At 36.0% G+C, this 72,089-nt stretch overlaps 2 protein-coding genes and 1 pseudogene across 3 annotated transcripts in view; 2 read left to right on the top strand and 1 right to left on the bottom strand.

Annotated features, from left to right (window-relative positions):
- Positions 1-25,016: 25,016 nt before the first annotated feature.
- On the bottom strand, positions 25,017-28,970 carry LOC114311011 (fimbrin-5-like; annotated as a pseudogene). The gene is made up of 8 exons (XR_014339195.1): positions 28,914-28,970; positions 28,530-28,586; positions 28,066-28,286; positions 27,819-27,974; positions 27,545-27,743; positions 26,699-26,805; positions 26,379-26,438; positions 25,017-25,260 (listed from the first exon to the last, which is right to left on the bottom strand). The product of XR_014339195.1 is annotated as a fimbrin-5-like (transcript).
- Positions 28,971-32,840: 3,870 nt separating this feature from the next.
- LOC145798025 (uncharacterized) lies at positions 32,841-41,858 on the top strand. Its single transcript, XM_082885472.1, has 6 exons — positions 32,841-32,992; positions 33,111-33,204; positions 33,316-33,367; positions 33,431-33,597; positions 33,706-33,806; positions 41,450-41,858. Exons 1-6 carry the CDS (start codon positions 32,841-32,843, stop codon positions 41,856-41,858), a joined length of 975 nt encoding a protein of 324 aa, XP_082741598.1.
- A 25,001-nt stretch (positions 41,859-66,859) lies between these two features.
- LOC114307179 (GRF-interacting factor 1) overlaps positions 66,860-72,089 on the top strand; it is a 6,610-nt gene continuing 1,380 nt past the window's right edge. The window contains exons 1-3 of the mRNA XM_082883340.1: positions 66,860-67,340; positions 69,898-69,974; positions 71,507-71,591. Coding sequence (XP_082739466.1) covers positions 67,275-67,340; positions 69,898-69,974; positions 71,507-71,591 — 228 coding nt within the window. The 5' untranslated portion in view covers positions 66,860-67,274. The remainder of the gene's footprint in view (positions 67,341-69,897; positions 69,975-71,506; positions 71,592-72,089) is intronic.

The raw sequence follows: 72,089 nt of genomic DNA on the forward strand, positions 1-72,089 counted from the left end.
GCAGATATAGACATAACTCTATCATTTCTAACTGACCTTCCACATGCAAGCTTTAGCTGGAATGATTTGATCTGAAAAGTCCTTTCACCTTGTATGGGAGAAGCATGTAATCTCCATCCACATCCATGCTTGTACACCATAGTAATCCTGAAATTGTCATTCTTTATGTACTTTTTGTCATAACAATGTTGGATATTCCACTCTTTCATTACCTGTCTAAAAATTTGAGGGGTGGCAAACTTCATTCCAAGTTTGAGTTATGACTTTTTCACATCTACTTCCTCAATGAACTCAGGATATTTATCTTCACATTCTTCATCTGATGAGTTATGTATAGTGTGTAAATCTTCATTCTCAGAATTAGAATACCACCCTTCATCATCAGTCCTTTTATCACATGAAGGAGGTTGCCTCTTTCTTTTCTTTGCAATCTCCCTTGGTGCAAAAATATCATCATCTTCTGGCCCCTCTAAACCCTTATTCAACCAACCAGGTTCATCACTTTCATAGTCTTCATCTTCTGAACCATTGTCATCATTCCCATCAACAATGTAATCAGGATCATCACTATTTTCTTCATCTTAATCTCTATTATCCCTTTCCTCATCTCTGACATCTTCACCCTCATCTGCATAATCCATTTCTTCATCTCCTACTCCTTCACCCATATCTCCATGATTCATTTCCTCACCACCTACTTCTTGCACTCCATCTCAATAAGCTTCTAAACCTTATCCTCCTTCTCCACAATCCATCTCTTGTTTACTAATATTTTCCATTCCATCATGCACCCTTTCATCTACTGCAACAATATCTATTTCATACCAAGTCAATGCCTACTTAAAAACTAATTAGTACTCTTGGGGTACCAAATGTTTTCCTTTTTGACTTATCACTTGTAATGGTTCCTGACCCTTCTCCACAAACAATTGAATCACATCTAAACCTTCATAATCATATATCACAGTGAGTACATCAACATCTTCTTCAATTATTCCCATCATCCAAAAATTTTCTAGGTTTCCTATACCACAATACACAAGTACTATAGACATCTATTTTGATCTCCCTCAACATGGTATGAATCTCAAAAAAAGACAACCTGTCAACATCATAAATATATTTTAGTTTCTCTTGTTTATAAGCAATATTATGAGGCTTATTGAAGCACCCATTGTAATTGATCTAAAAAATCATTTTTTTTTTTAACTTCACTAAACAAAACAACAAAAGTGAACAATACTACATTACAAAAATCAAAGTCATTGGGACCACATTACAAAAATCAAAATCATTGGGACCACACTATGTAATTAATATTTGATTATTAATTAAATTCTCCAATATTTAATTAAAAGGAAAATTTGGCTATAAACCCCCTTTACTTTCCTTTCATTGTTAGAAGGACTAAGAAAAAAATTATACTTTCTAAACCCCCTCATAATTATAAAATCTTGCATAAAGGACAAAATTTATTATTTAAATATTTTATCAGACTATCATACCCTCACATATACACAATCCAGATACAAAATTTATCTTCTCTCTCGTCTCTCACTTCTAACCCTAGCTTCCTCCATGGCCGGAGCTGTGTCATTCCTAAGCTCCGACGATCTCTCTCTGCATCTTCTCAACTCTCCTCCTTCAACTCTCCTTCAACTGTTCATCTTCTATCTCGTCTCTCTCTTCTAATCCTAGCTTTCTCCATGGCCGGAGCTGTGGAGAACTTGCAAATCGCGCTGATACATATATATATCTATATATATATATATCTATATATATATCTACATATTCCGATCTATAATATATATATATATATCGATATATATGTGTGTGTTTGTGTGTTTTGAGATTTAAATTCGAATATATAGATTTTTGAAAGCTCAAAGTTTTAAAAATCTGAAAAATCTGTAAAATCCGAAAAATCTGAAGAACCGGGGTATGAAAAATTGAGATTTCTCTAAAATCTTCAAATTATAGGCCTGATTCAAGGATTATAGGCATGATTCAATGTTTTTCAAAGTAAACATCGATTGATTCAAGGATTATAGGCCTAATTCAAAGCTCAAAGCTCAAAGTTCCATCGATTTTTCAGAGTAAACATCAAATTTCATTTGATAGAACCAGAGTAAAATTTTACTCTGGTTCTATTGCTCTGTTTTTTTCATTTGACAGAACCAGAGTAAAATTTTACTTTTATACAGAGTAAAATTTTACTTTTAACTTCAGAGTCTTACAGTTTACTTATTTTTCATAGTAAAATTTTACTTTTATACAGAGTAAAATTTTACTTTTAGTTTCAGAGTGTAAAATTTTACTCTCATTCATAGTAAAATTTTACTTTTATACAGAGTAAAATTTTATTTTCATACAGAGTAAAATTTTACTTTCATACAGAGTAAAATTTTACTTTTAGTTTCAGAGTGTAAAATTTTACTCTCATTCAGAGTAAAATTTTACTTTCATACAGAGTAAAATTTTTCTCTGAAATACATAGTGAAAATGTCTTAATAGGAGAGCTGATAGATATGAGGGTAATATAGTAAAAGAAACAAGTTTTAAAATATCAGGGAGTTTTGAAAGTACTTATATAATTCTTGTCCTTTTGAAAGAGAAATTAGATAGTGAGGGGGCTATGACCAAATCCCCCTAATTAAAATCCCCTTGGGACCACAACAAAATATCTATTGTTTATAAAGCTATATACCCTGCCTTAACCAAAATTCCCAAAAATTAAACCAATACAGGCATGGCATGCTTAAAAAATTACAAAATCTCTAAACACAAACAAAAGATATGAATAAAAATATCCAAAATCAACATCATGATACCAATACACAGTTTCATTATTTGTAAAAAAATTACCAAATCTCTAAATTGAAATAAAAATATGAATAAAAAATCAACATTAAAAGATATGAATAAAGCTCTAAACCCCACTCCACTTTAACTAAAATTCCAAAAAAATAAAGCAATAAAAGGCATGAATATAGAAACTGAAGTATACAAAAACAAATATATGAATAAAAAATACCCAAAGTTAACATCATGAAAAAAAAATACCCATTATTTATGAAGCTCTATGTCCCACCCCACGCCACCCCACTTCAATCAAAATCTCCAAAAATTAAAGCAATACAGGCATTCCATGTGTAAAAAAATACAAATTGTGTAAATCGAAGTAAACACAAACAAAGATATGAATAAAAATTACACAACATCAACATCTAACGATCAAAATAAATTAGGGTAAACAAAACATACATAAATTGACGATGGCATTCGCAATACGATGGATCGATGATAAAACCCAGTTCAATCCAATCAACCACAGTGAGAGAGAATATAGAGAGAGAAAGAAGATAGAGATACAAATATTGTATTAGTCAAATGGAACGACTGGGGGTGTAAAATATCTAGGAGTATTTATGACTTTTTACAACTTCTATTACGTCCATCTGAAATTACATTCTAGTATGAAGTCCAAAGGGTTAAAGTGTTATAAATAAAATTATAAGAGGATTCCGTATTTTTTAGGCAAACTATAATAAGTTAAAATGTAATTTACCCTAACAAAATATTGCATATAAAAGTGAATTTTACTATCTAGAAGTAATCATTTCATTCAATTCATCTCATCTATGGATAGTAAGATTAAAAATGTACTTATAATAGGCTATAATTGGTTGATATGATATGATAGTTTCACTTCTTCTTTTTTTCCTTTTTATGGAGAGGATGTTTTTATTTTTCTTTTTCTTTTTTTTATCTTTTGAAATAATATTTCACACCATTTAGTTTATGACTATAATTCAATTGTTGCTGAAAAAAGACATTAAGGCATGTTTATTGATCCATAAAACTTGCATTCCATTGGTTGGTTGCATTATCCATATTAGATTATGATGGACACTATATCCAAAAAAATTGATAATTTTTTTTAACCCTATAAGTAATAATACAAAATAAATATCAAATTAAATTATTTATTTCTATATTCATTGCAAAACAAATGTGGAGAAGAGGGAATTATTTATCCCACGAATCTAGTTAGATAATCAATACTACACTAATTTATAAATTATTCACTATGTTCGTTTCCAGTTTTTTGAAAACACTTTTCAAAAAATTATACTTTCTTATTATCCTTATTTTTTTACTGATTTTTTTAATATTTTGAGCAATTTTTATTTTTATTTTTAGACACACCTAACATAAATACACTTAAAAAGTATAATTTCATGAAAAAAAATCTTTAAAAAATTCACTACATATCAAAAATACAAAAAAAAAAAAATGAAAATTCAGTATATTTTTCATATTTTTGTGTATTTATTAATTTTTTAAAATATTTTTTCACAAATATTTTACTTTTTAGATACATCTAGGTAAGGTGTATATAAAAAAGTAAAAAAAATGCTTAAACTTTTAAAAATATTCACTAAAAAAAATAATGCAAAAAACAAAAAACCCTGTTTTCAGAAAATTGAAACTAAATACATTGATTAATTTTCTTACTAATAATTATGCTATTTAATCAAATTGTGTAACGCTCTCAAAATATGATATAATCAATCATTCACAAGATCTATAGACATAATAGAAATGTTATATTTTCATTCATCAGAGTCTGCTTTACAAAGATATTACATGCTTTACACTTTCATAAATGTTCATCTTGAAACTATAGCATGTAACTTTAATTGATAACAACAAAATGAATGCCCTATGGGCTTATATATTTCCAAGTTATCACTTGGTTACAAAAAAAGAAGAGGCTTAGCTCTATACATATAAAGCCCTCGGCTTGAATTTACACTTAACACAAAGCAAAAATAGCAAAAAGGATCCTTCAGCCCCTAAACCTCCCAAGCTATATCCTTGGTGGCGGCATGTCACCTGTACTTGAAAATGGTTTCCCAAGTAGGGTGAGCCAAAGTCCAGTAAAGATATGCTAAACAATATATGAGAATTAACTAAAGTATGAGTATCAGATAAATGTGAAATATTCTTAACCAACACATATTCTTTTCAAGGTCATTCAATATAGATAACCAATATCTCAATTCATTTCCGTTCTTTCATTTTTGATAAATCAATTAACGAAATTCATTATTATCAAAGCAACCAATATGAGACTACAACTCAATGGTTCACAATTCAATACATTCATCAATCCAACACTTCTATTTCTTGCCATTTTACGGAACCACGTCTGAGGGAACCGGCACCCATAAATATATAAGATTTCAGGACTTTCACCCTAGACACTCCAGCCAACTTAATTCTCAATGGAGTCCATCCCTTATCTCCTCCCAAACAATGATACATATACAATGTATTTAAACACGTTGTCATATACAATGACTAATCAAATCACATATTCAATGGTTTAATCGAACCGTCATATTCTATGACATAATTCATATGACTAGTTTCAATTTACCTAGTCCTCATGTAGTTTCTACAATAATCACAGCTATCCTCCACTAATTGCCAAAAACAGATATTTCTAAATAGATAAATAAATCTATCAACAGATAATTTATCAACTTTTTCATAGGTATGTGATTTATCAATCCAAACTACACCATTCAATCACATATTTTCCCAATTTCATAATTTCCAAACCAATTTCGTTATTTACACAAATAGTTGATTCAACTCAACTTAGGGCAATTTTCCCCTTATTCTAAAACATCAACCCATAGGTCTAAATCTCACCATTTAAACAATAAATTAACTCATACACAAACCCCCCAAAGTTATTTTGTAAATCAACATGAAAACCCCTCTTTAGTTTAGAGCCCAAACCTTAACTTTTACCAGAATCACTCCCAAATCCCTCCATTTATACAAATGACAAATATCTAGGTTAAAACACATATCAAAGAGCAGAATAACCTTACTTCAAAGTTAGGAGAGAAAAGGAGAAGATGGAGACGCTTCAAACAAGCCGAAACCAAGATTTATTCGGATCAACACGGAGCCCTCAAGGTGCTCTACCTCTTTAACCAAGGCTCAAGGGTGCAGAAATCAATGGATAGAGGTGAAAATGTAGAAAGAGTGACCTTTAGAGAGAGACAGCCGATCTGGGTTTTTAGGAGAAAAGAAATCAAAAAGTGAAGTAAAATCACTCTGCTGCGAACTGATATACGCGACCTTCGCTCAAACGAAGGAGTTGTCGCTCGAGCGACCAGACATAACCAGTAACCTCGCTCAAACACAAGAAGCGTCGCTCGAGCATAGAATGCAAAGCTTCAGGTCTGCCATAGACGCAGACGCACGCTCGAACACAAGAAGTCTCGCTCGAGCGAAGAAACAATTCCACAAAGCTCGCTCGAGCGCAAGAAGCCTCGCTCGAGCGAAGAACTTACATCTTCCTAGAAAAGTACATCTGTGAAAGAAACCTAAAGACCCTCAGTTCTCGCTCGAGCGCAAGAAACCTCGCTTGAGCGAATAAACAAATTACACAAGGCTCGCTCGAACACAAGAAGCCTTGCTCGAGCGAAGAGGCCAAAATCTAGGCAACAACCATTTGAACCAACCAACAACCAACCTGTTCAAACTCACCCAACAAGTCCTAAAACTCAAATTCAAAGAATTAAAGGAAAGAAACAACACGTAGACAACAACATACAATCACGAAACCCGAGTCCGGAGCACAATAAAGGTTGGGGTAAAACCGGGATCGCTGTAACCCCCCCTTAAAGAATTTCATCCCTAAAATTTTAGTACAAGTTTCAAAATCATGATTATCCCATTTTCAAAATGATTACCATTCTACTTTCATCACCACAACCTACCCACCGGTCATACAATCTCTTCACAAGAGAACAAATCCACAATATATAGCTCAACATATATTACCAATATACATCTTCCGAAATTTACCTATTTTCAACACATACTCTGATGTTTTCCAAACAAATTCAATGTTTATGACAAGTTTACAAATTTTCCAAAACTTAAATAACATATACAATGTTCTCATTAATTTAAAACATACACAATGTTCACATTAAACTTACATTTCCGAAATAAATTCAACACTTACAATGTTTTCATAATCCAAAACATATACAATGTTTTTATAGTTCATAAACAAAGCTAAAATTCCAACATACAATCAAACATCAATAAGTAAGTTCAGATATTTCTCTCGGACTTCCAATTCACGCTCCCACGTTGCTTCCTCAACCCCATGATGTTTTCACAATACTTTGACCAAGAGAATTGTCTTGCCTCGCAAGACTTGGTCCCGCCTATCCAAGACTCTCACCGGTCTCTCTTCATATGAGGCATCCTCATCTACCTCTAAGTCGGTCCAATCCAACACATGTGATGGATCCAACTCATATTTCTGAAGCATAATAATATAAAACACATCATGCACTCCGAAAAGTTGTGGCGGCAACGCCAAACGATATGCAACCTCCCCAATCCGCTCAAGGATCTCAAAAGGGCCAATAAATTGAAAGGATAACTTCCCACTCTTCCCAAACCTCATCAAACCACGCCTAGATGATATTTTCAAAAAGACATGATCACCCACCTCAAATGACAAAGGTCTCCTCCTACGGTTGGCATAACTCTTTTGACGGCTTTGGGCTGTAACCAACCTCTTACGGATAACTGCCACTTTCTCCGTCGTTTTCCGAACCAACTCTAGACCTAACAAATGTGCATTACCCACCTCGGCCCAACACACTAGAGATCTACACGGTCGGCCATACAAGGCCTCAAACGGTGCCATGCTAATACTCAATTGGAAACTATTATTGTAGGCAAACTCCACTAAGGGTAAGTGTCTCTCCCACGACCCTTTAAAATCAAGGACACAGCCTGTAAGCATATCCTCAAGGATTTGAATGGTACGCTCAGACTGCCCGTCAGTCTGAGGACGGTAAGCAGTACTAAAGATCAATCTAGTGCCCAAGGTACTCTGTAAACTCTGCCACAGCTAAGCAGTAAAACGCGGATCTCTATCCGAAATAATCATCACGGGAACGCCGTGCAACCTCACTATGTCCCGAACATACAAGTCAGTAAGGTAACCTACTGAATCTCTCACGCGCATAGGAATAAAATGAGCTGACTTGGTCAACCGGTCAACTATTACCCAAATGGCATCACTACCCCGTTGAGTCCTCAGAAGACCCACAACAAAGTCCATCATGACATGCTCCCATTTCCACTCGGCTATAGGCAAGGGTTGCAACAAACCCGCTGGCCTCTGATGTTCGGCCTTCACTTGCTGACAAGGAAGGCACTTCGATACAAACACCGCCACATCCTTCTGCATATCCCTTCACCAAAACTGGCGACTCAGGTCATGATACATCTTTGTGCCTCCTGGATGCACCGCAAGGTGTGAATGGTGAAACTCTCATAGTACTTCCTCTCGGTAAGATTCCGGCACAAACAAACGGTCACAGTTCCTCACACTCAAGTCGTGATACATAGTTAAACCTTTCTCTACCTTTCCACCGGAGATCTTCTCCCAGAGTGATTCTACCTTGAAGTCACCCTTCTGTGCTTCTAACACTCGGTTCACAAGTGTAGGTTGTGCAACCACAGAGAATAAGGCTGTGGAATCGATAGACTCGCCCAGATGCAAGTCAAATTCACCAAGGGCACCCAACATCTCCCATTCCCGGATAGCTATACAAGCTACACTACTGATGGATTTCCTACTTAGGGCATCGGCTACAACATTGGCCTTTCCCAGATGATAATGTAACTCAAAGTCATAATCCTCTATGAACTCCATCCATCTTCTCTGCCTCAAATTCAAGTCGTTCTGTGTAAACAGATATTTCAAACTCTTATGATCAGAAAATACCTCACATCTCTCACCATACAAATAGTGCCTCCAAATCTTCAAGGCAAAGATTACAGTTGCTAACTCTAAATCATGAGTAGGGTAGTTTCTCTCGTATATTTTCAACTACCGTGAGCCATAGGCTACTACTTTTCCCTTTTGCATCAATACACAACCCAAACCCTCTCGTGAGGCATCACAATACACTGAATAGCCCAAACCCGTCTCCAGAATAATCAAGACTGGAGCAGTGGTAAATCTAACTTTAAGCTCTTTGAACGACTTTTCACAAGTCTCACTCCACACAAATTTGACCCCTTTCCGCGTCAATCTAGTCAAAGGCGAAGCTAGTCTGGAGAAATCTTTCACAAACCGACGGTAATACCTGGTCAATCCCAGAAAACTACGGATCTCAAAGGCATTCTTAGGCTGTATCCAATCTTACACTGCCTCAATTTTGGATGAATCTACAGTCACCCCTTCCCCAGATACCACATGGCCTAAGAACTTAACCTCTTTTAGCCAAAACTCATACTTCCCGAACTTAGCATACAACTTATGGGCTATAAGCAACTTAAGTACCACTCGCAGGTGTTCCTCGTGCTTCTCTTCAGAGGGTGAGTAAATCAGAATGTCATCCACAAAGATGACCACAAAGCAATCTAAGAACTCCCGGAAAATCCAGCTCATCAAGTCCATAAACACAACTGGGGCATTGGTTAGCCCAAAAGGCATCACTAGAAACTCATAATAGCCATATCGCGTACAGAATGTCGTCTTCGGAATATCATCATCCCTTACCCTCAACTGATGGTAACCCAATCTCAGGTCTATCTTAGAGAAATAACAAGACCCCTTCAACTGATCAAACAGGTCATCTATATGTGGCATTGGATACTTGTTCTTAACCGTAACCCGGTTCAACTTTCGATAGTCAATACAAAGTCTTAAGGCCCCATCTTTCTTTTTAGCAAAGAGGGCCGGTGCTCCCCAAGGCGACGTACTAGGGCGGATGAAACCCTTATCTAGTAATTCCTAGAGTTGAATCTTCAACTTGCTCAACTCAACTGGTGCAAAACGATACAGTGCCATAGATATCGATGTCGTGCCAGACACTAAATCAAAAGAGAACTCGACCTCTTGGTAAGGTGGTAAACTAACAAGATCCTCGAAAAAAATATCTGAGTACTCACGAACCACTATTGGCAACTCAACCCGGGCCTCATCACGCTCACTACTCATAAAGCTAGCGAGAAGACAATTAAGCTCACTCTGCCTTCGTGGATCATACACCGGTGGTAAAACTTTACCAACCCGATCCCCCAAGAAATGAAAACAGTCACCGCTCAAGGTACATGTAGTAACCCTCTGACGGTAGCAATCTATAACAGTCCGGTATGACGATAACCTGCCCATACCCAAAATAACATCAAAACCAGTCATATCCATCAACATAAAAGAAAAGGGAAGCCGACGATCGACGACCTCTATATCACAACCCCGACATCCCTGTTTCAGAACCATCTCACCCCCAACAAGTGACACAACACAAATAGGAGATGCTGACTGTGCCAACTCCAACCCCAAAACTGATGCAAATACAGAAGATATAAAGGAATGAGATGCACCCGCATCAATCAATACATTAGCAACCGAGTTGCAAAACAAAAAAGTACCTCTCACTACTGATGGAGCCGGTACAAGATCTGGCACGGTAACAGCATACACACGCCCCGTAGGTCTCTAATCTACCTGCTCACCTCTTGAAGCATAAGACTGCTGCACAAACTGAGCCGAAGAGGCTCCCTGATTGGCCCTTGAGGCTTGTACCGACTACGCTGGCTGGTGACTTTGTGTCTACCTCAAACCAGACGCACCAGGTGTGCCACCCAACTGTGGGCAAAACCTTTTCAAGTGCCCCGCCTGGCCACACTGATAACAGGTGAGCGACTGGCCTCTGCCCTGACTCTGGCCCTAAGAACGAGCCAAAAATGAAGCTGGTCGCTGCCCTCCTCCTCTCTGCGGGCAAGCTGGAGACTTGTGGCCCAACTGACCACATTTGCAATAGGTGATGTCTCCCTGGCCATCTCTCCTGGAACTCGAACTCGGCACTGGAAAGGTAGATCTCGAATGCGCTCTCTAGGACTGCTGAGGGTTAGAACCCATCTGCCTCTTACTGTTCCCTTGACCATCTTGACTCCTCCTGGAGCCCCTCATCCTCTCCTCCTCTGCATGCATGATAGTCTCAAGATAGGCGGCAGCCTCCACAAGGCACCCATAGTCTCTAATCATGGACCTGGCAACTCTAAACATGAGTCTGGTCCTCAATCTCTTCTCAAACTCCAAACAACGGCGTTCCTCAGTCGCCATTAACTCTGGTGCAAACCTCAATAAGCTAGTAAAAGTGGCTTCAAACTCAACCACTGGTGTATTCAACTGTACCAACATGGAGAATTGATCCCTCAACTTCTCCCTCACTGTAGCAGGCAAGTACTTATCCTGGAAAGCTTCAACAAAGGCCTCTCAAGTCCCACCAATGCGCCCCCGCGCATATTTCCACCACTAACTTGCGTCTCCCTTCAGCTGGAAGGACGCCAAGGTCACCCTCAAACCTCCATCTTCGATGCTGAGCATCTCAAACGTCTTCGTCATTTGTTCAAGCCACTCATCAGCCTTCAATGGCTCCTTAGGGTCACCCAAAAACTCGTCTAGATTCAACCAGAAGAACTCCCTCTTCAGAAAAAGACAGGCCTGCCTCAACTACTTGGGCCTGGACTTAATTCTCATCCCTAAGAATGTCCATAGATTCCCTCAATGCCCCTGCCATCTCACGGGCTAAGGCGCCCATGGCCTGCTGACCAACCGGTTTGGCCACATTGGCCTGACCAACTCCTTCCTCCTACGTCAGAATTTCATTCGGTATAGGCATCTCATGCCTCCTAGGCCTACCACGCCTACCACCACGACCTCATCCTGAAATCCTAATAAAGGTAACAAAGAGATTAGCACATTTACAAATGTGCCGAAGCTATCTTACTCATGTCCTAATACGATGGACAACAGTAATTCACTCCACATAAGCATATAATCACATAAGCACATACGAACTTCATTTCCGAATAATGACTTTCCCGTGGCGTTGCTAGAGTTCTAGTTAAAAAAAAACAGTGATCAAGTGTCTTTCCAACAGGACTCCCAGAAACCCATGGACCCGATCAACATCCTAGAAATCAAATCTCATACCCATATAGTCACATAAACATGTTATCATATAAGCATATAACATCATACTTAAGTCTCTAACAAGCGAGACAAACCCACTGTGGTACAAACCACTTCCCACGTACCCAAAGTATTCAAACCCGGTACGCTCTGATACCAAGTTGTAATGCCCTCAAAATATGATATAATCAATCATTCACAAGATCTATAGACATGATAGAAATGTTACATTTTCATTCATCAAAGTCTACTTTACAAAGATATTACATGCTTTACACTTTCATAAATGTTCATCCTAAAACTATAGCATGTAACTCTAATTGATAACAACAAAATGAATGTCCTATGAGCTTACATCTTTCCAAATTATCACTTGGTTACAACAAAAGAAGAGGCTTAGCTTTATACATATAAAGCCCTCGGCTTGAATTTACACTTAACACAAAGCAAAAAGAGCAAAAATGAGCCTTCAGCCCCTAAACCTCCCAAGCTATGTCCTTGGAGGCGGCATGCCATCTATACCTGAAAATGGTGAGCCAAAGCCCAACTGAGATATGCTAAACAATATATGAGAATTAACTAAAGTATGAGCATCAGATAAATGTGCAATATTCTTAACCAACACATATTCTTTTCAAGGTCATTCAATATAGATAACAAATATCTCAATTCATTCCATTCTTCCATTTCGGGTAAATCAATTAACCAAATTCATTATTATCAAAGCAACCAATATGAGACTACAACTCAATGGTTCACAATTCAATACATTCATCAATCCAACACTTCTATTTCTTGCCATTTTACGGAACCACGTCCGAGGGAACCGGCATCCATAAATATATAATATTTCAGGACTTTCACCCTGGACACTCCGGCCAACTTAATTCTCAATGGAGTCCATCCCCTATCTCCTCTCACACAATGGAGTACATCCCCTATCTCTTCCCAAACAATGATACATATATAATGTATTTAAACACGTTGTTATATACAATGACTAATCAAATCACATATTCAATGGTTTAATCGAACCGTCATATTCTATGACATAACTCATATGACTAGTTTCAATTTACATAGTCCTCATGCAGTTTCTACAACAGTCACAGCTATCCTCCACCGATAGCCCAAATTAGATATTTCTAAACAGATAAATAAATCTATTAACAGATAATTTATCAACTTTTTCATAGGTATGTGATTTATCAATCCAAACTACACCATTCAATCGCATATTCCCCCAATTTCATAATTTCCAAACCAATTTCATTATTTACACAAATAGTTTATTCAACTCAACTTAGGGCAATTTTCCCCCTATTCTAAAACATCAACCTATAGGTCTAAATCTCACCATTTCAACAATAAAGAAACTCATACACAAACCCCCAACGTTATGCTGTAAATCAACATGAAAACCCCTCTTTAGTTTAGAGCCCAAACCTTAACTTTTATCCAAATCACTCCCAAATCCCTCAATTTATACAAATGACAAATATCTAGGTTAAAACCCATATCAAAGAGTAGAATATCCCTACCTCAAAGTTAGGAGAGCAAAAAAGAAGATGGAGACGCTTCAAACAAGCCGAAACCAAGATCTATTCGGATCAACACGGAGCCCTCAAGGTGCTCTACCTTTTTAACCAAGGCTCAATGGTGCAGAAATCAATGGATGGAGGTGAAAATGTAGAGAAATAGTGACCTTTAGAGAGAGAGACAGCCGATCTGGGTTTTTAGGAGAAAAGAAATCAAAAAGTGAAGTAAAATCACTCTGCTGTGAACTGATATACGCGACCTTTGCTCGAGCGAAGGAGTTGTCGCTCGAGCAACCAGACACAACCACTAACCTCGCTCGAGCACAAGAGGCGTCACTCGAGCTCAGAATGCAAAGCTTCAGATCTGCCATAGACGCAGACGCACGCTTGAGCGCAAAATGCAAAGCTTCAAGTCTGCCATAGACGCAGACGCAAGCTCGAGCGCAAGAAGTCTCGCTCGAGCGAAAAAATAATTTCACAAAGCTTGCTCGAGCGCAAGAAGCCTTGCTTGAGCGAAGAACTTACATCTTCCCATAAAACTTGCATCTATGAAAAAAACCTGAAGACCCTCAGTTCTCGCTCGAGCGCAAGAAACCTCGCTCGAGCGAAAAGGCCAAAATCTGGGCAACAACCATTTGAACCAACCAATGAACAACCAACCTGTTCCAAACTCGCCCAACAAGTCCCGAAACTTAAATTCAAAGAATTAAAGGAAAGAAACAAGATGTAGACAACAACATACAATCACAAAACCCGAGTCCGGAACACAATAAAGGTCGGGATAAAATCGGGATCACTATAAATTGGGCCTGAAGTGATTAGTGTTACTAAGACACCACACCACGGTAGTCCCCAGAATACAAAATAAATTTTTTTTTTTTAAGTGTATATATGAATTAAGAGTTGGCACACGTGATGTGTGTGCGATTAAAATAAGTAAAAAAAAAAACAAAACTTTTATGTATGTTATGCAAGTGGTAAAAGTCTTATTTATTAAATTTAAAGTCCAAAGTCTAAGTCTTACTTTTGTCAACTATGTAATTTTTATTTTTTTTTAATTTCAAATAAGAAAATGAGAACGTGTGGAATAAGGAGAAGTCACCAAAATTTAGACGGGGCCTAGAGGAGGTCCAATGGGTGGGGCCTATCCTGTGATGTAATATTTTGTGCTAGTTTTTTTTTTTTTTTTTTTTTTTTGGGCTTTATCACATTACTAAAGTTCAAATTAGAATTCTAAATTTAAAACTCTACATCATTTTCGGTAGAAAAATGATGATATAGATTATAGAAGATATCATGATGAATTGGTTGATAGATTGAATTTGAAGAGTCGCAAACATTTTTTCTAGTGATCTGACTAGACTGGCTGACCTGACCATCCTGACCCAAAACCCAAATCTTCTCTTTTTGTTTGCAACCCAAAATCAAATTTGTTTCACAACATGATTTGCATTTGGGGTGTTTTGGGACAAGTTCAATTCTCAAACCAGCTAGTGCAAAGGTCATGGCGGGAGATTTGGACAAATCAAACTCATTTTTTTTTAGTACAGAAATAAATTACATAATACTCACAATGATGTGGGTTTTACTTTTTGCGAGTATTCTATGATTCATTTATATATAATTATTATACAAAATGTATGTATATATAATAATATTATTCCAAAAAAAAACTTGTAAAGATTACAATGTAATAATCCACTATGATCTAGACAATTAGATTCTCTACATTTTATGGATGGAATGAGAAATCTCCAATTCATTATTAAGGAATATGAAAAATCCTCGTCTAACAAATATTTATTTAAATTAAAAGTGATATTGAAACTGATTTTAAATTTTTTAATGTGTTCTGTGTTTTTTTATAAATCAATAATATGTATGTATAAGAATTTATTAAAAGATATTTTTAAAACACATGTTAAGAAATTTAAACTATCATATATTCTGTTTTAAATTACATGAAATAAAATTGTGGGTGTTGATTTTTGACCTCACAACAAAACAGGAAATTTAGCTAGAGAGCACGAGGCAAAATAGATTAAACCAAATACCTACCAACAAGAAGACAAGAATACTACAGTGGCTCGTCCACCTGAGGGCATTCTGACGATCAAGTCAATCAATTTAACTCTCAAAGATATCAAATACGTAACACAACTCTTAAATGAAGAATACCTTAAACCCACGGGGTGCCTTACTTTTATCAGCAGTGATTTAGACCCCCTCAAATTTCAACCCCCACCACCCCCACACATACGTGGCGGGTGGTGATTGAAGGAGAAGAAAAAAGAGAAAAAGAAAAAGTGACCAATCAAAAAAGAAATGGGGTCAAAGGGGGTGGGGAGAAAGGGGGTCCAAATCTTTATTCTACTTTTATAGCCACTAGTGTTCTCTTCCCCTAGGAGTCTCACTTCATAAGACTCAAGTACAATACTTATCTCGGACTCTCAATTAGATATGGATAAACTACTCAACAGTCTCATCCTTATCCGAACTAAGCGCATCATTTATTTAGAACTCTTGTCCCCTATCCAAATATTTCGGATTCTGGTATTACCGTACCATATCTCGGCAACACCATAATCATTTTGGAAATCTGGTTTGTCCACGTGACACCTTGACCAACACCTCAATCATATCCCGGCTACGTGACACGATCCTAAAAATACATCCTCACAAAAATTTGTACCAATATTTTAAAATTTTTAAGATAAAGGGGTAATGAGAAAAGAACATTAACATCTGTATTGGCAACATAAATAATTAAAAAAAAAGTTTGGACACCCACATGCAAATATGATACTCAATGCAACAAGACCAAGTAGTTATAAAACATTTTAATTTTTAATTTTGATGACGTGACGTGATAATTATAAATTATTAATTTTAAATCTCAATGATCTATTGTAACTTTATAAGATAAAATAAAAATTTATAATCTATTTATGAAATGGATATAATCAAAAGAGAATTGCACTATATATCACAATTTCTTATTATTTTATATCACATTGTCTTCTTTATGTTCTTAATAATTATGTCTAAACAAAACACTATTTATAAATGTAACGCTCTCAAAAATAAACCCATTATATATACATCATTGACATGCATTATTTAAAGAAAACAATTTATTAATTCATTCATCAGAGTATTACTAATTAGAAGCATTACATGTAACACCGAATAAAATGCCCTACAGGCTTACATCCTTCCAAGCCAACACTTGGATACAAAATATGAGTTCTAACTCAATACAAGAAAAGCCCTAGGCTTGAATGTTTACATGTACTAATTAATAAAGACAATTAACTAAGATAGTCTTCTTCAAAATCCAGAAACCGAACCCTCCCAAGCTAAGTCCTTGGAGGTAGCTTATCACCTGAACCTGAAAATGATGTTCCCATAAAGGGTGAGCCACAGCCCAATAGAAATATACTAAACCACATATAAGCCATGAATAAAGCAATAGCATTCAACAGATGGTTAACCAAGATAATTAATTACTTCATTTTACAGTCTCATGACACTATTGTCTAAGACACGTTTTACTTTCCAATTTTATCAACATGGCTCAGAACCTGGCCAAACTTACAACAGTGAATTATATATATATCATTTTCACATTCTCCCAATATCAATAACAAATGAGACTCAAGCTCAATTCAAAACACTTCATACTTCCAGATTGATACACATTTTAGTGTTGTATCAATAAAACACTTCTATATAAATAAGCACACATAAAAGTGATGCTAATGGAGTCCATCCCCTATCTCCTCCCAAACAAAATCCGGTTTAGAGGTCCATCCCCTATCTTCCCCTAAACCGTGGAGTACATCCCCTACCTCCTCCCACACAAAATAATGTATGCATATGCAATGCTCAATCAATACACGTATTTTCTGTATCAATGCAATAGTCAAAATTAATGACTTAACCAATGTGATTAGTTTCAGTTATTCCTAATCCACATGCAATGTCTACAACAATCACGACTATCCTCCACCGATAGCCCAAAACAGTTATTTCTAAACTGAAAATAACCATGTCAACAATTCAATAGACAAATGATTTCCCCAATTCCATGAATTAATTATACAATTTAATTTAATAATAAAACTAGGGTTTTTCCCAAAATTTACCAAAGTATCCCCAACATGTTAAAATACCAAAACTTAGAACAAAACCTATAAAATGGAGTAGGAAATCCCTACCTTGAAGAAAAATAACTCAAATGGTGAAGACAGAGATGAGTGCCCAAATACCAATGTGCTCCAAATCGCCAAATGCTCAGATTAAATGAAAGCCCTCGACTCCCTCTATATATTTAATAAAGCAACTAGGGTAGAAACACCCTCTAAATAGATCAAATCTAAGAAAGAAGGTGAGTAGAGAGAAGGAGAAGTCGGACCTAGGGTTTGGAATCAAAAGAAGATGAAAAAGACTGATCAAAACCCGCTGCTGTGTATATAAACTGGACAGGCTCGCTCGAGCGAAGACTTGGTCGCTCGAGCGACCAGACACAAGAAACTACGCTCGAGCCAAGGAAGCCTTGCTCGAGCCAGCAACCCAAAAGCTCGCTCGAGCGAAAGAAAACTCGATCGAGCGAAGAACTCAAGCCCTCAGGTCTGAACACAGACACACGCTCGAGCGAAGGAACTATAACTCGAGCGAAGGATGAACTAACTCGCTCGAGCGAAGAAAAGCTCGCTCAAGCCAAGAATGCAAAGCTACAGGTCCATACAGGACGCCATCTCTCGCTCGAGCGACCAAACCCCAGCTCGAGCGAAGAACCAAAACGACATCTCGCTCGAGCGACCAACTCCTCGCTCGAGCAAAACACCAAAAACCTGGACAGCAACACTTGGTTTCTAAACCCAACCAACCTGAAACAAACCTGCCCAACACATCCTATAATTCTAAAAGAGAAAATAAAGGACAACAACAACAATTATACAATGACAGAATCTACGGAACCTAAGTCCGGATACAATAATCAAATGGGAAAAGACCGGGGTCGCTATAATAAATATTAATTTTCTTCCCCTACTCTTCATTATTCGTTTAATAATTATGTATAAATAAAAAACGAACCAATCATAAATATTCATATAAACAATAATATATATATATATAGATATAATGATGACAAAAAATTAATCAAATCAAAATTCATTAAGAAAAATGTTATCTGCCCAAAATTTTTACCTCTAAAAGTAAGGTGCCTATTAGTGTAATAATGTGGTTCACACTCAAAATAAATATAATTTATTGATGTATTTTTGGGAATATATTTTTTAAAATATGTACTGTTATAGTATGCAGGGGCAATTGACTTGTTCAAATTTTCAAACCGCAGCTCCGCTATAGTCAACTCACACCATTCACTACAAACCAAACCAAAGTTAAAAAAACATACTTCCTCTTCTTCTATTTATACCATCTCAAACCTCACAACCATCAATTCAATCTTCTCTTGAAATCAAACACACACACACACACACACACACACACACAAAAAGTGTACAAAATTCCATACAAAATAGCAGCTTATCTCATATTCGAAATGAGTACCATCTCTGCTTTCATCACAATATTTGTTGTCGTGTTAGGTGTTGGAGAAGTTATGGCAATGAGGCCACTAGAAGGAGAACAATGGCTGCAGTCCACGCAGAGAGGGCCTGTACCGCCCTCCGGCACCAATCCATGCACCTATATCCCTGGAGGGGGGACGTGGCCAGTGCACTCTTGCCGAGAATGAAATCAACTTTTCCGGACAAATCGGTCATTCGCCACCAGCATTCCCTAATGTCATGGTTGAGTTTGGGACAGCTCAGAATGCGAACGATAGTGGGAAGCAAGAAGAGATGAGCTCTTGAGGTTTGTTTGGGAGGTTAAAGGGTGGTTAATATGGTTTGGCAGGAACTTCTCTGAATGGAGATAATATTAACTGTAATTTTAACTCAGATAGGAAAACGAATTATAGATTTTGTTTTGTTTTTTTTGTTTTTTTTTTTTCTTCATGGGTATATATGACCGTTTAGAATAATTCAATATGGTTGTGAAACCCATGCAAGTGTTCTTTGTTTGTGTGCTATTAAATTTGAAATTGAACTGATTTTTTCAAACTCTCTCTTCTCTCTTGTAAACTTTCCAAGGATCGCTTCTTTGTGGATGCAATCCATTATTTATGTTATTATCACATTTTTTCACCATACAAAATAATAGAACCATATTAATAAATATACATGTGATTACGCACTTATATTTAAGAGCAAACAATAAAAAATAAAATTATATATATTATTTTTTAAAAATATTTTATTTATTTTCAAAACAAATTGTAACTTAGTTCTTCAGTCCCCATTACAGTCATCCACTACCTTTGTTGGTTGACCTTCAGTGATCCTGTAGCCACCCTTTTGTGACCTCCGATTGGGGCGAACTCATAATTTTAGTTTAGGAGACCAAACACATATACTAACAAATTTTATTTATGTATTAAAAAAATACGCAATGACGTAATCTTTAATTGGCATAAAAAGTTAAACCAAATACTAGAATGGAGAGGAGAAGTGAGAGAGAGTTAGGAGGTTGGTGGCCAGTGGTTCGTAGACATGGAGGGCAAGGCTCAGAGTGTTGAATTCACCCATGTGTGAAAGGGGTGATCATCCAAGTCAAGTTTGGTTGGCAACAATGGGAAGGCAACCAACCAAAGTCCACCTTGGCGGCCACCAACCATCTTGAAGAGTCAAGGATGGAGGCTGCCCAAAGGCTCTCTCACCTACTTCCTCACCTATAAATGGAGGTTGAGAGGAGAGAGCAAAGTGTGAGGAAGAAAACCGTGAACCAAAGAGTGCGAGAGATGTGAGGCGGAGAGACCGTCTCCCTCGGTGTGAGCGAGGGAGACGGGTGAGTGGCTGAGTGAGGAGAGTGTGAGCTCCTCCTCTATTGTAATCTTTCTGTAATCTCCTCATTGGTATAGTGATAACCGGTTACTCTCCCGTGGACGTAGGCATTGGGCCGAACCACGTAAAATATTGTGTCTCCTTGTGTGTGGGTGTGTTTTTCTGCTTGTTTTGATTTCTATAAGGTCTTGGGCGGGATCTCAGATCCCAACAAGTGGTATCAGAGCCTCGTCGGTGGCGTTTCGGAACAAAAACAGCGTGGTGTTTGAAACTGCCCAGAAATCAAGTTGATCGAAATCAGGTTTTGAACATACCAGGAGCAAGGGCTCGAGAAGAGGAGTCCAACTATATAAAGCAGACACCCAGAGGAGTCGGCACGCGCCCTCACGCGCCTCCTGAAGAAGGCGCGTGAGGCCCAGTCTCGGCACGCGCCTCCACGCGCCGTGAAGCAGCCGGCGCGTCGGACCAGTCGCAGGCACGCGCCCCTACGCGCGGATGAAGGAAGAAGACGAGTGGGGGAGGCGCGTGTAAGGCACGCGCGTGCCACGTCAGCAGCCATGTCATCGCCACGTCAGCACGGTTGTGCCACGTGTCTGCCACGTCAGCAGTGATGTTGACCAGTCAACCTGAGGCAGGTAGGGATCCAGTGCTTCGCGGCTACGGTGCAGCCGCAGATCTGAGGCGTACAAAATGTTTTGGCTAGATCGAAGCCATTTGGAGTCCGTTTTTGGTGATCCAATAGTGGTTTCCGACTATTTGGAGTATTCCGGACACATCGGTACGGTCAGATTTTGGAGACGGAGTTTCTGTAAAAGGAAGGCAGATTAGAGTGGCAGACGGCGTTAGGGACAGTGGACGGAATATTCTGTTGGAACACGGAATATTCCCTGAACTTCTGAAAATTGCAATTTGGCCCAACATTTTCAGAAAATTGTGGTGTGGCCCAGCTTTCGAGGATAGTTTTTCAGTGAGGTCCCTGGAAGTGCAGCTAAGGTTGGTCCTAGCTAAACGGACCGCTCCAGACGCAACCGCGAGGTCAGAATAGTGAAATTCTGAACGGTTTGGAAAGATTGTCAAAACATGGGTGTTTGCCATCTTCAATACTCGAAGGAAGGTTGCCGGATATTGTGGAATGCTGCGGATTCACTGAAGAGGTTAGAATGGGCAGATTCTGACCCGATTGGATAACCAGATACAGATTGAGATAGATCATTGAAGACCAGAGGAGATCAGGCTTGATCAAATGGCAGATCGAGGGAGATCAAGATTGGTCAGGGGCGATCAGAGGATTGCAGACATGATTATCTCAAGATCAAAGGTCTAGGAAAGTTCTGTCAAAAAGACACTGTCTAAGGAGACTGGTTCTTAAGTGGGACCGGTTATGACCCCACCAGTCTTTCCTGGGAACTTTCCTGGTTGTTGAGGTGATCGGAGGATCTGGTTCAATCAAAAGAGAAGACCATTCATCGACGGATAGATGATTTGGCAACCAGTACAGGCTTAGGGAAATACTATGGCTGTTGGAGCTACTGTATACGAGAAGGTACTAATGGTATGTGGACATGTAGAACAATAGTTGCAGAGGAGCATACTAAGCGCAGAAGTACAATTGCAGACGTGCAACAGTGCAAGGGTACGCTAGAGTGTCGTACAGAGGCGCGAGAAGAGTGTGCAGCAGCGGGTTGTTGACAGTTCACAGGAACTTCCAGACAGAGAAATTGAGACAGGTAAAACGCAAGAGTGCGTGCCAAGGAGTGGCAAGTCTTATTTCTCTATGGTGGTTTCTTTAGTTCCATGGCAGCAGATGATAGAGTTGATGCAGATCTCTCAAGCAAGCTTGACGCAGGGAGACCAGAAGCCATGGGTGCGAGCACTATGCACGGAGTTGCATAGTGGTAACTTGTACAGACAGGTGGAAGTTGTCTTGACAGAAAGGGCTAACTGTCAAACATCAGTACGGACAAGTGAGACAGAACCGAACATCAGGGATTGCAGCACAGACAACAAGCGTATGTGGAAACGCTAGGAGGTTGTTCAGAAGTGCAGAAGGGCAAAGGCTGGTTGTTCAGAAATAAGCTCCGAGCAAGGAAACTTGAGGATGTTGATGTGTCAAACTCTGAAGTTTTCTAGTTGCTCCAGTGTTCATCATGCAAGGAGTTGCATGATAGTCAAGGGCATCCAAGCAGGGGGTGCAGGACATCCAATCAGGGGGTGTCGGATATCTTGGTTGCGCAAGTTCAAGCATAGCAGGCATAGACATCCGAGACAGGAAGCATGGAAGAGATCTGTGGGAGATAGGAGCAGTGGCTCTCTCCAAATCAGAGAGTGGTGTGAGTTGAGTTGAGGATGTCGGATTCCCTCCTCCTCTTGTATCTGTGGTGTTTTATCTCTAGCTTCAGGGGATGCAGCGTCTCAGTGAAGAGATGCAGACTATGTTGAATTTGGGCGTGACAAGATTAGCAGCAGTGTGTGCAGTGGATCACCTCACATGGGTTGAGGGGGTGATTTGTTGAATTCACCCATGTGTGAAAGGGGTGATCATCCAAGTCAAGTTTGGTTGGCAACAATGGGAAGGCAACCAACCAAAGTCCACCTTGGCGGCCACCAACCATCTTGAAGAGTCAAGGATGGAGGCTGCCCAAAGGCTCTCCCACCTACTTCCTCACCTATAAATGGAGGTTGAGAGGAGAGAGCAAAGTGTGAGGAAGAAAACCGTGAGCCAAAGAGTGCGAGAGATGTGAGGCGGAGAGACCGTCTCCCTCGGTGTGAGCGAGGGAGACGGGTGAGTGGCTGAGTGAGGAGAGTGTGAGCTCCTCCTCTATTGTAATCTTTCTATAATCTCCTCATTGGTATAGTGATAACCGGTTACTCTCCCGTGGACGTAGGCATTGGGCCGAACCACGTAAAATATTGTGTCTCCTTGTGTGTGGGTGTGTTTTTCTGCTTGTTTTGATTTCTATAAGGTCTTGGGCGGGATCTCAGATCCCAACACAGAGGGCAAAAAGGTTCAGTCTGTCGTCCATACCATCTTTGTGGATGACATCCCTGACTCGATGGATCCGAGGAGGTTGCACTCTCTATATTCAAATTTTGGTGTTGCAAGGAATGTCTTCATCCCCTCTAAGAGAAGAAAAATGACCCGTACCAGGTTCGGTTTTGTTCGATATGATTGTTCAGTGGCAGCAACCATGGCGATTCAAAAAACAGATGGGATGTGGTGTGACGATAAAGCTCTAAAGGTCAAGATGGCCTAGTTTGGGAAGGAGGAGGTTGTAAAACATAAGTCAGCACAACCAAATGTTGGTAGAGATGGTAGAGGTAAGTCCATTGCCGTCTCAGGATCACATAGAGGGAGTATGTCTTATGCGCAGGTTCTCCGAGAAGGAGGGTCCACGTCAAAACCAACCATAACTGTCAGGGCATTTGAAGAAGGAAATGGCTGGTTATATGAGAGTGTAATAGTCAGATTGAAGTCCTCTTGCTCTGTAGCTGATTTTAAGAAGGAGTTGTTGATCAGGGATTTGGGGGATATTAAATTTACAATAGGTGGAGGTAGAGATGTGATACTTTCTTTCAACTCAGTAAAGATGATGCAACAGGAACTTAATAAAATGGAAGGTTGGATTAAGGATTGGAGTGACTTAGTAAAAGTTTGGAAACAAACTACAGCAAGTTGGGTCTTGAATGACGAAATTTTTTTGTCTCCAAAGAGCTAATTTCGTCACTATAGATATTTGTGAGGAAATATTTTCATCACCGGTTTCGTCATTGAATGTTTGTCACTAAAAACCACCGTGACGAAAAATAATTTCATCACCAATAAAATTACTTCAGTGACGAAATTTTTTGTCACCAATAAAACAACATTTTGTCGCAAAAAATTCTCATTTTCGTCACCAAATAGTTATTCAGTACCATATTTATGACTTTAGTTGACGAATAAATTTGTCACGTATGTTAATCATTGATGAGGAAATAATTTCGTCACAATAAAATGTAAAGGTGACGAAATTTTTCGTCTTCAAAAGTCATAATTTTTTGTCACCAATAAAAGAACATTTTATCGCCAAAAATTCTCATTTTCGTCACCAAATAGTTGTTCAGTACCATATTTATAGCTTTAGTTGACGAATAAATTTGTCACGCATGTTGATCATTGATGAGGAAATAATTTCGTCACAATAAGATGTAAAGGTGACGAAATTTTTCGTCTTCATTTCGTCACAAATAGATATATATATATACGTGACGAAATTTTTAGTCACCAAACAACAAAATAAATAAAAACTTTCATATATAAACTACAGTAAATTTTGTCACAAAAAAAGTTTATTAGTGACGAATAATCACTTTGTCATAATAACAAGTACAAATGGCGAAAAAATTCGTCACTAAACTTGTTCCATATTTTATATTCAATTTAAATTATTATTTCACAAATATCTCTGCTCATATCCCAATAGCCTTATAATTGTACTAAGAAATCCACTAGCTATTATACATTACTCCACAAAAAAATTCACTAAACGATTTATATTATAAATCAAAATATATCCATCAAACAACTTTAATAATAATCCATTAAGTATCACAAAAAAACCATCAAAGCAAATCCCAAAATGAACTAACATGGAGTCCACAAAATAAAAAAAATCAACACTCAATCTTGATTTGCAACTACAACTAAGCATCGGTTTAGGAAAAAAAATTCAACAGTTGATCTTCATTTGCAAGTATGCTTCCGAACGTCATCAAAATCAATCTACAAAGAAAATAAACAAGGCAAACATTAATATATTATCAATTACATCTAAACTCATATATGAATAATTTTATTTTATAAACCAATTTAGTAGAAACGCATATAACAACTCGAAACTTCAAAGAGTTGAGGTGATCCTTGATGATAAAGCAACACGGATAACATAAGATGACAAAAGATCGCAAGAATACCGTATATCACTATCACTAATGGCAGAATATATATAATAGCTCCAAAATATAACGTAGCATTGAGGTACATTTGATTCACGACAATGGACCGATGACTTCTTCAATGAGGTAAATTTGATTGGTGGAATTCAATACAAGAACCTTGTAAGACAACACAAGAACCTTGTAAGACTTTTGGGTTGTACCATTGAAGCCCCTCAATGCCTTCTTATTTATGACAATTTGCATCCATGTATAAAGTAAAACAAACCCCTCAGTCCTAGTCATTACAACAAAGTTGACAATGATGGATGCATTTCAACTAAAACTTATATGAAATATGAAAAACAAACCTCATGTTTACAGTGTATGCATTTTCAACAAAAAGTTGGGATTAGAGAACCCCAAAGAAAGGATTACTACTTGTGTTGTTGGACATGGGTATTACTTGCAGGAATAGATGCGGAGGAAGGAGATGGAGAGGTATGAAAATCTAAGTTCTTGAATTCTTTGACCATATTTTGCATCTCTCCAAGAAATTTTTGGCCTGAAAAATAAAAACACAAACTACTTTAGAAATCGCTAGAAGCATATGAATAAACTAACTATTTGTAGAGATTGTTCTAGTCTTATAAAAGGTAAAGTCGGACATTTTCTCATCACACTGACTTTTCATCTCCTGCATCAATAGAAAAGGAATAACCATTTTGATTGTTACTAGTATAAATGTTTGGATTACCATATAGATATGACACATGCATAGAATCAACAAATGTAAAATGAAAATCTTCAGTGCATGGCCAGATATTTTAAAGTCATAAAACCAAAATAAAAGCCAACTATTATTTAAATATAAAAAGAAAAAAGAAAAATATATCACATGGCATTAGAAACGATATAAGCCCAAGCAATGCTTGTGTGTAAGTCTGAGCCTTAAGGAATGCTTACAGAGGTGTGAAGTGATTCGATCATCCGCCCATGTTCTTCAGCTCTCGCTAGTAAAGTGATCTTGACAAGAGAAAAAGAAGGGGAGGGGATGTTAGGTAAAAATATGAACCCTGTTGTGATGATATCAATATGTGAAGGAGTAAACAAGGCATAACTTTTCTTTTCTTTTTCTTTTTCTTTTTTTTATTAGTACAACTAAACATGCATAACTATTATTGAGATAAGATAGTAGAAATGTCGACAGCGCATTTTTATCCTTTTTGCAGGCAATTTGCGCGTGTGACGAGGAATAAATCTACACATTAGAGAGACGATCATACTTTTCAACAAGATGTGAATCCTCTCAATTAAAGAGACAAGACAAACTCCCTGTATCACCATTTTTTAGTTTCTCCATCACATGCATAGACAATAAACCAGCAGCAACCTGCAAAAAAAAAAAAAAAAAAAAAAAAAAAAAAAAAAAAAAAAAAATTAATGATAATAACATAATTTATTATTAGAAAAACTTGTTAGTAGTTAATCTAAATTCATTTAACTTAAAACTTTAGACAATAGTGAAAAAATAAAACTTGTGTGATCATAGGATAGGTGATTTTTATAGTTCAATACATCATAACTACAAAAAGAATACTGTCTTTGGCATAGAAGTATCTAGAAAAACAGTTTGCTATAAAGAAATAACACCTGAAGCTCTAATCCGTTTAATCCATAAGATACCTATAACCATCCAATCTTCTGCTTCTTCTGCTGCTTTTTCCTTTTTCCTTTTTTATTTTTTATTTTTCTTTTTCAAACATGCATCACAGAAAGGGAAAGAAAAAGAAAAATGTAAAGGAAAGAAAGATCAGTTTTTAACTACAAAAACCACATCTTCCATATTTAGCTTTTATTCTAATTCCCCAACTTCAAGAAAAAGAAAGAAAGTCCTTTAGCAAAGATAGCTTAAAAAAATTTATCTTGGAAAATGGAAAAGATCGAATATTCAACTATCTAAGCATGTATGAAAGTTTTGGCTCAAATAGAAGATAGTAACTAACAGAAGTAGAAATGAAACTAAAAGAATAAATGCAGAATTGACAAGCAATTGTCACTCAGGAAAACTTTTCTTCTGCAAAAATGTAGTTATCACAAAAGCCCAAAAGCATGTGTCGAATTGCACTAACCTAGTAGGAGCTTCTTGTTTCCCTGTACAATATCGTTTCCTGCTACATTCACAAGGGAGAAGTTCAATTCCTTTCCAATCTGAATAACTTGGTTGCAATTCTCAACTTTTCTAAAAGGCATCTTGATGAGAGGTTTCGTTGCTTGCTTCCAGTTACTGATCTTGGGTAAACTTTGTCAAGAACTTCCAATATAACCCATCTGCATGTAAAAGGGATAAAAATCAAACAAAATTATCAGGCACTCAAAAATAGGGCATGGAAATTGTAACCTCACCCTGTTCTGACATCCTCACACAGATTATTTACATATGAATCGATTCCAACACAGTCGATCCACAGTCAGAAGCATCTCTCTTCCCTAGAAGTTTGAGCATCATCCGTCATCATCTCAGCAAAAGACATATTTTTGGTGTCCATGGATAAGCCATTCCTGCATTAAGAAATTCACAAACTAATTACAAAGAAATCCATGGTGATACTTCATGGAAAAAGCCAAAATATGCACAAGCAATTAGCTTGACCTCTGCTGGAATATTTGAGCAACAAATGCCAGATTTAGATTTGTCGATCCTACAACAATGTCCTTTGGAGTGACATATCTTTTGCAATCCATTCTCTCTGCATGCTCAAGAATCAAATTCGGTCTTTCAGTAGGATCCTTAGTATCCAATGTGCTAGCATTACCATGTTCTGGTGCAAGAGCATTAAGCAAGTGAGTATACGCTTCACCAGTGCACAAAGCCTACAAGGTCATTTCAGTGAAAAAAAAAAAAAGGTGACTACTAATTCTAAAAAAGAAGAAGTTATAAGATTATAATATTCCGAAGGTATGTTTTGGCTCATTAATTGATGATTGATTAGCTGTGAAAGTTTCTCCTTAAAAAAAAAAAATTCATGAAACAGAAAGCAAATAAAGAATACAGCACCAAAATCCAGTTTCGGTTAGTAGTTCTTCATTAAAAACTCTTTCATTCTCTATAGAAACCTCTCGCATTACGCTAAAGAATGGAGTTGCTGCTATTAAATAAGCCATGGTGGTGAACTGATCATTCAAGGAAAATAGCATAGAAACAAATTATATAGGATCTCAACTATCCACCACCACCCTATATATATCTCAAAAGTGACAAAGCCACTTTGTTTTTCTTTGACTGAACATTTTTTGCCTGACAATGGTTCAAATTAATCCAAATTGCAAAAAATAAATTTAACCATTAAATTGTGCAAAAATTCATGAATCATGATGCATGAAGTAGTAAAGAACAGTCCATAATAAAAGAGCCAAAATATAAATGTTGAACATGTTTTTGGTTTGATTTTTCCCCCCTTTAGAGGTGAAAGGGGTACCTCCCTAACTTTGCTCCAATACCATATGTAGGACAACAATATTCTGGGTAGTATCATCAAAAAGTACATACAAATCCATTTACCTATAATTATGTATTCTGATAAACAAACCAATACTACTATATTTTAAACAAGAGTGCTTCGTCATAAAGAAACTAGTGAACTTTTTCTTACCTTCAAATCAGATGACAAATTTGAAACCTATTACTTGTATCCTGCTTTCTTCAATTGGAAATTCATCCATATGAGTAAAACCTTTTCTAGGGGTAAACCCATGAGTTTCTCAACATCCTGCAAATTTCATTTATGCATTTGGTATAATAACAAAATGTAAAACATAACACTCTATTTTTCATTAAAGTAACAATGAAAGGTAATAAACAATCAACATCTTGTGACCTTGCTGTCATCCACCAATTCCAGAAGTTGAGGAGTTTTCTTTAGATTGAGATTAGCTAACAGTTGAATGTGATGTTTTCACCAAATGAAAATACAAAAAGATTGAGAACTTTGGTGATTAAGATCTAAATATCTCTAGAACATATCCATTGAACAAAGTAAAGATACCTTAATCATTTGAGAAATCAACCCCATTACTAGATGTGACTACAATAAACAAACAAACAAACAAAATGAAGAGACTAAAACAATTTTCATATCAGCAACAAAAAATAATCAAGAACATTTCCTTTTTTCAAAATTTTGTTACAATTCGTACCTAAATGTTTGTTCTAAACTTCAGTTTGAACTCTCTTTGTTAGGAAATTTTGCTTTGTTGGGGAATTTTGCTAACTTACTGATATACATTTCGATATCATACTGATATTCAGCATTCATGGGTATAGTTTCAAAGTGATCAATTCCTAGCCATGTTGGGTTCTGATGCCAGTGACAAGTCAAGGGATCAAATATGCAATGGTTTGATTCGTTTACCAAAAAAAAAAAAAAAAAAAAAAAAGCCCTAAATGTAGATCAAAAATCATAACCCATTTACTCGTTTCCCATAAATCAAACCCATACAACATCAAAACACAAAAACAAACAAATCCTAGAGCTAGAGTCAAATAGGGAAATAGAGAAAAAGAGAGACGAAGAGAGACACAGAGAGAGAGAGAAACAGAAAAACCTGATTCAAAATTAATGGGCCTGAGACGATGTACCAATTGTGGCGATGAGATGATAAGCGACGGTGGCCGATGGTTAGTCGATGAGAGGAGATCGATGGGCAGTCAACGAGAGTGAGAGCAAGAGACTAGCGTTGATTGGTATTTCCTCTGTGAAATAAATAAAATAAATAAAATTAAACATAAAATAAAATTAGGCAGTAAATATTCTCCTCAAAAACTTTTGATCATCCTTATTTAGAAGTTGTAATTAAAAAAATTATATATAATCACACTTATTTAGAAGGTGAGATTAAAAATATATATGTAATCAAACTTAAATGAAAAGTGATATAAAAAATAAATATTATTACACTCGACCAAATTAAGTGTGATTAAAATATCAATCTAATTTTTTTTTATTACACTTCCAATAAAAGTGAGATATTTCATTTGTCAAAGTGTGATCTTTAACTGTTTTTGTAGTAGTGACTCAACCCTTGTGTTTTTTTTTTAGAGGGAGAGACAGATAGAGATACAGATTGATACAAAGACTGATCCCAAAAAAAAAGAAGGAGGGAAAAATAAACTAATCAAAAAAAAAAAAGGGGGAGGGAAAAATAATTTAGGAAAACTGATCCCAAAAAAAAAAAAGGAGGGAAAAATAATAGACTATTTTTTTTTCATTATTGCTTAATATGTCAAAATTCTTCTTTCAAAATTAGTGACAAAATAATTTTCTCACTAAAAGGCCTAAAAATATTAAAAAAATATTAGTGACGAAAATATATTTCTCACCAAATGGTCTTAAAATATTTAAAATAAATTTTTTAAAAAAAAAAAGATTATTGGTGACGCAAATATATTCTTCATTAATAATTTTTTAATTGTTGAAAAAAAAAATTCTCACCAAAAGTTTCAAAATTTTGGCACTATCAAAAAAAATTAGTGGGAAAAATTTAGGTGACGAAACTTATTTTTTTTCTCACCTAAAAGTAAGTATTTATTGATGGAAATAAATTTCGTCACCTATTATTTTTATATTTTTATTATACGTGACAAAATTTATAATTCCTCATGGATTATTCTTATTTAGTAACGAAATTTGTTTTCTTCACTAATTTTCGTCACCATACCAATACAAAGAATAAGAGAAAGAGTTGCCAAAAAAAGAATAAAGAGAAATCACGTGCCAAATCACTGTGCGAAGAAAATGGGGCGGTTACCGGCAAGGCTACTAGTGGCGGCGACGATCGGCAAGGCTAATAGAGGCGACGATGGCGATCAGCGTGGTGGAGGAGCAAGAGGTAAGATAAATTAATACCCTATTTTGAGAGAGAGAGAGAGAGAGATAGAGATGATAAACAGAAAAGGGGTAAAAAAAATTAATACCCTATGTGTTTTTTAATTGCTGCTCAATATATCAAAAATTTCCCACCAAAATTGGTAACAATATTATTTCCTCACCAAAAGATATCAAAAATATTAAAATGTTTTGCTGACGAAAATATATTCCTCACGAATAATTTTATAATTAGTGACAACTTTTTTTCTCACCAAAAGTCCCAAAATTTTGGCGCCACCAAAAAAAAGTAGCGGGAAAATTTTTGGTGACGAAACTTAATTTTTCCTCACTTAAAATGAAGTATTTATTGACGAAAATAAATTTTGTCACCTATCATTTTCATTTTTTTATTATATGTGACAAAATTTATAAATTCCTCACGAATTATTTTTATTTAGTGACAAATCTTATTTTCTTCACTATTTTTCGTCACCATAGGTTACTTTTGTTGTAAGGTATGTCCTTTGATCAAGAACGAATTGTGTGGCTAAGCTATTATAGGGTGCCTCCTAACTTATGGAGCTTCAACACTTTCAACAATATATGGAGGCAGTGGGGGAAGGTTATTGGGTTAGATGATGACACTCTGAAGTTAAAAAACTTGCAATGTGGTAAGGTAAGGATAGCTACATCCTGTATGGAATCTATTAACGCGTCCATTTTCTTAGATTGCAAAGGTATTTTGTACCCAGTCAAGATCTGTGAGGAACAGATTATCATCTCTAAGGTAGTCATGCAACAGTGCAACTGTCGTTCTCACCAAAGGGAAAGAGCGAGCCAGAGTCCAAACAATGAAGCCGCTAATAAGGCTTCCGATTCAGATTTGGGCAACTTGTCGGTGGTGCAGGGGGGCGATAAAGCTACCAAGGTAGGAGTTGGTGATCAAAGAGTTGTTGTGGCAGTAGGGGAGCCTACTGTGTCAGAGGATGATGGGAAGATAAATAGTGAGCAGAGTGTTTCTGTAGTGGAAGAGACAATCAGTATTTTGGAGGTGGCATGTGGAGCACGTAATGTCAGCCCTGAAGTCAATTTGGTGGGCTCTAAGTAAGGTGTAAGTGGAGGTCGTACAAATGTGAATGATGTATTATGTACGCCAGGTTTCATTAGAAGTGTGAGTGGTTCTGTTTGTAATGGGGTTGGTTTAAATCTTGAGGTGGTGTTGGGCAAAGCCCAAGCCCAAGATGGGGGGGAACACTTTTAATTAGGCCCAAGGCCTAGGTGACATTAGAGGTTCAAAAATTCCAACTAATGTTGAGAATAATTTTCAACCTATTTGTGGGGTTTCGGCCCAGCACCAATTACAAATTGAGGCAGTCAGTGAAGTGGGTTTGGGCAAGTCTGGGAAGTGTTTTGGACCTTCTACTCAGGTTACAAAAGCATACAGGAAACAGAAGAGTAAAGGTATGAGAAGGAGAGTCTAGAATAAGAAAGGGGGTCTCGAGCTTCATAGCCGAATTGATTTATCAGCACAATTCAAGAAAGGAGCAATCCTTAGGTCTGCATGGCTGTTATTTCGCTGTCTATGGCAAGTGATTCTAGTCGTGGCAGATTGTTACTCAATGAGGCTGAAGCAACCTTACAGATGGGGCGAGTACTTGGGTTCAACTGTGAAGGCAAAGAGGAGGAGGTCGTGAGCAAACTTATGGAATTGGAGTCCATGGATTTGGAAAAGGTGCACAAAAAAGGAAAGGGAGTAGTCAGTTAATTGACTTGTTCTAGGAGGCTCAGGAGGGCTATTTTGTTAAATGAAACTTTTATCATGGAATGTTAGGGGGTTAGGTAGGCCTGGTAAATGTAGGAAGGTCAAACAAGTGCTTAAGGAGAGGAACATAGATATGGTTCTCTTGCAAAAGACCAAAAACGAGGTAATTAATTCAGAGCTGGTCCAAACTATTTGGGCTGGGGAAAAAATGGAGTTTATGTCAGTTGGTTCAATAGGGTCTGCTGGTGGGCTTCTCTGTATCTGGAATCCTTAGGTTTTTCAGCTCAAGGACTGCTGTTGCAATCGCAATTTTATTCTCCCAGCAGGTTCGATCTTTTTTTCTTTTAATTGTGTAATTGTTAATGTTTATGGGCCAAATGATCCTGTAGGAAGAAAAGGGGTGTGGGATATTCTTGTGAATCTTAAATCACAATTCTTGGACCCATGGTGCTTGGGGGGTGATTTTAATGAAATTAAAAGCATTTCTGAAAGAAAAGGTTGTTCTACGAGGGATAAGGGGATGAGGGAGTTCAATGAAATGATAGAGCAATTAGAGGTCTTTGATCTACCTATGTGTGGAAGGAAGTTTACTTGGTGTCATTCACAAGAGGGTGATAGATGAAGCAGGCTTGACAGATTTTTATTCAATCCAGAATGGTTGCAGACTTTCAATTTTAAGCTTTGGGGTTTACCTGGACTGGTCTCTGACCATTGCCCTATTGTTTTGATAAAGGATGAGAGGGATTGGGGTCCTAGACCATTCAGGTTCATAATTGCCTGTCACGACCCAAACCCGTCCCTATAGGTTTAGTATCATAACCGGCTAGTAATCCTTGGATTATCGAAGGCCTCGGAACAGATTAACAAAATTAAGGGGCTAGCGGAAGCAAATACGTAAATATAATTGTCCAATGAACTGTGCTGACTTATATGAACAGAATATTTGAAACTTATATATACATAATCAAAAGTCATTCATACATTATACCCACACACATTACAGTATTTTAAGTACAGCCAACGACATCAAATCAAGTCTTATGTAAACAGAAACCACAAAACTTAAACACAAGACGCTTTTGGAACCTCCACGTGAGTGTAGACGCGCCCCGAGGGCCTCATGCTACAGTTCGGACTGAAATGTCACGGTTCTGAATCTAATCCCGCAAAGTGCAATGCGAGATCGATAAATCACCAAAGAGTCCAAATCCGGCAAATCGTTTTGGAAAACTGATTTTTAAGAAAGAAGTGCCAAACATGGACTGCTTTGCCAGATACAGAGTCGCCACCTAAATATTTATTTTGGGAAATTTAGGAAACCCTGACTCGTTGCCTAAGGCCACGTGTCCGTCATCATCAAAGTTGCCTCGACTCGGGAACTTGGGTACGATTGGGGAAGGTCATCTATGAGCACCCCCACTCGCCCGATCAAAGATCGGCCACTACTAAACATGATATCTTGTTTTGAAAACATATGTGTTCTTATTCCGATTAATTAGCTAGAATTACTATGTGATGCGCACAACACACAAATATAGACTGGATCGCCTAAATTGAAACAAAACATTTCATGTTTGTTTGTTTGAAAATGGTTTGAAAATGCTACTCGCAAGTAGGCTAAGACGTAGATTTGCCACCCTCAAGTGGGCTTAGAACTCACATTTCGATGAATTGTTCCAATTGAAGCAATCTAACCTTCACCCACAGGCATTCAGGCAGTTATATCATATAAGCAAATAACATCATGGCAAGCATGCTATCATGGCAACACTTACATTCATGCAAGATGCTAAAACATAAAAGCTTACCTAGTACTCTGAGCCAAAACAACAACTAATTAGTAATCAAATGCATAATCCTAGTTCATGTTAAAATGGCTAATGCAACTCATGCAAAAATGCAACTAAAAATAGGCTCAACTATTTTAAGATGGCAAATGAGATGCAACTTGATAATCATGTATTCAAATCGGAATTGAAATACAATGCAGTTAGTATGATGCGCCGAGCCCGGTGCATGAAATATAAATGAATGGATGCAAATATGCGAACATAAGAATGCTAATTGAAACATGACCTAAAACTAACCATTGAAAGCAGGTAAGTAAAAGGGAGAAAGAAGTGGGGTTAGAAGACATTCACACACGCACGCACACACACTTATTACAAAATTCGCCCTCTCAACAGAGGGTCTGAAAGAATAATACAAATTAACTAATTAATCAACTAACAAGCTAATTAATTAATTACACAACCAAATCGAAATAAATAACTATTCTAAGTTATTAGAACACTGAAATGGCCTTGAGACGAGGGGTGAATGCATGCTCAGACGGCTTCGCTCGGAAATCCATTGCCATGCTCATGTTGCCTATGTTTACACTGTTCTGCATCTCTGAAGACTACACAAGTCTCAAGGATGCTCCTGAACCACTCCCTGAGTGTTGTGGGAGGTCATCGGCCAAGACATAGGGCCACCGGCCAAGGGATAGTGGTCATCGACCATTTGTAGGGATCTCAGCCAACAATGCATAGTCGGCCGACACTGAAGATGGCCGGCTGACCATCTCTTCCTGCAGAATCCTGTTTTTGCTGCAACAGAGGACAGACAGAGCATGGCAATGCATTTTCAAGGCAATGTTTGCACCACCACCCTCCTTATCATGTTTAAGACTCAAAGGAGTATGGCTCTCGACCCTCGGGCCATCAATCATGCATTTCAATGCATGATGGCCAAAGGTGCCGAATGTGCAATTCAATATCAAATGAAATGCACATAATACATAATGGGCCCCCAAACCTCTATCATGATTGATCAAGAGGCAAGGGATGCATGCATGCAAGCAAGATTAATGCAACATGAGCATGTTAATGACAATGTCATACAAGGCTAATAGTGACAAGCATGCCAAATGCAATGCAACTTAGACAAGCATGCAAAATGCAACATGGACATTCAAGCATGTAAGGCAAACATGTGACAACATGTAAAGGAACAAGATATGCAAACATGCAAAGCTACTTAACAAAAGCATGCCAAATGCAATACCCCTTAAACATGCAACAACATGTTATGGACTAAGTATGCAACAAGGCACAATTGAACTAGCATGTTACAACATGTAATTTACCAAATATGCAACAAGCATGCGACAACATACAAATAAAGCATGCAACAACATGCGGGAATGGACTTAAACCAAAATGGACAGCCCTCAAATAGGTCCAAATAAATGGCCAAAATGCTGAAACGATGGCTTGAAAACGTAAGGAAATGCATGCTCATGCATTGGCCCATGACTTAAGCATAATAGCACAACTCTCAAACATGATGAAGAGGTGGAAAATGTGAGAATTAGCAATGAAGTAAGCTCTGAAATTTCATGAGGAATGATGCCAAATCAACTAAAGAATGCAAGCATAGCATGCTAATGGACTTAAAGCTCAAAGCTAGCCAATGGCCTTACACCATGGCCATATCAACCAAGCCCCAAAGGGTCAAGGTGACCCAAAACAGTCCTAAGGAAGGTCAAAATAAGGCCAAAGCATGTGTGGAATGAGGCCAAAAACAAGCTAGCATGGTGAGCACAAAACATGACGCATACAAGGCCAATAAGGAGCATTACACTACACCTATCAAAACTGAGCATGAGATGACTTCACCAACTAAAATCAGAGCTATAACATGACAAAATGAGACCAAATACACACTGATATGGCAGCTTACAAACTTAGGCAAAATGGCATACGCAATGGCTCATTCTTAAGGCATAAAGTACCAACTCTTCAAAGCGTGGAAAAAGTGAAAGATGTGAGTGCATGACCATGAAATATGCTCTGAAATCACATATGAAATGATGCCAAATCATAAGAATAGTCCTAGCAATGCATACTAATGACTTGGACATTCAAAGCCAACAAGCTAGGTTGAACCATAGCTATACAAAACAATGCAAGCATGACCAAAAAAACACCAAACAGACCTCAAGCATGGTAAAACAAGGCTAAAATCTTCTTTGGGTCAAGCCAAAATCATGCTAAAAACAAGGCTCAAAGCACAAAGCATGTTAGGGCAATTTTATGGAAATGCACTACAAGTGCATGGTGTAAGTAAGGGGCTATTAAACCAACTTTAGATAGAGTTATGACATGCTAAAATAACCCAAAAAATCCACTGAAATGAGGTCAACATGAGCTAGAAGGACATGCTCAAACATGAAGTATACAAGACTAGTTTACAAAATTTACACTACGAGTGTATAAACCAAGCATGGAATGAGCAAGATAGGCAAAAACAGTGGCATATGACAGAAAAATAACCACAAATACCAGCTAAGACATGGCCAACATGAACTTAACAAAGGTGCTCACATGTAAGGCAAATATGACAAGTATTGAAGACAACAAAGAGAGGGGATGGCCCTCTCCTTCTTAGGACCTCAAAACACCATCCCCAGAAGGATTTCAGTGGTGAGAAGGCCAATACAAGGTAGTCCCGAAGCTCACAAAAAAGGCACAAAAGTGAGGCCAAACAAGGCCTAAGAGGGGGTAAACAATCCCAAACACAAAAGTAATCTTAAACAAAGATCAAAAGCATGCAAAATCATAACTTTTATCAATTATAAGTTAAGCTCAAAACAGCATGCAAGGTAGGCTAAAAACTTGCGCAAAAATGGGGAATAAAGAGGGTAGTTTCTCACCCTTGAAGAACCTTGAAGGACAGCAGCAAAACAATCACTTTTTTGAGCCAAACAACCTTCAATCAGCCTAAAAATAGGTTCCAAGGGACCTCAAGCCAATGGTGATCAACTTTGATGAAGAAAGTATATGCAAACAAGAAATATTTCTCTACTTCTATGGACTTCTATGCATAAAAGGGCAATGGAGAGAGGCTCTAGAGAGAGAGGCAGAGGTTTTTGTCTGAAAATTCTAGAGAGAGAGGAGTTTTTAGAGAGAGAGGCTCCCAAACTTGCCCAAGAAGTTCTAACCTTTTCAAAATGAGAGATATAGCCTCATATATAGAAAAAATGAGAGCTGGCTCGAAAATATCTGATTTGGGACAGCTGGAGCAAGCTGACAATAGCTGGAAGAGAAATATCTGTCAAAAATTTGAGTTTTGGACACTTTTGGCAGACCGGCCATCGTTAGTGCCAACCGGCCATCATTTGTGGCCGATAAGGTTCACTTTTGGCCGACCTATGGCTGGTGAGGTCCAATTGTGGCCGGTGGACTTCCATAGAGGCCGATGGAAAAAATCAATCCTGGTCCCTGACTTGAAGCAAGCCTAATTCCTTCATCTGGACTCCTTTTCAGGTCATTCTTGAGCCTAAACTATAGCCCCAGAAGTCTTCTTTCCAAATTTGGCAGCCTCACCTCAAAATTCCATGTGTGCTAAGTGATATCCCTATTTTAGTGAAGGCTGCTCAGTTTCGGTCCAACTGGAATGATGCCCAACTTCAACCAATCATATCTCCCCCATCCAGACTCGGCTTTAGGAGATTCTTCAATGAAAAATGAAGCCCCAGAAGTAAGATTTCCAACGGTGGAGGCCTCATAGCTGAAATCCAAGTGTTCAAAAGGATAGGCTTGATTCAGCGAGGGCTGCTCGACTCTCTCTTAACGATTCATGCCCATCTTCTTCTCCAACTTGGTTTTTTCCCTCTTCTCCTCTTTCTTCAATTCCAAACCCCTAAACAAGGTATTTTGAAATATTTTTCAAAGATTTCATCTCTCTTTCATTCATTTCCACTTTGTCCTTGCTCGGTTTACTAAAAAACGCAACATTTGACAAAATGCGAGCCTCAGAGCATCGTAGAAACTTTATTTCAAAACTATTTTGAAAGAGAGGATTTTAAGGTTTAAAAACCATTCAAAATAGCTTTGGTCCAAAATGGGGTGTGAGGTTTGGATTTGACTCTCCTTTTGCAGAAGAAATTAAACTTTTGCTCTGTACATCTTTCACCATCAAGTAAACCATCAGTAATGCCCAAGTCTTAAGGGCGGTAAAAAATTGGGTGTTTACAGTGAGGCACAATGGTTGGCTGACAACAAAAACACAATTCCAGACAAAATCTTTCGGGTTTGAACTCCAGAATGCTCACCTATATACATATTTATACATATCAAGGTAAAGGGGTTAGTGAACGAAATTCAAACATATCATAAGCGGAAACAGATCATAGCATAATCATTCTCATATCAAAACATAATAATGGTACATCCCATAGAACACATCACAGAACGTCTTCCGATTAGAGTAATCGGTTCCGGATACTGATTAAACACATATCACCACAATAAAGTGGCTATCGAGATCTCGTAATTACTTGTATGTCATGGACCCACATTTTCATGCCATCCCCCATGACTTGGGACTCTCTATGGATGCCCTAATAAATTTCAAACATGGACTATTCGTTCACGAAAACAGATATCATTTCAAAAAATCATAGCTTATCACATTTCATTTGGAACATAATTCATATCAACATATCTTTACAGAAATGTTACTCACAGTGGTTCTCGCAAACGGTTAATCAATCTTCAGACGTTGACCTACAAACACAAAGGTACATAACACAACATATCTCATTATTACACATTCACATGGCCAACACGTTACATTACGTTGGTTCTTGTCAATTCTTAGCTCATTACTTAAAACACCTACTTGCATTCCCTTATCTTAGTACATTCCTTCCTTAGTGTGTTTCTAATCCATAACCTCATTACTATGGCTTAAGTAAGGCTTAGAAATGCCTAAGATGCAATGAGGATGGCAAAACATGCATTGGGACACTTGGTAAAATTTTTTGAAAATAAGGTCCCCGCTCGAGCGTAGACTTCATCACTCGAGCGGACATGCAAAATGAGAGGGGTCGCTCGAGCGTGACTTCCTTCGCTCGAGCGACCTGCAAACTTGGAAAAAGTACTGGCTGGTCGTAATCCACGCTCAAGCTACAACTCCCACGCTCGAGCGGATCGACAACATGCAAGGGGTTTGCTCGAGCGTCAAAGTGGTCGCTCGAGCGGAGAGCTCACGTCTGAAAGAAAAAAAAAATACTGAGAGCTCGCATTCTCCGCTCGAGCACAGGTTTCCTCACTCGAGCGGATTGTAAAATTCTGGGTTTTTCAAAACAGGGTTTGAGCTTCAAAATGTGATTTTAATGGAAAATTTGAACGTGGCTTGTTCAAACACATGGAAAGCTTCTTAAAACACAAATACATGATCATTTTCAAATGTTTAGCTCAAAACTCATGGATTTAGCAACTTGAACTTAAAAGCTCATGCATGAAAGATTTTCAAACTATTTTCTTGATTTCTTCAAAACATGCAAATGTTTGGTATGAATCCATGAATTTCCAAAACATTATGCAAGATATGAACTCACATGCTCGCAATGACTTCAAAACTCTAACTCAAAATGATGGAACCAAAAGGTTAATCTCCAAGGATGCACATGCAAGACATCTACAAGCCCAAAGACCCATTTTTCTTGCTAATTTCATGAAATTGGTTCAAAGGTGAGTTGAAATCATGATGCATGGGAGTTAACTGCAGAATTTAAACATAGAATCCTTACCCAAAGCTTGTTCCCAAATTATGAGAGGTGAATCTTCCTATTTCTCTTATTCTTCTTCAAACTTTTGAGCTTTCTCACTCTAAAGCCAAACTCTCTCTCTTTCTAGCTTGAATTCTCTCAGTCTAAGGACTCAAATAAGCAGAAAAGAATGGTACAAACACTCTCACACTTGGCTGAACAAACACAACTCACACTCTCACACTTTGAATACACTACACGTGTACACACATGCACTACTCCAGCACACCCACAAGGATTTAATCCTCTACATTCAATACCACCAAGGCCTAGCACACCTTACTCTTTAATCACATCTTGGATCACTAATAGGTTTAGATTAGGCACCAATCTTGCATTACTTAATCATACATAAGTAACCTTAATTTATTTAGGTTAGACCGAAATTCAATTAATCTAAAATAGTTCCCATCAAGGTTCAATTTAATCACATGCGATTTTTATCAAACCGAATCAATTTTTAACAAAACTTTTCAGATGGTTCTAAAAATTCTAATTAGTCAATCCATGTGCTCAATTCGATTTCTGAAAGCATTTAGGCTAACAATTTCAGATTCAAAGTAGAAATCATGACAAATAATTTTCAAATCAGATAGATATGCACAAATTACTACAAAGCACATATCACAATCAATAATAACACATAATTCCATTCTAAACACTTAGTTAGCATTCTTAATTACGAATTAGTAGCTAATTACGGACCGAGGTTGTTACAGTGCCTAGTCCTTGCATCCAAAATTCTTGTCATTTGTGGAACAAACTTGGGCTGCTCTAAATGTGATGGGTTGGGTTGGGTTGGATTCAGATGTTTAGTCAAACTTAAAGCTTTAAAATCAGCTCTCAAGAGGTGGAATATGGAGGTGTTTGGAAATGTGGAGAGCAAGCTCAAAGCTACAGAGGAGGAAGTTCATGCACTTGATCTAGTTACTAAAGAAAGGGTGCTATCCGTAGATGAATTAGCTAGGAAAAGAGAACTGAAAGGTGATTCTTGGCAGCTAAGTAAAATGCTGGAGAGAATGTCGTTTAAAAAATCTAGACTTCAATGGCCATTATTGGGTGATCGAAATACCTCTTTTTTCCATGCTATGGCCAGGTGTAGAAGTAATAGGAATGGCTTATGTTCCATTTTGGTGAGTGGAATCACTATAGAAGAGCCTCCAGCTATTAAAGTTGAGGTGTTGAAACACTTCAGCAATATGTTTGAGGAGTCTTGAATGGTTAGGCCCACCTTAAATGGCCCCTTTAAGTCAATTGGGGAAGGCCATGATTCAGGATTTTTGGAAGCGGAATTTTCAGAAGAGGAAATCTTAAGTGCTATTAAATCTTGTGGAGGGAACAAGGCCCCCGGGCCTGATGGTTTTAATATGAGTTTTTTTCAGAAATGCTGGCATATAGTGAAGGAGGATGTCTTTCAATTTATGAGGGACTTTCATCAAAATGCCAAGTTGGTTAGAGGGTTAAACAGTTCCTTCATAGCTTTAATCCCAAAAAATGAGAACCCAGCTAGCCTAAATGAATATAGGCCCATCAACTTAGTAGGCTCCATGTACAAGATATTGGCCAAGATACTATCAAATAGGTTGAAACAGGTGCTGCCTAGGATCATAAGTGAAACTCAATCAGCATTTATGAGGGGCAGAAACATTTTAGATGGTATACTTATTGCTAACGAGATAGTAGATGGGTGGAACAAGGCTAGAGGATGTGGAATTGTGCTTAAACTGGATTTTCATAAAGCTTATGATTCTGTCAATTGGGAATTATTGTTTTCTATCTTATTTAATTTTGGTTTTGGTCCTAAGTGGATGAGTTGGATGAAGGAATGTGTTGCTTCTATAAGAACTTCAGTGTTGGTTAATAGGTCACCAACTCCTAAATTTTGTCCACAGAGGGGTCTTCGACAGGGAGACCCACTGTCACCTTTTCTGTTCATCATTGTAGCTGAAACACTTAACATCTTACTGGGTAGAGCTAAAAACTTGGGTCTGATTAAAGGGGCGTCTGTTGGGCCCAGTGGTCTTCAAATCACTCATTTACAATTTGCGGATAATACCATTTTGTTCTGTGAAGCTGACTGGGCAAAAATAGTTAATATAAAACGAATCCTCAGGTGCTTTGAAGTCTTGTCAGGACTTAGAATTAAATTTAAGAAAAGTGTGGTCTATGGGGTAGGGATTCCGGATAAGCTGGGTAAGGATTTGGCAATAAGGTTGAATTGTAAATATCAGAAATTGCCCATCAAATACTTGGGGCTACCATTAGGGGCCAGCCCAAGTAGTAGTAGAACTTGGCTGCCAGTGATTGATAAGTGTAAGCAAAAACTTGCTTCTTGGAAGAGAAGATATTTATCCTTTACAGGTCGGTTGACCTTGATTAAGTCTGTTCTTGCTAGCTTACCTATTTTTTATTTCTCAATCTTCAAGATGCTTGAGATAGTAGCAAAAAACATGGAAAGTATTCAATCTGCTTTTCTTTGGGATGACTCAGATTTAAGAAGGAAAGTGCACTTGGTGAAATGGGAGGATGTTTCTAAAAGTAAAAACATAGGAGGCTAGGCGTTAAGAGAATTAGAATTATGAATGTATGCCTTTTACTGAAGTGGTGGTGGAGGTTTGGTGCTGAAGAGAATTCCCTTTGGAAGGATGTTATATGTGGAAAGCACAGGGAGCCAGGTTGGGCATGGTTTCCTTCTACTGAGAGGGCTAGCAGGTTGTCCAAGATTTGGGGTGACATAATTCGCACTGTGGCTTCTAGGGCAAATCTTATGCAATTTTTTAGGAGTAATACTGTAGTCAAGATTGGGGATGGTAGAAGAATTAAATTTTGGTCTGACTGTTGGTCAGAGGGTGTATGTCTTAGAGATGAGTTTCCTAGACTCTACTCTCTATCAGTTGATAAAGTAGGGTATGTATTCATGTTTCACAGCAATAGAGATGCATATGGAAATTGGGTGTTTAATTTTAGGAGGCCTCTCTTTGCTTGGGAGGAAGAGGAGTTAAGTAGATTGCCAGTGCATCTCAGCAGTACCCCTTTGCTCAAAGCTAATGTTGCTAATTGTTTAACTTGGAATACAGATACATCTGGTTGCTTCAGTGTCTCATCTGCCTACCAGTGGTTTGAACTGGGTTTTGGTTCTACTAGTTTGATTTCTAGATCTTTGTGGAAGGCTCCTGCACCACCAAGAGCGCAATTCTTTGGTTGGTTGGTTTGGAGGGGTAGAATCAAGTCTGCTAGTTACTTGCAGAGCAATGTTTTAAAAACCGGACCGGTGAGTGAACCGGAAAAATGATCGGGTGGACAGGTCACCGGTTCAACCGTCGGGTTGAACCGGAATCGAACCGTGACGTCATAAATATATTAAAATTATATTTAAATAAAAATATAAGTAATAAAATTATAAATTAAAAATTTTAATAATCTTAAATATTTCTCTTAATACTTTTTTTATTAAAAAATATATTTAAAAATATCATTAATTTTAATTTTGGAAGAAGAAATCAAATATTCAATATTCCCTCCATATGATTTAATTCAAGTAATTTGATTGAAAGAAAAGCAAAAATTTTGGAGGGATATCAAAATTTTAAGTTTCCCTCCAATAAATTTGATTGAATCCCACATAGATTTCTTGAGTTTTTTTGGGAGAATTTTTTTCTTATAAATAGATAGAAGTTTTCACAATAATTTCAAGCTCTCAATGGGATTCCTCACAAGAGGAAACCCTTAAAAGAGAGTTTCCAACTAAATTTTTATTATATATATATAATATAATATATATATATATATATATATAAAATAAGAAAGAAGGAAAGAAAAGAAAGAAAGAATAAAAAAAAACAAAGAAAAAAATACAAAAAATCCGTTTTTAAAACCCGGTGAACCGGGACCGGGTCAACCGGTTCGGCGGTTCAATCGACGGTTTTTCTGGTTCTCTCAAAAGAGGCCGGTTTTCGACTATGACCGGTTTACTGGGTGTACCCGGACCGGAACCTCGACCGGTCGGCGGTTCAACCGGTTGAACCGGCCGGTCTGGTCCGGTTTTTAAAACCATGTTGCGGAGGATTGGTATCCTAAATTCCAATGTTGATGTCTGTTGTGTGTTCTGCAAAGAAGTGGAGGAAACTATTAACCATGTGTTACTTCACTGCCTTTTTGTGTGGCTGATCTGGTCTTACTTTGTCAGGGGGTGGGGGCTGCAATGGGCTTCACCAGGTTCAGTTCAGAGTATTCTTCAGTGATGGTCTGGTTGTAGAATGAGACAACTTGAAAAGAAGCTGTGGAGTGTAATACCATATGTTATTTTCTGGTCTATATGGAAACAGAGGAATGACTGTGTGTTTAATGAGGTGGAGCCTAATTTTATAGCTCTATGTGAAACCGTTGAGATACGAATTGCCTTGTGGGTTAAGTCCTTTGTCCCAAGCTTGAACTACTCTGTCCATGATCTGGTGCATAATCTGCAACAGGTTAGAAGGTGCTTGGCTTAGGAGCTTCTGCAGCAGCTTGCACTAGTGGCTTATAGAGATGGAAGACAATATGGAAATGGAATTTTGGTGGCTTTTTGCAGCTCAACAGGTTATCAGCACATCAGGTTTTGGTGTTTGGTTCTACTAGTTTTATCAGCATATCAAGTGCAGCCATTGATCGTTGTTTTGAAGGTTTGGTTTTATTTGAATAGAGATCATGGCAGCAATTGATGGGTGTTTTTTGGTGGACTACAACTGATGTTGTTGCTATGTAGCTTTATTGTATTAGTCTGGATACTGCTGTGTTGGTGTGCTCTGGTTGTATGCTAGTTTGCTGGTCTGCTGCTTGTAGAGGAACTCTGCTGCTTGAATGGAAATGTCATGACCCAAACCCGCCCCTATGGGTTAAGGACATAACCGGCCAGTAATCCTGAGATTACCTACGGCCTCAGACCAAAACAGACATAACCTGTCAGAGTTAAGGGGCCAAACGGAAACAATAAATAAAAACTTTGTCCATAGAGCCGTGCTTATATGCACATCAACAGACTATATTCAGTTACGTTAATAACCCACAGTTCAAAAGTACAGTTTCACAAAATTCATTACAGACAGGATCATCCAAAACAAGTCAACCTATGACAGACTATTTACATATTTACATAAAGTCCCTGTCGGCATGACAAAATATAATTACATAGCAAAAGGCAAGGGTAGGTCTCAAGAGTGAGACGCAAGGCTGACTTCCTCAAAACTCAGATTTTTCCTAGCAGACTTCACTGGGGCTGGGTTTGGACTTCTCTTGGCTCACCTACAAACACATGAATGAGCGTGAGCGATAGCCCAGTGAATAATATCAAACATGACAGTTACATAACAATATGTAGAACAACATGCTCCAAACGGCCTTGGGCCCAATTCATACTTCTATTTAACGAATATACAACTATACAAAAATTTAAATCAAGTAACTGTAGTTCTAAACATTCTGGCCTTTGGCCCACTCGGGTTTCCGTTCATGGCAAAACGGCCTTCGGCCCATTCACTTATGTCGAAACGGCCTTCGGCCCATTCATTTCTGTCCAAATGGCCTTCGGCCCGTTCATTCATGTCAAAACGGCCTTTGGCCCACTCTTTCATGTCGAAACGGCCTTCGGCCCACTCATTCATTCATGTCAAAACGACCTTTGGTCCATTCATTTACATCAAACGACCTTCGGTCCATTCATTCTTATCAAAACGACCTTTGGTCCATTCATTTACATCAAAACGACCTTCGGTCCATTCATTTACATCAAAACGACCTTCGATCCATTCATTCTTATCAAAACGACCTTTGGTCCATTCATTCTTATCAAAACGACCTTTGGTCCATTCATTTATTCCTGTCAGACTTTTGCCCACAATCCCAATTAACAACTCATAAAGTTTATAAGGGAATAACAATTGGACATTGACAAGCTTTCAAATGTTGACATTACTCACAGTGATCGGCTTGTGGATGCGCCCTGGAGCTTGACCCTACACATTTCATGAGTACAAAAGGGTCACTAACAGTTCAATCCGTTCTTTAATTCACATATTCCTCTTTAGGCTTTATTTTTATCTCAATAACTCATTTACAAGGTTTAACATATGCCTAAGAGTACTTACAAGTGAAAGGGAACGGAAAACGAAACACAGAACGCATAAACAAAATTTCAGAAAATAGGGTCCCCGCTCGAGCGTCAACTTATCCGCTCGAGCGGACCCTTAAGGCCTACAAAAGTACTGGTTGCATGAAAATTACGCTCGAACGTTAAATAGGGCGCTCGAGCGGAAGGCCTGTCTACAAAATTCCACGCTCGAGCGTGATATGTCCCGCTCGAGCGGACATCCAACTCTGCAAAAATGCTGGGAGCACGATTTTCCCGCTCGAGCGGTCATTACCCCGCTCGAGCGGACATCGAAATTCTGGAAAACCCAGAACTGTGTTCTTGAGTTCCAACATCGAATTCAAGGGCCCCAAATGCATGATTTCGGCTCAAACTTCATATATATGTGTACTAACATGATATAGACACCAAATTACCACATATTGAAGCTCAATTCCCATGAATCAATCACATGCAAACCCAAATTATACCAAACTTACTTCCAATACATTACATTCATGCATTTAAGTTTCATATCTTCATCAATCATGCATGCATGTCAATTCTTGACTCCATTTCTATTACAATCAATGCAAATGGTGTTCATTCTCATGGAACACAACAAAAACATGCTTGCATGTAGGATTTAACACTCATATTTCTATATTCATCCCAATACATGCTTGATTATGCAAAACCATGGTGATTCTATACATGCATGTGCATTTTAACTTCAATTCCATCAACTAGAGTACAACTCTTGTTCTTGATCACCAATTAACCTTTAATTCACAAAATCACAAGTTCAAACTCAAGAATTCATAAACAATCACTTACCTAGAAGCTCAATCTATGGTCAGTTCTTGAGTTGGACTTCAAATTCGTAGCCTTGGGCCAAAAACTACACAACTTTCTCCCTCACTCTCTCTAGTAGCCGACCTCCCCCCTTTCTTAGAGTTTGATCAGCCCAAAGATGAAGGTATATGAGAGAATGAGAAGTGTAGTGCTCAAACACAAGAAACCCCACTAGCCACAATTAAGATATTAAACAATTTGAGCACAATGCCATTAAATAATTCAATTTAATCTGGCCCGAATCAATTTTTCAATTAAATTTTACCATAGGCTCTAAAAATTATGCCAACCACAATGGCGTAATTGATTTCGGGTTCTGTGGCCGATAAGGCCCTCAATTAAATTTCCAAAGCTGATTATTCAAACAGATATTCCTACGGTGAACAGATAAAACTTCAAAATCACATATATTCACATAGTGGCACATAAAATCATGGTAAACACGTAATCATACTCAATTTAAGGACCAATTGGCATACTACGGAACAGGGGTATTACAGGAAAACTCTGCTGGTTTGTTGGTGTGCTCTGGTTGTTTGGGTTTTCTTTCTCCTTGCTGTGATGTTTGGACTGTGTCAACTTTGGGTGATGTCCTGCATCTCTGTGTTGATCTATTGATGTGTGAATACTGTTGTGTGAGCTTTGTGGTGTAATGTTGTTCTGCAGTTTGCTCTAGGTGTTATGTTGTTGTTTTGGGTTAAAGTTTGGAGATGATATTGAGGGTAATGCATATACTATGACTGATCCTCCAGGAGCTGATGTGTCTCAGGTCTAGATTCTCATGTATATCAAATTTGGCCTAGTTTGTAGGCAACAAAGTAATTGGAGTCTGATGCCTCCTGTGGGTGCGTTTGGTTGAATACCTGTTAGTATGCTTCAGCACTATTTTTGGTGATTTTATACTGGTTTTCCTCTGGTTTGTGCTGGTTTTCTCTGCCTTCTTTTTGCCTCTGCTTTGTTTGGCTTTGTTGTTGGTAGTTCATGGTTATGTAGAATGACTGATGGGCTGCAGTGTGGTTCATGGGACCTGTGTAGTTTCAAGGCAATTCTGGCTGTTATCTGCTGGTAGTCTGCTGGTTGTTCTGTTGAAAGAGGCTGTTGCTCTGCTAATTTTGCTCTGCTGGAGGATCATGTGGCAGCCATTTGCTCTGCTGGAGGATCATGTGGCAGCCATTTGTTCTGCTGGAGGATCATGGGACCTTGTGCTTTTCTGGCTTTTCTTTCTTTGCTTGTTATTGGCCCCTCACCAACTGGAGCTTGGAGCTTATGCTAGCTCCAAGCTCCTCTTTATTGATGTACTCTTTCATACTTCGTATGTTCCCATCAATAAATATTTTGTTTTGCCGATCAAAAAAAAAAATAAAAAGTTAAACCAAAAAAAAATTAAAACATGTAAAAATATTTTTTATTTTTTTTTAATTGGTGAAAGGTTCACACCTTAGAGCATCTCTAATGGTGTTTGCTAAAATAGCATTGCCGTTGCTATTTTGCCAAATTATAGCAATGATGCTCCAATGGTCATATGCTATTTTGGCAAATTTCAACCAACTTTTCCTTCAAGTTTGTAGGTGTTGTTCAGATATAGGTTTTTTAGTTTTTTTTTTTTTTTTTTTTGTGTCTTTTGTGACCTTTTTTTAATTGTTTTTTTAAAAAAATTATATATTTACATTATTCCCGACTAGAGAAATATTAAAAATTAAAAAAAAATTAAAAAATTGAAAAAAGAAAATAATATAATTTACCTCACCAAAAAACATACCAATACAAAATTATACTAAAAAATAGTCAACATTATACATTGCAAAAATAAAATTACACTGGAATATAAAAATACTCAAAAATAAATGGACCACTACATTACATTACAAAATAAAAAAGACATTGCAAAACAAGCATATTACACAATGAATTATTACATTAAAAAATAAATGACATTGCACAATTAAAAAATACTTTCTCCTGTAATTATTCATCAGGAGGCAGAAAAAATAGTAATTTGGGTTGCTGACATGTGCGAACCACTTTGCGAAAATCTCATTTTTTCGCATTGTGTAATACGCTTTCATCTGAGGGTCCAAATGAGAAATGTCTGTAGTCATTATCAAATGTTCTTCCTTTTTGATCTCATGTTCATGTCTTTTGATCTCAAGTTCTTTCATCTCCTACAGTGCTTGAATCCTTTTTTTTTCTCTTTCAGTTTTTTTCTTTTACTTCTCAGTAAGGTGTTGGTTAAATGTCTCCAATTGTATGCTCATTTTTTGTACTTCAGCTTCAACGACTTGATTTCTCCAAAATAATTCTTTTGTCGTTTTCCTACCCATAAGCCTTTGACCCTTTTTAGAGACACTACCCTCATCGATTGGATTATTACCAACAATTGGATTGTTACCAACCCTTGAACTGTTGTTGTTTTCAAGAGAAATGCAGTTATCCATAGGAGAATCGGGGCTGAATTAGGAGAAAATGGTGTACGTATCCTTGACTTCATCATGTTCGTAGGAGTTACATCTTGCCACCTGATATTGTTTTGTAAGATTGGCCAACAATGTTCAAAAACAAAATGTTTGTTTTTATCTTGATGGTATAACAGTTTGCTTGAAGCATATGTATCAATAAAATATTAAATTAATTAATTAGTTAATTTTTATATAAGACAAAATAAAAAAAATAACATAATAAATGAAAATGAAATCTTACTATATCAACTTGTAACATCCCACTTGGATGTAGATTTTCGACTTGCGCTAGACACTTACGAAATTTGTTGCAACATTTCATAATTACACCCCATCGAGATGAGATAGACACTTGTGTTCCTGAGTGATCATTCTACAGCGAACAATAATTTTCAAAAATTCTTCTCCAGTTAGTTTTGGGTGAGTTGGCAGATTTGCCATTTGCCCAAGTTGTCAAACTTGGCAACTGCTTTAGCATTTGCCATTTTTAACAACTGCTATATCTCACCATTGAAGAACCCTTTTTTTCACAAAGCTGCTATATTATAGCTTTGGCAGCTCCAATGGCAAACCATTGGAGATGCTGTTAGTCTAAAGTTTAATCTTTTTTGGCAATAAAACATGTTTAATGAAATTATTTGGTAAGAATGACAATTTATTTTTATTTTTTTATTTTTATTATTTTCTAATTTTACACCATCACTGCGGGACTACTACTAGACCATTGCCAAAAAAGTCAATAGAGGTGGCCGGCGGTGATGGTGGTGGTGATAATGATATGGACAGATAGGTGGCACATGAACAAATAGGAGGATGACACATAGACAGATAAGTGCACAAATAAGTGAGGTTTTTGGATAGATAAATGTAATATAATTGTTCAAATTATTATCATCCTTTTGACTCCAAAAGAATAGAGTTTAAGACTATTACTTCAAAAAATTTAAAATTAGACCTATGACCTGATTATTTTATTTTTTTTAATTTTATATTCATATTGAATTATAAAAAATAGCAAGTACTATAAGTCAATCTATCTAAAGTGAGACATATTAAGTTCTACACAATATTAATTATTTCAGTGCACATCTTTTCTCAGTATACACACCTATTAATTATTAATTAATTTTCTCAATCCACACACTAAAAGTTATAATTATACCCTTCACTCATAACCATTGTACACACACCACTTAACCCTCATTTCCACACACTTGTTGAGTGACCCTACTTCCAGATTTGTAGACCCATCCACGTTAGACCATTCAAGACCAAAGTCTAAAGTAAAGTGAAGTGAAGACCTCCATTGATATAGCGATCTAGGTTTTTTCCCGACTTTCATTGTGTCCGGACTCAGGTTTCACGGTTGTATGTTATTGTCTATATCTTGTTTCCATCTTTTAATTCCTTGTATTTGAGTTTTAGGATGTGTTGGACGAGTTTGGAACAGGTTGGTTGTGAGTCGGTTCAAGTGGTTGTTGCCCAGATTTTTCCTTCTTCGCTCGAGCAAGGCTTTTCGCGCTCGAGCGAGCACTAGGTATTTGCTTCTTCACTAGAGCGAGGATTCTTGCGCTCGAGCGAGAATTGAGGGTTCTCAGGTTTATTTTCAGACGCAGCTTCCGCTCGAGCGAGCTTTCTTGCGCTCGAGCGAGACTTGTGTGGTGTGTCTCTTCGCTCGAGCGAGCATTCTTGCGCTCGAGCATGCGTCTGCGTTGGTTGCAGACCTGAAGCTTCTCATTGTTCGCTCGAGCAACGCTTCTTGTGCTCGAGCGAGGTATTTGTTATGCCTGGTCGCTCGAGCGACCACTCCTTCGCTCGAGCGAGCCTCACATATATTAGTTCGCAGCAGCATGATTTTTATCACTTTTTCATCTCCTCTTTCACTCCAAGCCCTAAATCCGGTTGTCTCTCTCTCTCTCTCTACACTTTCTCTCTCTACAAATACACCTTGATCTTGGGTCTCTCTACCCTAGTCCCTTTGTTAAAAAGGTAGAGCATTGTATGGGCTTCATTTTGATCCGAAGAAATTCAAGTTTGGAGCATCTTCAAGTTTCACTCTTCTTCTCCTTTGAGTTTCTCCATTTGAGGTAGGGATAATCTACTCCTTAATATGAGTTTTGACATAAATTTTGGTTATTTTGTATAAATGGTGGGATTTGGGAATTTTGAGTATCGTTAGGGTTTGAGTTTGAAATATGAGAGAGGGGTTTTCTAATTTTGGGCTCATTGTGTATGTAAGGTCTTGAGTTAGGGCTCATTTGTATATAATTGATGAAATTTGACCTTGGGAGCAATTTTTGAGAAAAGGAAAAAATGCCCTAATTGAGATTAAATGAATTATTTGCTTAAATAATGAGATCAATTGTGGAAACATGAAATTGGTTTGAGACTCTTGAAATTGGAGGAAATTGTGATTAAATGGTGTAATTGGATTAATAAATCACCCACCTATGGAAATTGTGATAAATTATCTGTTGATAAAAGTTATTTATCTGTTTAATAGATTTACTTATCTGTTTAGAAATAACTGATTTGGGCTATCGCTGGAGGATAGTCATGATTGTTGTAGAAACTACATGATGATTAGGTAAATTGAAACTAATCAATTAGAATATGTCATTGAATATGACGATTGGATGTAAACATTGTATATGTGATTGAATTGGTCATTGTATCTGACAGAGTGTTTAAATACATTGCATATGTATCTTTGTTTGGGAGGAGATGGGGATGGACTCCATTGATAATTAAGTTAGCCGGAGTGTCCAGGGTGAAAGTCCCGAAATCTTATATATATTTGGGTGCCGGTTCCCTCGGACGTAGTTCCGTAAAATGGCAAGGGAATGGAAGTGTACAAATGATATTTATGATTGAAGCGTTGATATATGAGTGTAGTCTCATTTTGTTTTGTTGGATAATAATGGACTATATCAATATTGATTGGTTATGAAAAGGGTATACGTTGGTTTCCAAGTGTTAAACATTTATCGGATGCTAATGTTTTAGTTAATTCTCATATACTGTTTAGCATATCTCTACTGGGCTTTGGCTCACCCTACTTGGGACACCATTTTCAGGTACATGTGACATGCAGCCTCCAAGGACGTAGCTTGGGAGGTTTTGGGGCTAAAATCTTTGTTTTGTTATTTTATTATATGTTTATATGTTTTTCTTTCCAAGCCGAGGGCTTAAATTGTAAAGGGCTTCTGACCTTATTTTGTTGTAACCAAGTCATTACTTGGAAAGATGTAAGCCCGCGGGACACTTATTTTGTTAATAGAAGTTTAGCGTTACATGTAAGATATTTTGTAAAGAAGACTCTGATGAATGAAATGTAACTTTGCTATCATGTTTATGAATCTTATGAATGAATGATTTATGTCTTTTTTGAGGGCGTTACAATTAAAGACCCTATTGAACCTCCATTGAAAACATCATTGAAAACTCTCCAAAATATTGTTGAAAGTAAGGCATCTTTCCATTTTGTTATTTCATTTACCATTTCCAGATCTCTGTGTACTCTATTGTCATAAAACCCTGGTTTTTTTCTATATTTTTCAATTTGAGGGTTTCAACACTAGTTTTCTAAAATTATACATTTAATCCAAAACTTAACTTCCGAATAAAAGTGATTAGTTTGGCTAATTAGTTCCGCAAAAAAATTTAAAAAATAGATGGTTAGTTTCCGAATTTAATAAATTTATTCGGTTCTATAGTTTTGTATATTTTCAATTGTTTCGACATTTGGGTTATGAATATTGTGTTTTGGTTCAGCACTAAAGTTCCGAATGAATTTTTATTTTATTTTATTTTATTTATTTAGACCAAGTTACATAGGCCACCAAGATTGGTTGGACCTTAGGTTCTTTTCCAACAACATTATTTTGTTGGTGTGTTTATTTATTTATTTGTGAACTTCAATACATAACAATAGAAAACAAAATATGTGCAGTACTAGTATTCCCACATTATATTGTTAGCACAACTAATTGTTATTGCTATATTGGTTGATGACTACAATTGCACTATTTGATTGTATATTTGTTAGAATGTTTTCACCATAAATGCTATATTGGGTTGATGAGAACAATTTTCTTTGTGCAGATGGATGTCGGTCCCAATCAACGTCGGTCAATACTAGTTTTGAACAGAAGCTCCGTGAATTAGAGAATGATGAACGTCGGTCACTCCCACAATTTCAAGAAGAAGAAGTCAATATCTATTAGTTTTATATGTGTAGTCCATTCGTTTTATATGTGTAGTCCACAATCAATACATAAGGGAATGTACAAAGCAAATCCAAGCTCACTAGATGTGCCCAAAACAAGTCTGTGACAATCATAGAGCCTTTCTCATATCGATGACGCTCAATGTACTTATGTTTCACTAATTCACCCAACAGTTGTTGCATCTGGGATCTACCAGCTTTCTACAGAACCCTACATCGATGTTGTACATTGTAAACTGTCTTCATTGTGCTCATATTAAGGGCATCTCCCTGTTTGAGTGTAATGAGTATCTCTTTTGGTCTTACCAGGCTCTTTGACATATCTACTAACAGTGGCTTCTTATTAGCTGACAATCTCCTTGCATATGAATGTCCTTGGAGATGCTCTGTAGTTGGATGATTATACAGTCTACAAACTATATTCAATGTCCATTCATTGCTTGTTTTCAACTTCTATGCCCTCAAATCAAATAGACATTCACACTTCTTCGTACCAGTTTGCCTCACAAGTCTTTCGAGCCATCTTTCAACTTGTTATGTTATTTATACTTGCCACTCCGCTCACAAGCAAGATAAATTCTTAGTCTCTTGCAACTTCCACCATAGTTCAACGTCTTTATAATAATAACAAAGCCATTGGTCCTTCCAATATCACGTACCCAAGTACGCAATTCATCTTTATTGTCGAAAACATGTATATAATGTCACACAACTTTCATGAGAACAAATTAAACAAACTACTAATAATAATTATTAACTTACGAAATTCATGTTATAGATTATCTGTTTTGCTGTAAAATGACTAGTACAATCCATCATAATATCATATCAAACCTCAGTTTGTTCAGTGCATGCAATTTAAGAAGGGGGAAAAAACTAACCTTTCCATCACTGATTTTGTTGTCACTAGACATATTTTTGCTTGAGTTTGAACTTTCATTAGTTTGCAACTCTTCCATAACAAAATCAAGTAAAAATTGTGGAACTAATAAGAAAACGATATAAATTATAGAGTATAAATGTAGAGATTAAAGCAATATGAGAGTTGTTATGAGAGTATTGCTTTTACAAATAATAAAGGAGTATAGAATGTGTAGCAAGTAAATTAATAACAGTGAAAAAATTAAGGTTTAGTTTTTTTTATTCAAAATGTATACATTGGGATTTTTTTTTTTTTTTAAAGATGTGTACAGATAATATTTTAATATAATATTATGGGTATTGGTAGATGTCCATTATAATCATTTTATTTTAAGGTATAATTGTCATTAAAATAATATTTCATTAAGCGTGTAAACTGAGATAACTAGATATATGAAAATATAATTTCTCCAATATTAATTGTAATTTTTTTAAAAAAATAAATTTAATTGAGAGTCAGAGGGGTATAATAGCGAGCAGCACGAACTAGTGAACAAAGAGTTATAGAGGTGAGAATAAAAAAAAAATCTATAAAAAAAAAAAATGAAGCATTTTGGTAAATTTAATGATGGATTTTCACTTATTTATAATGGGTAAATTACATGTACCTTCCCTGAGATTTCCGACAAATATAGAGACCTTCCCTGTGATTTGAATAATTTCAGTAACCTTCTCTACTTTACCTGACAATGTCAAGATTTCCCCTTCTGTCAAATTGTTCCAAACGTTGTTAACTTTTTCTATTGTAAATTACCTTATTGCCCTTCCTTTTAAAATATTAAAAAATATTTTTGGATTGGAAGACAGGCTTGGAAGAAACAAACAATGTTTGGAACAGTATTTTTGGCTTTATTTTTTTAAAATATTAAAAAATGTTTAAAAAAATTATTTTTTATTTTAAATATATAATTTTTATTTAAATATTTTTAGATATTTTATTTTATTTTCTAAATATTTTAATTTTTTTAATTTTAATATTTTAAACTCAAAACACAACTTCACACACAAATCGTAACCAAACACATAACTAAAAACTCAATTCAAAAATTATTTTCAAAGCTCATAACCAAACACATAACTTGACACTCTACACTATTTTTAAAACTCTACACTCAAATTGTAACCAAACGCATAATAAAAAAATTAAAATATTTAAAAATATATTTATAAAATAAAAACTATATATTTAAAATAAAATTATATACTTAAAATAAAAAAAATTAAATTTTTTAATATTTAAAAAATATATTTAACATAAGTTTGTATTTTTTTAAGTTTGTGTTTGGTTATGAGTTTTGAAAATAATTTTTCAATTGAGTTTTGAGTTGTATATTTGGTTAAGACTACGAGTTTCGAAAAGATTTTTGAAAATTTCTAATTGGAATTGTGAATCTAAAAGAGAACCAAACAAGTTTCTAAAAAAAATCTTTTTTCAGAACATGTTTTTACTCAAAACTCAATTCAAAAATTATTTTCAAAACTCATAACCAAACACAAACTTAAAACTCAATTCAAAACTCTTTTCAAAACTCAAAACTAAACTTTCTCAAAAACTCTATTTTAAAAGAAAAAAATTTCAAAAAAAATTAATTTTATTTTTTAATATTATTTTTAGAATCATAATTTAAATGTGGAGTCGTATTTTGAGTTATGAGTTTTGAAAAGAAAAATTTGTTTGGTTATAAATTTTGAAATTTTTTGAAATTATTTTTTTAGGGTAAATATTTTATATTTTAAATATATATTTATTTATTTTAATGTACATTATATTTCATACATCTGTGTGTTGTATTTTTTTTTAATATCTTAAATATATCTTTTAAAAATTTACTTTTTATTTTAAATATATAGTTTTTATTTTAAATATTTTATTTTATTTTATAAATATATTTTTAAATATTTTAATTTTTTTGTTATGAGTTTGGTTACGATTTTAGTGTAGAGTTTTGAAAGTAGTGTAGAGTGTTGAGTTATGTGTTTGGTTATGAGATTTGAAAATAATTTTTGAATTGAATTTTGAGTTATGTAGTTGGTTACGATTCGAGTATGAAATTGTGTTTTGAGTTTAAAATATTACAATTAAAAAAATTAAAATATTTAGAAAATAAAATAAAATATTTAAATAAAAATTATATATTTAAAATGAAAAAATAATTTTTTAAAAACATTTTTTAATATTTTTAAAAAATAAATCCAAAAATACTGTTCCAAACACTGTTTGCTTCTTCCAAACATGTCCTCCAATCCAAAAATATTTTTTAATATTTTAAAAGGAAGGGCAATAAGGTATTTTATTATAGAAAAAGTTAACACCATTTGGAACAATTTGACAGAAGGGGAAATTTTGGCATTACTAGGTAAAACAGGAGATGTTACTGTAATTATTCAAATCACAAGAGATGTTCTTGTATTTGTCAGAAACCTCAGGAGAGGTAAACGTAATTTACCCATTTATACTTAATTTTGCTTTTCTCATTTTAGTTGTAATTTCATTTTTTTCAAACTGAATTGTTAATTTTTGACCAACTTACTAATACATTATTTTATCAAAAAATAAATAAAAATCAACGTATCATTGATCACGCGAGATAGAAATTATGGAGAGCGAGAGACCTATAAAAGGCAAATCCAAATTAGCTTCCAATCAACAAATCAAACCCTAAAGCCTTCTTCATTTTTAGGGTGTACACGGTTCAGATTGATTTGATTCTGAGAAAATTCAAAAACTAAACCGATCCTAACGATTCTGTGATTTTGAGAACCAGACCAAACCATTATACTTGTAAAACTGGACCAAAACCAAACCGAAATAACGGTTCGGTTGCGGATGGTTCACAATTTCAAAAATTTCTATTTATAAGAATAAATTGTTAATATTAGTAAAATAATTACTCAAATTGATTACATTTAACTCATGATAAAAACTAATAATATTAAGATATTACTCAACATTACATATCTATATCATCCTAATATCATTAAAATTATAAAAAATCAATTAATAAAAATAAAACTTGATATGATAACAACTATTACACACCATTAAAATTTGAAATCATCCAATCATCCAAAAGCATTTAAAAACATTCTAAACATTGTAAAGAGTCAATAGAAACTTTTCCAAATAAAAAACAATAAAAACATAAGACAAGTTAAACAATATTGATGCAAATATAGTAGCCAAAAGAGAGCATTCATAAGTTTCCAAAAGAAAGCATTCCAAGTTTCCAGCAGCAACAAAATGGAAACATTAACAGCAACCAGCAACAAAATGGAAGCATTAACAACAACCAGCAACATTAGTAGCCTAGAAACAAAACTAACTACAGCAACAAAACCAGCAACAATGGTCTTTTCCAACTTTCCAAGAGCTAAATCATCCTCCATTAATCAGTAATCACATTCAAATACATAACATTTAGAGTTGAAATTGCAAAAAATGATAGCATTAATTTAAATTGAAGTACACAATACATGAAAATAAATTTCATAACAAAATACCAAATCAATATTACCCTGTTCGAGTTCTTCAAACCAAACCAAACCAAGCCTTAAGTCCTATCAAATGAGGTCAGTTACATGAATCCTTCTTCTCCACGAGGCCCTATCAAGGGCTATTTCGTTAGTCAAATTAAATAGATCCATATCTCTATTTACAACGCTAACCAACATTAATTTAGGCCTACCCCATCCCCTAACACTTCCATCTATCGTTACAGCATCGTATCTCTTCACTACTGCCTCTGTTGGTCTCCGTTGAATATGACCAAACCATCTCAATCAATTCTCTCTCAACTTATCTTCTATCGGTGTTACTCCTACCCATTCTCGAATACACTCATTCCTAATTCTGTCTTGTCTAGTCTTGCCACATATCCACCTTAGCATCCTTATCTCAGTCACACTCATCTTATCTACATGTTGTTTCTTGGTTGCCCAACACTCCGTCCCATACAACTTCGCTAATCTAATAGCCATTCTATAGAACTTACCTTTTAGTCTAGTGGGTATTCATTTATCGCATAGTACCCCAAATGCACTTCTCCACTTGCACCAACCCGCCTTAATCTTATAGGCCATATCCGCATCAATCTCCCCCGCTGTTGTGATAATCAACCCTAAATAACAAAAATATTCACTCTTAGGCAATTTTTAGTTCTCAATCTTCACTTCTCCTCTGCTTTCATTGTTATTGTTACTGTTACTGTTACTAAACTTACACTCCATGTATTCTGTCTTAGTTCTGCTTATCCGAAATCCTTTAGATTCAAGAGTTTTCTCTCCAAATCTCCAACTTTGTGTTAACTCCTTCTCTAGTCTCATCCATTAGCCCGATATTGTTTGCAAAAAGCATACACCATGGCACGTCATCCTGAATATTGCTCGTCAACTCATACATAACTAAAGAAAAAAGATAAAAACTTAAGGTAGATCCTTGGTATAACCCTACAGTGATAGGAAATTCATTTGTTTCTCTAACAGGCGATCTAATAGTGGTCACTACCCCTTTATACATGTCCCTAATCACATCAATGTAACATTTTGTCACCCTTTTCTTTTCTAACACCCACTATATTATATCCTGAGGCACTTTATTATATGTTTTATCAAGATCGATAAACACTATATGAATGTCTCTTTTCTTTTCTCTATACTTTTCTATTACTCTCCTCAAAAGATAGATCGCTTCCATTGTTGACCTGCCAGGCATAAACCCAAATTGATTCTCTGACACCTCTGTTATATCTCGCAATCAGCATTCCATCACCCTCTCACACACTTTCATTATATGACACATTAGCTTGATTCCTCTATAGTTGCAATTTTGGGCATCTCCTTTATTCTTATAGATTGGCACTAAAATACTCTTCGTCCACTCATCTGGCATGTTCCTAGTAAATGAAATTTTGCTAAACAACCTAGTCAACCAAGCAACCCCTTTTTTACCCAAACACTTCCAAGCTTCAATAGGGATATCATTGGGTCCTAAAGTCTTATTTGATTTCATCTTCTTAAGTGCAATCTCCACTTCAAAGTTCTTAATCCTACAATAGAACCTATAGTCTTGGTTTATCGTATTACTGGCTATTTCTTCCCCTATTGTCATACCTCCATGTTCCTCATTTAATAGTTTCTCAAAATAGTTCTTCCATCTTTCCTTAATCTCTTCATCCTTCACCAATACCTTAGAATCCTCACTCTTGATGCGCTTAACTTGATTAAAATCTCTTGTTTCCTTCTCTTGTATGTTAACAAGTTTGTATACTCTCTTCTCTCCATCCTTACTATCTAGTCTACTGTATAAGTCATCATAAGCTTTCGACTTAGCCTCACTCACTACTTTCTTGACCTCCTTATTAGCCAATCTATAACTCTTAAGGTTTTCCTCAATTCTATCATGCTACCACTTTTTAAAGTACTCTTTTTTTTCCTTAACCACCACTTGAACCTCTTCCCTCCACCACCAAGTTTCCCTAGAGCTGGGTCTCGTTCCTTTCGACTCTTCAAACACTTCCCTTGAGACTCTCCTCATACAATTGGCCATCGAGTTCCACATAGTGTTAGTATCATCTTCTAAGTCCCAAGTACCTTCTTTATCCATTCTATTCTTAAATATTTCTAGTTTATCTCCTTTTAGGTCCTACCATCTCGTCCTACGACACCCACCATCCTTCCTAGCTTGGTATTGCCCTCTAAAACATAAATCTAATACCAAAATCCTATATTGAGAGGCCAAGCTCTCTTCAGGAATTACCTTACAATCATTACATTTTAGGCGGTTCACTTTTCTCACTAAGAAGTAATCTGTTTGGCTCTTAATTGACCCACTCTTAAAGGTTATCAAATGCTCCTCCCTCTTCTTATACATAGTATTGGCCACTACCAAGTCAAAAGCCAATGCAAAATCTAAGATACTCTTTCCAGCCTCATTTTTGTCACCAAAATCGTATCTACCATGCACCCTTTCATAGCCTAGTTTATCTATGCCTACATAGCCATTAAAATCTCCACCTATAACTAGGTTCTCTCCTACGGGTATCTCCTGTAATATCTCATCCATTTGCTCTCAAAAAATCCCTCTTAGACTGATCATCTAATCCTACTTGAGAGACGTATGCATTAATAACATTCACTATATTCCCTCCAATAACTAGTTTAACTAACATAATCCTATCCCATTTTCTAATGGCCGCCACTACATTCTCCACAAGACCCTTGGCAATTATGATTCCTACCTCATTCCTGCGTCTATCCTTACCACTATAATACAGTTTAAAATCAGTATCCTTAATTTCCCTAGCTTTCTCACCTGTCCATTTAGTTTCTTATACGCAAGCTATACTAACTCTCCTCTTAATCATAACATCTACCAATTCCATCATCTTACCAGTTAAGGTTCCTATATTCCAAGTGGCTACCTTAAACCTATAGTCTTAGACTAGCTTCTTTACCCGCGCTCGTCCAGAAAAACGCGAGAATCTTTGCCCATTTTTCACCGCACCCAGGCATCTATGCGGCGCCCCTTGCTCACTTTTCGAAACACCTGGAGGCAAGCGCAAAACATTACTTGAGGAGAACGACCTAGCATTTAAATGATTCAAAGTAGGATTCATTGTCATAAGAGATCCAAGCGGCTTTTTTACGTTTTGGTTATCGGCTACCTAACACACAACCCTCCTCCTTAACCCGGGCTTGGGACCAGCAGAGTTGTTCGAGTTCTTTAATGTCGCAAATATTTTCTTCCACTTCAAGTGGGAGTGGTGAAGCACGCAACCAATCCTGCAAACAAATCAAGCATTCTACAAGCTCGAAATTGGTCAATGACACGACCTCCTATACTAAAGGCAGCGTCTGAGACAACAGGGATACGGGAATGGCCAAAATATCCCGAGCAACTTGAGAAAGAATTTTATATCTAGAGGAATTCACCTTCCACCAATTTAAAATTTCAAAATGTGAGTTTGGGCCTTCCTTTTCACAAGCATCTTCCAAATATTTATCCACTTTTGACTTTCCACCATCACATTCTTCTTGTGCCAAATGTTTTTGAAACTTTGATTTGAGAGACGCTAACTGTTTACTTGCTTCACTAATTGGTTGATCAACTTCATCACAAGTTTGGCTAGAAGAAGAACACATTCCAAATTCAAGCTTTTGATACTCATCATAAATTTGATTGAATGCCTCTCTTACCTTTTTTTGTAAGCTCAGTCATAGTGGCAGCTTCATAAAGTTTAGAGTAACAAAAACTAGCATATCTCAACTTACAACGGGGATCCAACACAACATAAATCAACAACAGCATGTTCATTTTTTCAATTTTTCCTCAATACTTATCAAACTTGCTCTTCATTTTCATAGGCATTACACTTAAAGAAGGATCCAAACTCTTTGCACATTCAGATAAGAAACCCACAATTGCACAAACTTCAGTAAAATACATAGTAGAAGTAACGTACAAAGAACCAGACAAATGAACAGTGGCATCATAGAATTTTTCGTATCATCCCAATCTTTGGTAGTAGGAGGTATATCATTTAGTTTTAAGCAAAAATATGGATCCTCATCTTCTAATCTTTCAAAAGCTTTTTGAAACTTGAGTGCAGTATTTAACATGAGAAAAGTAGAGTTCCATCGTGTTTGAACATCTAAACACAAAGAGCTCTTATGATTAATCCTCTCATTTTCTACACATGACTTGAAACATTGCTCTCTTTAAGAACTTCTAACACACTTCGCAGCATAACGAATTCGAGTTACCAACGCTTTGATTTCATTCAAGCCTTCTTTCACAATTAAATTAATGATATGGGCACAACACCTCATGTGAAAAAAACTCACCTTTTAAAATAAAGGCATCACTCTTTTTAGAGAACTTTCTCTTCAAATATGCAAGTGCAACATCATTAGCACTTACAGTATCAATAGTTAGTGTGCACAATTTCTCTATACCCCAATCAATCAAGCATGCCTCTACTGTCCTCCCAATTGCCTCACCTTTGTGGCTAGATATTGCACAAAAGTTTAAAATTCTTTTGTGTAATTTCTAGTCCTTATCGATGAAATGTGCTATAAGGCACATATAGGAAACATTTTGTAGGGAAGTCCATGAATCAGTAGTGAGACAAATTCTTTGATTTGATTTCATGAACAAATTCCTCAATTTCTTTTTCTCATTACTAAACCATGCCACACAATCCCTTGCCACTGTAATACGTGAAAGTTTTATGAAATCATCACACTACAAACATAATGAAAACCTTCATGCTCAACAAACCTAAAAGGTAACTCATCTTTGACTATCATTTGAGCAAGTGCATCTCTGTATGCATCTTGTTCAAATTTCCACAGTCCAAGACTATTTTCATAACATTCTTCTTTAATTGACTGAAATGAAAAAAAAAAATTGTCTCTTCATCTCATGATTATGAGGACACTTCGAGCAATTGGCAACATGTTTTCTCAAAGTACCAGTCCCATTCTCACTCAACCATGCATAAGTGTTATGACAGTAATTGCATTTAGCCCCTTCAGGTTTCTTGCACCCTCCTTATAATTTTTAGTGAAATGAAGCCAAACCTCTGAACCTTTCAGACTCTTTTCTTTAGGATGACGTACCTTTGTCTTAGAGGAAGACATAGAAGCATCAAGTTTATGCTCCACAAGGGTGCTACTATTACCAGGTTTTGCAATCTCTTCAACACTTGACATCTAATAAGAAACACAAAAACACAAATACACAAATATATCAAATGACATAATGTATAATAATCACCAAAAAAATCCCTAACTCAGCAAAATCCCTAAACTTCAAAAATCCCTAAAAAATCAGAAACGCCTTAGCTTGAAAAATCTCTAAAATAAAAAATCCCTTGATAATATCATAAACATAAAGTGCATAAAAAAATACCTAAATCAAATTGTTAACAAAAACCCTAAACAAAAATTAATCTTTCAAAACAATTAAATTCTAAATCAAAAAGGGAAAACAAAATATATATATTTAAAAATATAAAAAAAAAAACTAACACAAAAAAGAAAAAATTACTTCCTGATCTCGTAGAATAAGACGAGGTAGGGTTGCGACTGTGCAAGAGTGAATAGTCGGTGGTATTGGAAAGTTGTTGGTGGCAAGATCATATACTAAAAGAGATAGTTGGTCAAATCTGGAGGTTCTAACAGTAACAAAGGTGGAAGGTAGTGTTGTGATGAGATTGAAAGAGATAGAGATGGTTGATGGCATGATTGGCATGTTGTAGACTGTAGTATTCAAATAAGAGGAGAGTGTCAGAGAAACGAAGAGACGAAGATGGAATTGAGGAGACGAATTTGGAGGCCAACAAACGAGACCCTTCGAGTTCTCTCTTAAGAATGGAGATGTGCGTGAGGTGAATTTATGAAGGACTACTGCTATTTATTAAATATTATATATATATATATATCTTTTAAAATTCGATTCGATTCGGTTCGGTTCGGTTCGGTTCGGTTCGGTTCGAACTGTAATTTTTTCATAAAATTCACTAATCGAACCTTTTTTACGGTTCTCAATATTTCTTGAACCGAAACCGAACCGGTTCTTAATAGAATCGAACCAAACCGTACGGTTCAATCTGGTTCGGTCTGGATTACCGATTTGAACGGATTTTTGAACAACCCTATTCATTTTCAGGTTTGGTTTATATTTGTGAAACAATATTAAAAAATATTTTTTCTAAAAAGAGTTTATAAAATTTAAAAATTTATTTGATTGTATATTTTAAAAATAGTTTAGGGATTTTGAAATTTTAAATGATTTTTTTTTTTTTTTTTTGTGTAATTGAGTAGATAGATATAAGAAAAAAAGTGATTGATTGATTTGTAAGATGTGAGAGAAGGTGAGAGGAGAGACAAAAAATAATTAATTGATGTTTAGTAAAGAGAAAAGTGATTTTGAATTTTCTTTTTAAAAAATTTCAACCAAATAAATTTTTAAAATTTTTTTCTCAAAAATTGACTTCTAAAAGACGAGAAGTTGTTGATGGGTCCCAAAACACCGCCACATGATGCTTCGCATGTATTTTGATTGATGAAAAGGATAAGATTTACAGTTTTGTATTAAATAATTGAAAACATGAGGACGTAGGGATTTAAAATTAAGGGTTATTTTGGAAAGTAGGTTAAAAGTCACTTTTCATCTTTTAATCTAATTTAAATCATATCATCTCTCACGTTTTTTACACGTTTTTTTAAAAAATCAAAAAATTAACTTTTATCCATCTTTTCAAAATAACCCAGGACATCTTTTCAAATTAACTTTTTTTAAATCACATCCATCTTTTCAAAAATTAATTTTTCCTAGGGTAAATTACATTGACACCCCCTGAGATTTATGTTTATTACAGTTCCCCCTCACATTTGGGAAATTACATCCCCTTCCTTGAGGTTTAAAATTTTATTACAGATTACTCCCTCAATTAGTTGACTGTTAAGTCAACTAACAAATTTTGCTAATGTCAACAATTTAATTTTTTTAAATACCAAATTTTCCCTCATTGGGTAAATTATATTGATACTCCTCATATTTTAGAAATTACAATATCCTCCCCAAAGTTTAAAGTAGCATTACCAATTGCCCCCTCGGTTAGTATTAGTTGAAAAAAAAATCATTGAAAAAAAAAATTAATTGGGAAAAAAATTTGTTAGTCAAATTTTTAAATTTCTATTTAAAACCTAACGTAAACTCATTTTTTGAATTTACGTTTTTTCCTCAAATTTACAAACTTAGACAACCATTTATAAACCAAAAAAAATTATCAAAGAAATTTTTATGACAGATTTTTAAATTTTTGTAAATATAAATTGAAGACTAAAAACGAAATGGTTATCAAATAGGCCTCAGATTGTAAAAATGTCGTAAAATTAACAAATAATTAAATAAGTTACCAACATAAGAAATGATTTATCAAAAGATTCTTAGGTTATGTATGGTTTGATTTTTAGAAAATTTTTCTAAAAATTAAAAATTAATTTGGTTAAGAAATAAAAAAAATTATCATTTTTATATAAATTTTATCTTTCGAGTGATTAGAAATAATTTTTGTAAATATAAATTGAAAACTGAAAACGAAATGGTTACCAAATAGACCTCAAATGGTAAAAATGTCGTAAAATTAACAAATAATTAAATAAGTTACCAATGTAAGAAATGACTTATTAAAAGATTCTTAGGCTATGTATGGTTTGATTTTTAGAAATTTTTTTAAAAAATTAAAAATTAATTTGGCTAAGAAATAAAAAATAAAAAATAATTATCATTTTTATATAATTTTTATCTTTCGAGTGGTTAGAAATAATTTTTTACAAATTAAATATGTTTTTTCATATTTATTTTTATTAAATTAGTTTTTTTTTTAAATGTCGAGGGGTCCGTATTAAATTGAAACATCAAGGGTGTCAATGTAATTCATTCTTTAGAATATATGTAAAAGTTAAAAATAAATATGTCATTTTAACTTAAAAATTAATACCGTCCAATAATTATATTGATAAAGAAGGACAGTATAATTTCTTAAATATTTAGAGAAACTGTAACAAAAATAAACATCAAAGTGACAGTGTAATTCACCCTTTTTCCTAGCAAGGTCCTTTTTCTTTTCTATTTCATTTCTTTTCTCTCACGCACTGTACTGTGTACATTTGGGTTGGCCTGCCTTCTACTGGTCCTCTTCTACTGTATTTAAGAGCGAGTGGTGAGCGAGTGTGATAACAGAAGGTTAGAGAGAGGAGAAATTATTCATTGCAAAGGAGCATTGCTCCACCACTGTGTTTGAGAGAGAGTAGTGACTGAGTGTGTGATAACAGAAGGTTAGAGAGAGGAGAAATTATTCATTGCACAGGAGCATTGCTCCACCGTATTCATGTTTAGACAAGTGTCCAATTGTCTCTCTCAAAGGAGACAAACAAACAGTTAGACACACTGTTTCAACCGATAATAATTAAGTTAGAACACCGTCTAGACTTGCTCCCGGGCAATGAATAATTTCGAGAGAGAGAGAGGGATAGGGATAGGGATTTTAATAAAAAGAAAGGAATGCAGCAGCACCTCATGCAGATGCAGCCCATGATGGCTACCGTCACTACTGATCACATTCAACAGGTACCTCTTCCACTCCCTCCTCTCTCTCTCTCTCCTACCCTTTTATTTCTGTCTTCATTATTGATTGTTTTGTTATTACAATTATCTATCAATGAGTTTTGTTAATTTGGTTTTCTTGTAATTGATGTATGGTCTAGTTTTAGTTAATTTATCTTACTGCTATCCAACGTTTCAAGGCTTTCATTTCCTAAAATCTTAATCTTAATGTTGCCTCCGGAGGGAGAGCTGAATCTGGCCTTTGGGGGCTTTGTTATTCTCTTTCTTGTTCCTTTTTAATCTGATTGATTTTGTAAAATGGGTTATATGTCAATTTAATGATCCCCTTATCATCTTTGAAGGGTTTTATTATTGAGGTATCTGTCTCTTATATATATTGCAGTTAAATGGTATTTACAAGAAAAAAAAATAATTCCCAATCAGAAGTATGTTTCCCAATATTGCAAAATCAGTGAAATCTTGGAAAGTAATTGCAAAGATTAATGTTGTGTTTGGTTAGGGTATTTGGGAAGGAATTTAGAAAGGGAAAGGAAAAAGGTGTGTGAAATTAGTTGAAAGATATATATTTTATTCACATTTCACCTACATTTTTTCTTTCTATTTCCAAATCCCTTCCCAAATCCCCCAACCAAACATAGCGTGAAGAAAGAGATGGAAAGAAGAATTTTTTAGGACTCTAAGCCAAATGTTGTCATTTGATGAACCCCTCCCCTCCAAGCAATTTTGTTGCTCTCTCCACACAACAACGCTTGAGGAATGCGTTGAATGCGTGAAGAGGTCAAGCTCCACAATGAGCCCTTTGCTTGAATGCATTGCCAATGGCAAGTGAGGTCATTTCCCCTTCTCCCCTTCATGCAAGTGCTATGGTTACATTATATAGCCATGTAGCACAGATACGTATATAATACGGATTTGATGATACAACGAAACCTAAAAACATAAAATACGAGTTCAGTCAGGATACATTCATTAAAAATATATATTTATAATTTTTAGTCTTGTATTACACATAAGCTCAAAGAATGGTGAGAAATTATTCTTTTGGAATTAAGTATCAGTTTAAAAGCCAATAGTTAGTTTACTATTTTTGTTTTTTTTTTTTAAGTCTTATAAAATGTTTATTTAAATATCAAGTCTACGCTATTTACATTGCCCCCTTGTGCTTTCCATTTCACGCTAAGTATTATATGCAAAACTTGCACAAAATTTTACTTATTTTATTGTTAAAATATGGCTTTTGTATATCATTATATTTTACCTTTACTTTTAATAAAGTATGGATATGGATATGGACATGGAACACATTACAAATTGAAGATACATCATTTTGATAAATTCTAAAAAATAACTTCAATTTCACTATTTTCTTCTTCTCTAAGAAGTAAGCAAAGTATTGAAAAATTATTCTTGTATTTATCCTAATAATTGTACTCTAATGTTATGCAAGATTATCCATGCTTCATAGGTTAACGATTATAGAGAATGTGAAGAAAGAAGAGAAAGACACTAATTTTGCTGAGGTGTGTGTGTAGTGAGAATGAGAGACATGGGGGAAAGGGAAGACAAAGAAGAAAGGAAAAGAGAGAAAGGATCTGGGAGTGGTATTTGGGATAACCCTGCCCCATAAAAATCTGACTCCATGAGATCGAAATTATTTTTTGGTTTTCCATTTTTGCTGATATTTGGGATAACCTTCCCACTAAACTGATATATCTTTCCCCAAATGCCATTTAACTGCAATTTCCCATATACAAATATTTGATTTAGTCTTTTTTTTTTTAAAAAAAAATTCATTTTCATCCTCAAAGCTTTGTGATTTGGTACTTTTGTTTCTGAATAGCAAATTGGTAGGCTTTTGTGTGGTTATGTTTCTATCACATAATTTATGGAAACGGTATTTACACCTTATTTTTAATCATCCTTTGAAAGGAGTGCGATTGCCATTTTTCTTATGTATTTAGTTTTTGGGTATTCTTTTTGTTGATTATTGTCTATTGTTTATTGTATGTGCAATTTGGTATTTGAGACATATGTTTAAAGGGTGAATTGACACAATATGTGGGTGTAAGACAAATATAAGAAGCCACAGAGAACATGGGTTGTGGCGTTAAAAAAGAAACACCACTTTTCAGAAGCATATGGTCTAATAGTCAAATATGTTAGTGTTAGAATGCAATTTTAGTTAGGTTTGACAATTTTTTAGGCAAAATTTATTTGAGTTGTATTTGCCTTTGAGATTTAATTAATTTTAGAAGTCCAATTTCATTATCAAAGAAAATTCATATCAACGAAATCAAATTCTTTCATAGTTGTATGGGATCTAATGGTCCAGTCCAATAGCTAATCTAGCATAAAGTCCAAAACTAAATAACTATGGTCAAATCTCTATAAAAACAAGCCCACAAGACTAATTTAGATAAAACTCTCTAAATGATGCAAATGCAAATTGGCTGAACTAAACTCTTGAAATCTCTAAACTATTTATCCTTATTATTTTCCAAAAATTGGCATATTATCCCTGCCATCATTTCATCACATAGTTGCTCCTTGCATCGTGCAGTATCTAGACGAGAACAAGTCATTGATTCTTAAGATTGTTGAGAGCCAGAATTCAGGGAAACTAAATGAGTGTGCAGAGTAAGAATGATCTGTTCCTCTCTTTCTCTCTCTACACCATTGATTCTTATGTTTTGCAATTCAATATACTGTATCTTTGCAGGATGAAGGATTTTTTTTTTTTTTTTTTTTTTATGATTTCTCAGAAGTGTGATGTTACTAATATTCTATTAACTATGGTTGTTAGATTACTGTTTCTCTTGCATAGTTGACTATGTTTTGGACTTAGTTTGCTTTCGGGCTACGATCATGGAATGGATAGAGATAATGTCTTATAGATGAAAAGTTTCTTGGTTGGGTTGAATGTTTCTTGAAAATCTTGATGCGATGATTATGTTATGTGGGTGACTTCATAATTGCTGAAATAAATGTGGGGATTTTGGTTCATGCCACTCTCAAGTTCATAAGTGAAGAAGAATAAAATAGTTTGTGGAGTAAATGCCTTGACCGTTATGATTCATTGTTCAATCAAGGTGTTGCTTTCCATTCAGTTATTATTTTGAAGAAGTTGAACCGCATTCTCTATAGAAATATTTTGTGGAATGGGGATGGCACATTGAACCATGAATACACACTTAGCTAAAAAAAGGCATATTGAATCACTTTATTTTTGGTTTAAGTGATGCTTCACAATATAGATATAGTTAGTCTCATTTTAGACTTGTAACTTTTTAGGCATTGGTCTCTCTAGTGATCTTTCTGGTGGGAAGGGCTGGCAGAGGGCACACCCTTGTTTATTAGTGAATTATGAGGCCTATAGTTGGATCTGCAGATAGATACATTGTCTTCTTGCACTTGTTGAATTCCAACAGTCTTTCAATATTTCCCAAGTTGAGGTGGAAATAGTCGAATCAATAGTGAATGCTATATTTTATATATAAAGGGCCAGGTTGGGCACATGGTGTGACATGTGGAGAGTGGTGATGTTTTGAAAACAGTTATCATCAGGTTCTGTTTTGCAGTAGTACTCATCCTTGCTTGATTGCCAAGAAATGGAGGGGGTGTAGAAGTTTGAAATTTATATTATAATTATCCCAACTCAGCATATTTGTAAATGTTCTTTCCTTCTATGTTATATTCTTGGCAGTCAAAAGGGTCATGTGTGTAATTTCCCTTCACTCGAATGAAATCTTTTCATTCAGTTGTGGAAAAGTTTACATGACGTTCTTTTCAGGGCTTATAGAGTTATATTTTTCACCATCAAACAGTATAGAAATAGAAGACATTCCAATTTTCCTAGAAAACTGAAGTTCAAGTTCAATTCAGAACATAACTCTTTCAGGCCTATATTTATGATTCATCTAATATTTTAAATTCCTCAAACCTTGTGGAAAGGTACTTTTTTATTTTCTTATCATTGAATTTAGAAACATATATCTTCATTCATGCATGAGCATCATACAAGCTTTCCAAATTGTCTGGCAGAAAAGATATGTGCTTCACTTCCTAAACGTCACTAATTTAGGTTCATGTTGGTCATCCATAGCTTGAAATTTTGCATTGTGGTTGTGGAACTGCTATATTCACAAGTAATCCTCTCTCTATTATGGCAGGAACCAGGCAAGGCTTCAGAAAAACCTAATGTACCTAGCTGCCATTGCTGATTCGCAGCCTCAACCTCATACCATGCATTCTCAAGTAAGCAGCACCATCAGAATATATTAGTTTTTATATTTATTGCTGGCTGTTTGGTACATAATTAACATGATAGCCAAAGGGTTATCAACAAGTGGATGGAACCCTACCTTGACGGTTCTTGCAAATTAGTAACCTAAAATCTTATTGGATAACTTGCACTTCTTTAATTTGTTTTTCCTTGCATTCCCTTTCCACTGTTCTGTTACATTCTTGGATTTCATCCCTAAGTTTTTCCCATTGCTTATACTCCCTCCGTCCCAAAATAATGGTCCCTTTTGGGGAATTCAATTTTTTTTGGTAGTACAATTATTGCACTTTAAAAAAGTTGATTTTCCAAAATTACCCTTTGATAGTGCATTTTTTGGGGAATATCAATGTCATAATTGTACTTTTTATATTGTTTATTAATTTAAAAGAAGGGTAAAATAGGGAATTTATATTATTTTTGTACTTGATTTTTGAAGAGAGACTAATATTTTGGGACAACAAAAAATAGAA

The sequence above is a fragment of the Camellia sinensis genome, chromosome 8 (assembly GCF_055761805.1).
Source record: "Camellia sinensis isolate YWXY chromosome 8, ASM5576180v1, whole genome shotgun sequence".
Classification (NCBI taxonomy): domain Eukaryota; kingdom Viridiplantae; phylum Streptophyta; class Magnoliopsida; order Ericales; family Theaceae; genus Camellia; species Camellia sinensis.

Coding starts and splice junctions, on each gene's coding strand:
- LOC145798025 (XM_082885472.1), top strand. CDS start 32,841: ATGGCTGTTATTTCGCTGTCTATGGCAAGTGATTCTAGTCGTGGCAGA. Junction 33,368..33,430: donor CAATTTTATTCTCCCAGCAG/GTTCGATCTTTT, acceptor ATGATCCTGTAG/GAAGAAAAGGGGTGTGGGAT. Junction 33,598..33,705: donor AAATGATAGAGCAATTAGAG/GTCTTTGATCTA, acceptor GAATGGTTGCAG/ACTTTCAATTTTAAGCTTTG.